The following is a 72,089-nucleotide window of genomic DNA, read 5'->3' as shown; positions in this document are numbered from 1 at the left end:
TACATTGTGGAACCCAATATCTAAGTTACATTTTTAAACCAGTGTGGGTGGCACTGGGAGCGGGTGGGTAATGTGTCTTGCCCAAGGACACAACGGCAGTGACTAGGACGGCAGAAGTGGGGATCGAACCTGGAACCCTCAAGTTGCTGGCACGGCCACTCTACCAATCGAGCTATACCGCAGCTATATTTGTGTTTAATGGATGTTTGCGGTGGTCTCTAAATATAGGGGGTTTACTATATATTTTTAGTAATAACACGTTAATAACATAGGAACTATAATAGACAAATAATGTTGGCAGTACGATCCAGCACAAATGTAGCACAAACGTTTTGGACATTTATGGGAAGAGTTTGACAAGGTGTGGGGGGGAAGGGTAGTTATGAATATTTAAAAGATTCCAGTTGACAGTGCACCATTGTCTAAACAGTCGGTACTTCCTCTATTGTCCCCGCCTTCCAAATTGTGCTTACTCCGCCCCTCCCATCCAGTATTCAGTGTAAAAAGAGCAAAGCGCACATTTCTTCCATACTTGCTGTGACCTGTGCCTTTGAACTGCTTGAGCTTTTCAAATAAATCTAAGAAGGAACATTTTGTTTGACTACTTGATTAGAAAAAATACAACATAAAAACTATAATAAACAAACAAACAAAAAACTTCACTGTAACTACAATAGTTGGACAAAAACATTTTTGCAGCACAAACTTTTGGGACACGTTCGGGACGATTTTGACAAGGTGGAGTGGGGCTCTTATGAATAATAACACGTTAATAACATAGAAACTATAATAGACAAATAATGTTGGCAGTACGATCCAGCACAAATGTAGCACAAACCTTTTGGACATTTTTGGGAAGAGTTTGACAAGGTGTTGGGGGGAAGGGTAGTTATGAATAATTAAAAGATTCCAGTTGACAGTGCACCATTGTCTAAACAGTCGGTACTTCCTCTATTGTCCCCGCCTTCCAAATTGTGCTTACTCCGCCCCTCCCATCCAGTATTCAGTGTAAAAAGAGCAAAGCGCACATTTCTTCCATACTTGCTGTGACCTGTGCCTTTGAACTGCTTGAGCTTTTCAAATAAATCTAAGAAGGAACATTTTGTTTGACTACTTGATTAGAAAAAATACAACATAAAAACTATAATAAACAAACAAACAAAAAACTTCACTGTAACTACAATAGTTGGACAAAAACATTTTTGCAGCACAAACTTTTGGGACACGTTCGGGACGATTTTGACAAGGTGGAGTGGGGCTCTTATGAATAATAACACGTTAATAACATGGAAACTATAATACGTGAAGTGAATTATATTTATATAGCGCTTTTCTCTAGTGACTCAAAGCGCTTTACATTGTGGAACCCAATATCTAAGTTACATTTTTAAACCAGTGTGGGTGGCACTGGGAGCGGGTGGTAATGTGTCTTGCCCAAGGACACAACGGCAGAAGTGGGGATCGAACCTGGAACCCTCAAGTTGCTGGCACGGCCACTCTACCAATCGAGCTATACCGCAGCTATATTTGTGTTTAATGGATGTTCGCGGTGGTCTCTAAATATAGGGGGTTTACTATATATTTTTAGTAATAACACGTTAATAACATAGGAACTATAATAGACAAATAATGTTGGCAGTACGATCCAGCACAAATGTAGCACAAACGTTTTGGACATTTATGGGAAGAGTTTGACAAGGTGTGGGGGGGAAGGGTAGTTATGAATAACTAAAAGATTCCAGTTGACAGTGCACCATTGTCTAAACAGTCGGTACTTCCTCTATTGTCCCCGCCTTCCAAATTGTGCTTACTCCGCCCCTCCCATCCAGTATTCAGTGTAAAAAGAGCAAAGCGCACATTTCTTCCATACTTGCTGTGACCTGTGCCTTTGAACTGCTTGAGCTTTTCAAATAAATCTAAGAAGGAACATTTTGTTTGACTACTTGATTAGAAAAAAATACAACATAAAAACTATAATAAACAAACCAAAAAAAACTTCACTGTAACTACAATAGTTGGACAAAAACATTTTTGCAGCACAAACTTTTGGGACACGTTCGGGACGATTTTGACAAGGTGGAGTGGGGCTCTTATGAATAATAACACGTTAATAACATGGAAACTATAATACGTGAAGTGAATTATATTTATATAGCGCTTTTCTCTAGTGACTCAAAGCGCTTTACATTGTGGAACCCAATATCTAAGTTACATTTTTAAACCAGTGTGGGTGGCACTGGGAGCGGGTGGGTAATGTGTCTTGCCCAAGGACACAACGGCAGTGACTAGGACGGCAGAAGTGGGGATCGAACCTGGAACCCTCAAGTTGCTGGCACGGCCACTCTACCAATCGAGCTATACCGCAGCTATATTTGTGTTTAATGGATGTTCGCGGTGGTCTCTAAATATAGGGGGTTTACTATATATTTTTAGTAATAACACGTTAATAACATAGGAACTATAATAGACAAATAATGTTGGCAGTACGATCCAGCACAAATGTAGCACAAACGTTTTGGACATTTATGGGAAGAGTTTGACAAGGTGTGGGGGGGAAGGGTAGTTATGAATATTTAAAAGATTCCAGTTGACAGTGCACCATTGTCTAAACAGTCGGTACTTCCTCTATTGTCCCCGCCTTCCAAATTGTGCTTACTCCGCCCCTCCCATCCAGTATTCAGTGTAAAAAGAGCAAAGCGCACATTTCTTCCATACTTGCTGTGACCTGTGCCTTTGAACTGCTTGAGCTTTTCAAATAAATCTAAGAAGGAACATTTTGTTTGACTACTTGATTAGAAAAAATACAACATAAAAACTATAATAAACAAACAAAAAAAAAAACTTCACTGTAACTACAATAGTTGGACAAAAACATTTTTGCAGCACAAACTTTTGGGACACGTTCGGGACGATTTTGACAAGGTGGAGTGGGGCTCTTATGAATAATAACACGTTAATAACATGGAAACTATAATACGTGAAGTGAATTATATTTATATAGCGCTTTTCTCTAGTGACTCAAAGCGCTTTACATTGTGGAACCCAATATCTAAGTTACATTTTTAAACCAGTGTGGGTGGCACTGGGAGCGGGTGGGTAATGTGTCTTGCCCAAGGACACAACGGCAGTGACTAGGACGGCAGAAGTGGGGATCGAACCTGGAACCCTCAAGTTGCTGGCACGGCCACTCTACCAATCGAGCTATACCGCAGCTATATTTGTGTTTAATGGATGTTCGCGGTGGTCTCTAAATATAGGGGGTTTACTATATATTTTTAGTAATAACACGTTAATAACATAGGAACTATAATAGACAAATAATGTTGGCAGTACGATCCAGCACAAATGTAGCACAAACGTTTTGGACATTTATGGGAAGAGTTTGACAAGGTGTGGGGGGGAAGGGTAGTTATGAATATTTAAAAGATTCCAGTTGACAGTGCACCATTGTCTAAACAGTCGGTACTTCCTCTATTGTCCCCGCCTTCCAAATTGTGCTTACTCCGCCCCTCCCATCCAGTATTCAGTGTAAAAAGAGCAAAGCGCACATTTCTTCCATACTTGCTGTGACCGGTGCCTTTGAACTGCTTGAGCTTTTCAAATAAATCTAAGAAGGAACATTTTGTTTGACTACTTGATTAGAAAAAATACAACATAAAAACTATAATAAACAAACAAACAAAAAACTTCACTGTAACTACAATAGTTGGACAAAAACATTTTTGCAGCACAAACTTTTGGGACACGTTCGGGACGATTTTGACAAGGTGGAGTGGGGCTCTTATGAATAATAACACGTTAATAACATGGAAACTATAATACGTGAAGTGAATTATATTTATATAGCGCTTTTCTCTAGTGACTCAAAGCGCTTTACATTGTGGAACCCAATATCTAAGTTACACTTTTAAACCAGTGTGGGTGGCACTGGGAGCGGGTGGGTAATGTGTCTTGCCCAAGGACACAACGGCAGAAGTGGGGATCGAACCTGGAACCCTCAAGTTGCTGGCACGGCCACTCTACCAATCGAGCTATACCGCAGCTATATTTGTGTTTAATGGATGTTCGCGGTGGTCTCTAAATATAGGGGGTTTACTATATATTTTTAGTAATAACACGTTAATAACATAGGAACTATAATAGACAAATAATGTTGGCAGTACGATCCAGCACAAATGTAGCACAAACGTTTTGGACATTTATGGGAAGAGTTTGACAAGGTGTGGGGGGGAAGGGTAGTTATGAATATTTAAAAGATTCCAGTTGACAGTGCACCATTGTCTAAACGGTCGGGGCCAACTTCACTGTAGTCAGACAAAAAAACGTAGCACAAATTTTCAGGTGGGGTGGCTGGATTTAGAATAATTTAAAAACCGGAACGGCACAAACAAAAATGTTTACGCCGTAAACCAGCGCAAACGAATGGCAGTGTTATTTGACCATTTCCAGCGGAAAAGGGAAGGGCAACTTCACTCAGGTTCCACGGAAGAAGCACAGACAAGAGCCTTCCCAACACAAGCAGGCAATTTTTTTCAGCAGCCGTGGAATGTTTCCAGTACTTTAATGGTGGAAAAAAATAAAATCACAGTAAATCATCATCCACATGACAGAAACGGAAAGAAGAGCCCACATTGAAATACAACTTTATTCAGATCTGACACTTTATATATATATATATATGTTTATATATATATTTGTATGTATATATATTTTATAGTTGCTATCCTTTGCTGAGGTGTTGCAGTCTGTAAGGCCTCAACATGTCTGCTTAGTCACTCCTTCGTCGGAGTCTCAGCAGGCGCAGTCTAAGAAGGCGGAGTCTCTTCAACATAGCCGAGCGAGGCGGGGCTACCGTCCTGATGCGAGAAATGCCGATTTCTACGGAGGTCAGATGGTGAGGCAGGAAGGTGGAGTTTTTGAGCAGCCTCGGGGCGGGGGGGGGCCTTTGCGGCTCTTGTTTCAGCGAGAGTCCCTAACCTCACAACCCGGGGGTCTCATCCGCGGTGCTTTTATGACAAGATACAGATAAGGAGGCGGGGAAACGACGAGTTCTGGCGGAGATTAGCTGGACTGCTCACGAGAGGGTGGGCGGGACTGCGGCGAGGGAACAGGGTTGACAGGCGGGGTAAGGGAGCCACGGCGAGGTCACACTCAGATGTGGAAGAAGAACATGCAGACGTCTGGTGGCGGGCGATGTACGCGTGAAGCACTTTAATGCTCCCGGGGGCTTTGGCTTCTTCCTGACTATTTCGAGCGCGGACCCTTGGCAGGACGCCACATCAACAAACACCTCTCTTTACATCTCTGTTAACATTCATTGTCAACGTTCTTCAGGTTAAAAAAAAAAAAAAAAAAGAAGTAATTACAGTTTTTACTGCTCGTTTATCTCACATTGTGAAGGTGTTTTTTTTGGGAGCAAGCACTGCAAAGGACAACTTAGCAAAAAAAAAATGCAGTCAGCAGATATACACCCAGAATTTATTGGGTCCTTCCTCTCTCAATGCCTTATACTTTTTTTTTTTTTTTGCTGACACTTGGAGCACAAAGACCGCCTCCGAACGACTCTGACGTAAGCAAATGTTAGTTGTGTGATTCGGTAACAGTGGGTCTGGATCGGTTTTTGAAGTTAAAGGCCTACTGAAACCCACTACTACCGACCACGCAGTCTGATAGTTTATACAGCAATGATGAAATCTTAACATTGCAACACATGCCAATGCGGCCGGGTTAGCTTACTAAAGTGCAATTTTAAATTTTGTGCTGAAAACGTCTCGGTATGATGACGTCTGCGCGTGACGTCACGGACTGTAGAGGACATTTTGGGACAGCATGGTGGCCAGCTATTAAGTCGTCTGTTTTCATCGCAAAATTCCACAGTATTCTGGACATCTGTGTTGGTGAATCTTTTGCAATTTGTTCAATGAACAATGGAGACAGCAAAGAAGAAAACTGTAGGTGAGAAGCGGTGTATTGCGGCAGGTGTTGTGCCGGATAACGCACCCCCGCCGTAGAATGCACCACCTGACTGCTGTGCCGGATAACACAGCCGGTGTTTCATTGTTTACATTCCCGAAAGATGACAGTCAAGCTTTACCATTGGCCTGTGGAGAACTGGGACAACAGAGACTCTTACCAGGAGGACTTTGAGTTGGATACGCAGACACGGTACCGTGAGTACGCATGTAGCTGCGGCTTCCAAACATTTGATCGCTTGCCCGTACGTGCGTGCCGCTATGTGCATGTCACGTATGTAACTTTGGGGACTTTGGGGAAATATACAGGTAAAAGCCAGTAAATTAGAATATTTTGAAAAACTTGATTTATTTCAGTAATTGCATTCAAAAGGTGTAACTTGTACATTATATTTATTCATTGCACACAGACTGATGCATTCAAATGTTTATTTCATTTAATTTTGATGATTTGAAGTGGCAACAAATGAAAATCCAAAATTCCGTGTGTCACAAAATTAGAATATTACTTAAGGCTAATACAAAAAAGGGATTTTTAGAAATGTTGGCCAACTGAAAAGTATGAAAATGAAAAATATGAGCATGTACAATACTCAATACTTGGTTGGAGCTCCTTTTGCCTCAATTACTGCGTTAATGCGGTGTGGCATGGAGTCGATGAGTTTCTGGCACTGCTCAGGTGTTATGAGAGCCCAGGTTGCTCTGATAGTGGCCTTCAACTCTTCTGCGTTTTTGGGTCTGGCATTCTGCATCTTCCTTTTCACAATACCCCACAGATTTTCTATGGGGCTAAGGTCAGGGGAGTTGGCGGGCCAATTTAGAACAGAAATACCATGGTCCGTAAACCAGGCACGGGTAGATTTTGCGCTGTGTGCAGGCGCCAAGTCCTGTTGGAACTTGAAATCTCCATCTCCATAGAGCAGGTCAGCAGCAGGAAGCATGAAGTGCTCTAAAACTTGCTGGTAGACGGCTGCGTTGACCCTGGATCTCAGGAAACAGAGTGGACCGACACCAGCAGATGACATGGCACCCCAAACCATCACTGATGGTGGAAACTTTACACTAGACTTCAGGCAACGTGGATCCTGTGCCTCTCCTGTCTTCCTCCAGACTCTGGGACCTCGATTTCCAAAGGAAATGCAAAATTTGCATGGTTGGGTGATGGTTTGGGGTGCCATGTCATCTGCTGGTGTCGGTCCACTCTGTTTCCTGAGATCCAGGGTCAACGCAGCCGTCTACCAGCAAGTTTTAGAGCACTTCATGCTTCCTGCTGCTGACCTGCTCTATGGAGATGGAGATTTCAAGTTCCAACAGGACTTGGCGCCTGCACACAGCGCAAAATCTACCCGTGCCTGGTTTACGGACCATGGTATTTCTGTTCTAAATTGGCCCGCCAACTCCCCTGACCTTAGCCCCATAGAAAATCTGTGGGGTATTGTGAAAAGGAAGATGCAGAATGCCAGACCCAAAAACGCAGAAGAGTTGAAGGCCACTATCAGAGCAACCTGGGCTCTCATAACACCTGAGCAGTGCCAGAAACTCATCGACTCCATGCCACGCCGCATTAACGCAGTAATTGAGGCAAAAGGAGCTCCAACCAAGTATTGAGTATTGTACATGCTCATATTTTTCATTTTCATACTTTTCAGTTGGCCAACATTTCTAAAAATCCCTTTTTTGTATTAGCCTTAAGTAATATTCTAATTTTGTGACACACGGAATTTTGGATTTTCATTTGTTGCCACTTCAAATCATCAAAATTAAATGAAATAAACATTTGAATGCATCAGTCTGTGTGCAATGAATAAATATAATGTACAAGTTACACCTTTTGAATGCAATTACTGAAATAAATCAAGTTTTTCAAAATATTCTAATTTACTGGCTTTTACCTGTATGTGCTGTATGAACTTTGGGGAGGTGAACGGTACTTTGGGCTGTGGGATTGAGTGTGTTGTGCAGGTGTTTGAGTTGTATTGGCGGGTTATATGGACGGGAGGGGGAAGGTGTTTGTTATGCGGGATTAATTTGTGGCATATTAAATATAAGCCTGGTTGTGTTGTGGCTAATAGAGTATATATATGTCTTGTGTTTATTTACTGTTTTAGTCATTCCCAGCTGAATATCAGGTCCCACCCGCCTCTCACAGCATCTTCCCTATCTGAATCGCTCCCACTGCCCTCTAGTCCTTCACTCTCACTTTCCTCATCCACGAATCTTTCATCCTCGCTCAAATTAATGGGGAAATCGTCGCTTTCTCGGTCGGAATCGCTCTCGCTGCTGATGGCCATGATTGTAAACAATGTGCGGATGTGAGGAGCTCCACAACCTGTGACGTCACGCGCATATCGTCTGCTACTTCCGGTACAGGCAAGGCTTTTTTATCAGCGACCAAAAGTTGTGAACTTTATTGCCGATGTTCTCTACTAAATCCTTTCAGCAAAAATATGGCAATATCGCGAAATGATCAAGTATGACACATAGAATGGAACTGCTATCCCCGTTTAAATAAGAAAATCGCATTTCAGTAGGCCTTTAAAGTACCACTGATAGTCACACACACACTAGGTGTGGTGAAATTACCCTCTACATTTGACCCATGCCCTTATTCCACCCCCTGGGAGGTGAGGGGAGCAGTGAGCAGCACCGATGGCCACGCCCAGGAATCATTTTGGTGATTTTAACCCCCAATTCCAACCCTTGATGCTGAGTGCCAAGCAGGGAGGTAACGGGTCCCATTTTTATAGTCTTTGGTATGACTAGGCCGGGGTTTGAACTCACATCCTACCGATCTCAGGGCGGAAACTCGAACCACAAGGCCACTGAGCTGGTTCAAGGCAGGTTTTTGCCTCATCCCTCACTTAAAGTGTGAGTGAAGAATGCCGTCGCCTCGCTGTGAAGACCTGATAAGTCCGAAATGATACAGCATTTTCTACTCACAGATGCTACCTGGTGGTTGTTTGAGCTAGTCCTGGATACGTTAACCAATCCCCACTTCTTTATGGATTCAGTCACATGCAGGGTTCTCACAGGTATGAGCAAAACGTTCATCCAGACCCACTGGTTAAGAAACCAAAAAGGGGATAACATCCTGTCAGGATGTTAGGTTTTTTTTAGGCATTAAAGCTCTGCTAATCAATACCGGCGTTGATGTGGACCGAATGAGGGAAATACGAGGCACACATCACAGAACCCGCAGGAAAATGCGCCCTAAATGAGCAATTTTCTGGGTATGGTTAGTTGTCCCGGCATAACTTTTACGCTTTCAACACCACACGTGTATTGGAGTCTAGAGTATTGCCAGATACAGATATTGATCTGTATCTGTAGTTTAGAACGTTAGAATAGGTTTGATCAAGAAAAATAAAACAGAACTCTAGTAAGATGGGATGGGATAGACTGATGCTGTCTTTAAGTTGAAGTGGATTGGTAATTGTTTTTTTGTTGACACCTGTAGTCGTCACAATAATTAAGTGAGTTAAGCTCCTGATGCAGTAAGTTATATGATGCGGACACATTTGTTACTGGGTACTTTCTAATAGGCTTCTACCCTTGAATACTTTGTGTAAGTAATATGCAACTATAATTATTTGATGCTTGTTTATATTGATAAATGTGCTGTTTTACACTGCAATATTGTATCATCATTATTACGTACGTCTAGCTTGTGTGCTACCCCGCCCCCCACCCCAAAGGAGCTTATTTTGGAATTTGTTATTTTTCCTGGTCTCAAACTGAAACCCGCCCCACCCAAAGGAGCTTATTTTGGAATTTGCTTTTTTTCCTGGTCTCAAACTGATACCACCCCTGCCCCCCACCCCAAAGGAGCTTATTTTGGAATTATTTTTTTTTCCTGGTCTCAAACTGATACCACCCCCGCCCCCCACCTCAAAGGAGCTTATTTGGGGAATTTGGGTTTTTTCCTGGTCTCAAACTGATACCCGCCCCACCCAAAGGAGCTTATTTTGGAAAAAATTTTTTTTCCTGGTCTCAAACTGATACCACCCCCGCCCCCCACCCCAAAGGAGCTTATTTGGGGAATTTGTTTTTTTTCCTGGTCTCAAACTGATACCCCACCCCAAAGGAGCTTATTTTGGAATTTGTTATTTTTCCTGGTCTCAAACTGAAACCCGCCCCACCCAAAGGAGCTTATTTTGGAATTTGCTTTTTTTCCTGGTCTCAAACTGATACCCGCCCCACCCAAAGGAGCTTATTTTGGAATTTTTTTTTTTCCTGGTCTCAAACTGATACCCGCCCCACCCAAAGGAGCTTATTTTGGAATTTTTTTTTTTTCCTGGTCTCAAACTGATACCACCCCCGCCCCCCACCCCAAAGGAGCTTATTTGGGGAATTTGTTTTTTTTCCTGGTCTCAAACTGATACCCCACCCCAAAGGAGCTTATTTTGGAATTTTTTTTTTCCTGGTCTCAAACTGATACCCCACCCCAAAGCAGCTTATTTTGGAATTTTTTTTTTCCTGGTCTCAAACTGATACCCGCCCCACCCAAAGGAGCTTATTTTGGAATTTTTTTTTTTTCCTGGTCTCAAACTGATACCACCCCCGCCCCCCACCCCAAAGAAGCTTATTTGGGGAATTTGTTTTTTTTCCTGGTCTCAAACTGATACCCCACCCCAAAGGAGCTTATTTTGGAATATGCTTTTTTTTCTGGTCTCAAACTGATACCACCCCCGCCCCCCACCCCAAAGGAGCTTATTTGGGGAATTTGTTTTTTTTCCTGGTCTCAAACTGATACCCCACCCCAAAGGAGCTTATTTTGGAATATGCTTTTTTTCCTGGTCTCAAACTGAAACCCGCCCCACCCAAAGGAGCTTATTTTGGAATTTGCTTTTTTTCCTGGTCTCAAACTGATACCACTCCTGCCCCCCACCCCAAAGGAGCTTATTTTGGAATTATTTTTTTTCCTGGTCTCAAACTGATACCACCCCCGCCCCCCACCTCAAAGGAGCTTATTTGGGGAATTTGGGTTTTTTCCTGGTCTCAAACTGATACCCGCCCCACCCAAAGGAGCTTATTTTGGAATTTTTTTTTTTTCCTGGTCTCAAACTGATACCACCCCCGCCCCCCACCCCAAAGGAGCTTATTTGGGGAATTTGTTTTTTTTCCTGGTCTCAAACTGATACCCCACCCCAAAGGAGCTTATTTTGGAATATGCTTTTTTTTTCTGGTCTCAAACTGATACCACCCCCGCCCCCCACCCCAAAGGAGCTTATTTTGGAATTTGTTATTTTTCCTGGTCTCAAACTGAAACCCGCCCCACCCAAAGGAGCTTATTTTGGAATTTGCTTTTTTTCCTGGTCTCAAACTGATACCACTCCTGCCCCCCACCCCAAAGGAGCTTATTTTGGAATTTTTTTTTTCCTGGTCTCAAACTGATACCACCCCCGCCCCCCACCTCAAAGGAGCTTATTTGGGGAATTTGGGTTTTTTCCTGGTCTCAAACTGATACCCGCCCCACCCAAAGGAGCTTATTTTGGAATTCTTTTTTTTCCCTGGTCTCAAACTGATACCACCCCCGCCCCCCACCCCAAAGGAGCTTATTTGGGGAATTTGTTTTTTTTCCTGGTCTCAAACTGATACCCCACCCCAAAGGAGCTTATTTTGGAATATGCTTTTTTTTCTGGTCTCAAACTGATACCACCCCCGCCCCCCACCCCAAAGGAGCTTATTTTGGAATTTGTTATTTTTCCTGGTCTCAAACTGATACCACCCCTGCCCCCCACCCCAAAGGAGCTTATTTTGGAATTTTTTTTTTTCCTGGTCTCAAACTGATACCACCCCTGCCCCCCACCCCAAAGGAGCTTATTTTGGAAATTTTTTTTTTCCTGGTCTCAAACTGATACCACCCCCGCCCCCCACCTCAAAGGAGCTTATTTGGGGAATTTGGGTTTTTTCCTGGTCTCAAACTGATACCCGCCCCACCCAAAGGAGCTTATTTTGGAATTTGCTTTTTTTCCTGGTCTCAAACTGATACCACCCCCGCCCCAAAGGAGCTTATTTTGGAATTTGCTTTTTTTTTCCTGGTCTCAAACTGATACCCGTCCCACCCAAAGGAGCTTATTTTGGAATTTGCCTTTTTTCCTGGTCTCAAGCTGATACCACCCCCACCCCCACCCCAAAGTAGCTTATTTTGGAATTTGCTGTTTTTCCTGGTCTCAAACTGATACCCGCCCCACCCCAAAAAAGCTTATTTTGGAATTTGCTTTTTTTCCTGGTCTCAAACTGATACCCGCCCCACCCAAAGGAGCTTATTTTGGAATGTTCTTTTTTTCCTGGTCTCAAACTGATACCACCCCCGCCCCCCACCCCAAAGGAGCTTATTTTGGAATTTGCTTTTTTTTTCCTGGTCTCAAACTGATACCCGCCCAACCCCAAAAAAGCTTATTTTGGAATTTGCTTTTTTTCCTGGTCTCAAACTGATACCCCCCCAAAACAAAATAACTTATTTTGGAATGAGCTTTTTCTCCTTCTTCTCCTACCCCCCGTGTTTCCCTTTCTTTTTACCTTTTTTCTTCCCATTGTGTGTACCAAGTATACTGTATGTCTATTCTTGTACGGGTTGTACTGAAAACAAATTCCGTTGTACTTTTTAAGTGCAATGACAACACAGTTCCACTCCCTTCATTGTAGCGGACATTTTACATGCAAGCTCATGTAATCCCTTGTTTTTTGGCTGATATCAGATCGACATCGGATCAGGATACCCCTTGTTAGTTGAGTATCTTTTTTTTCTCTCTTATAATAATTACCAAATTTTTAACATTGTGAGTTGGGAACGCACAAGTTTTTAAATATAGGAATTCAAACCCACTGTACGTAGGCAGATGGCCGCTCATCCATTGCGACAAAGGTCAACCTAACTCATTGCTCTATTGTGCCTCTATTGTTTACAAGCGCGACATAAACCGAGACAGCCGACGGCCATTTATCTTAATGACAGCGTTTAACTCTTGGCTGAACTGGAACCACGCTAAAACGTCCCCGCGTCCGCTGTCTTTATGTCGAGGAATACCGTGCGTGCGGGCCCCCTCGCTGAAAGCTTAATTAGTTCTGGGGGAAATTAAATGATATGCAATTTCTCTGATAATATTTTCATTCCTCGGCGATAACGGGCCAACCGCGCCGAGCGCCGTATTTGTCAGGAGCGAGCAATCTCCTTCGTAACAGTCAGAGTTATCAAGGCGTGAAATCAGGAATCTGATGGCAACAAAATGTAATTTTCATACAGCCGGGACAAAAGACAGCACCGGATTCTTCGCTATGTCAGAACTTTAATTAAAAGAGCTTGTTCGCTTTTTTCCCTTGCTCGTCAGTTCTCTAAATATACTGGGTTTTTTTCTGTTTAATTTTTGAGCAAATAAGCCTAATGAAGGTGTTTTGATGCAAACTTTACCATGGAATTTAACTGCTTGGTGGAAACCTGCTAAATGTCGCGTGCCCGACCCTGCAAACTTGCTGCTTTCCACTCTAACAGAGGGGTCTCGACCTCAATTTACCTGGGGGCCGCTGAGGGTAGAGTCTAAGTGAGGCTGGGCCCCACGAAGTATTCACTTCCGAATTTTCAACCACATGACTAAATAGGCCTTAAATCATTACGAACGTAAAATTGTATGCAAAAGTTGCATATTTTGACACGGTTGAGTTCCCCAGGAAATGGGAGATGTTTTCTGTCAGTGTTTGCACAGTTATTGTAGTTTGCGTTCTTTATAGTGGGTTTCAAAATCATTATAATATAATACACTATTACCGGCCCAGGTATGGAGAGAAATGTGTTTTTTTATGCAACCAAACAAAAAATATACTTTCTGAAACAAAAAGTTTTGTTTTGCAGATCTTATTTTGTGGTCGCGAACCCTTTTTCTAGTTACTTCAATCATGTGGAGCCTCTTTTGAACAATATGTTAGAAGCCTTTTTATCATACTTGCCAACCTTGAGACCTCCGATTTCGGGAGGTGGGGGTGGGCGTGGTCGGGGTGGGGCGGGGGCGTGGTTGGGTGAGTGGCTAAAAGGGGAGGAGTATATTTACAGCTAGAATTCACCAAGTCAAGTATTTCATATATATATATATATATATATATATATATATATATAAGAAATACTTGACGTTCAGTGAATTCTAGCTATATATGTATATATATATATATTTTTTTTTTTTTTTTTTTTTTTTTAAATTATTATTTATATATATATATATATATATTTTTTTTTTATTATATATATATATATATATATGTATATAAAATAAATACTTGAATTTCAGTGTTCATTTATTTACACATATACACACACATAACACTCATCTACTCATTGTTGAGTTAAGGGTTGAATTGTCCATCCTTGTTCTATTCTCTGTCACTATTTTTCTAACCATGCTGAACACCCTCTCTGATGATGCATTGATGTGTGGCACGCACAACAGTGCTTTCATCAAATGCACTAGATGGCAGTATTGTCCTGTTTAAGAGTGTCACAACATTGCTGTTTACGGCAGACGAACTGCTTTACGGTATACAAAAAAGTGACTGCTGTTGTTGTGTGTTGTTGCCACGCTGGGAGGACGTTAATGAAACTGCCTAACAATAAACCCACATAAGAAACCAAGAACTCGCCCTCCATCATTCTATAGTTATAACATGATTGGGCAGGTACGCTTTTTTATATTGTGGAGGACCTGAGTCCGCCTGAATTTCGGGAGATTTTCGGGACAAAATTTGTCCCGGGAGGTTTTCGGGAGAGGCGCTGAATTTCGGGAGTCTCCCGGAAAATCCGGGAGGGTTGGCAAGTATGCTTTTTATTGTTGTTTTCGGTATTTTCCCTTCAAATGTGTTGAGGGCGGAAGTAGTCAGCCGCCACGCCCAAATATGGTCACGCCATCATCTCAGACGGACCAATAAAAAAAGGCTTCTGATATATTATTCAGAGGAGGCCCCGCCTGCAAGGTTGAAGTTCAGTCGTAACCGAAGAAACTATTAATGACCAAGAAAACAATTTGCAACCAAAATACGATTTGTAACCCCAAAAAACTTTTTTTTTCAGATTGATTTTTTTGTTTGTAACTTTTATTTTATTTTTTTGCAAATCCCTTTTTTTGTTTAAAATACACAATTTTCCCTCCAGACCCAGGCCACAATTACACTGAACTACGAAGTTAACTCGAGGGCCACAAAACAGAGCAAAGGCCTGCGGACCACAAGTTTGAGACCCGAACTGGATCATGTGTGGAATTGTAAAATATTAGTTGGGGTTTCAGTGCCTTGCTCAAGGGTATGTTAACAGTTCCTGGGCCACCGGTCCCCGTTTTAGTACAACTTTATTCTAAAGTCCTGACAGACAGAGCTTAGGTTCAAATTAGTCAAGGTTTAAGTTGGGCCAATGAGTATTAAGTATTCAATACGGTGCCAGTGTGAAATGAAATGGCGGTTCCGTCCGTTTTTAAGGGTAGGTATCTCGTATTTTAGTTTGTGGTCTTTCAAGATACATGTGGCCATGCATCAACCTCAGGACTGATCCTCTCAACAAAACCTTGAGTGCTACTGAAACGTTGCTGTACATTCATCTGTTTGCCGAGAAGTCAATACTAAAACAGTAAGCAACCACTCCTTGTTTTTTGTATTTCTGACAGGGACATCTTGCAACTCAGCCTGAAGCTCCCGACTCCGAAATATTTCCTAACTTGCTGGAACTTTCTTGAAAACTCACTGAGGGGACGGAGGACTTTGTGGAGGAGCAGATCCGGGTTGAGGTTAGAACGTTTGCTTTGTTCTCTACCAGTCCACTTCATGAATGCGACGTCGTCTCGTACAAATTACTGTTTTGGTTTTGCATATATATTTTATAATCTCCCTCCAGTCCGGCTACACAGTGGCTTCCAAAACAATTCACGGCCCAACCCCCCTGCACTTCGCTTCCCCTTGCCCCAATTTTCTCCCCTATTCCTCCCCCAACAAGTCCTCTAGCCCGACGGCAAGTAGGGCATCTCGTTGTGGTAGTTGTAGTCCGGGCAGACCTTTTGCACGAGGCGGTAGTCCGTGCTGTAAAAGGAAATGTAGATGCAGATGACTTTAAAAGGCTTTGAGCAAATCCAGGACACGTGGCTCTGAATCTGCTCCTGGAAGCAGGTCTTGGATGGGTCGTAGTTGCAAAGCGAGGTGCGCTTGCTGCGGTCCACTTTCTCGTAGTCCACGCGGCAGTTGAAGATCTTGGAGTCCTTTGGGTAGACCACGCTCTGGCGCTCCAGATCAAACTCCACCGCCTTGACCGGCGGCACCAGGCTGACCGAGATGTTGCCCTGCCCCGTGGAGTTGTGGCGGAAGTAGACGCTAAACGTGCCGTTGCCGTGGTCTACGATCTTGCCGGTGATGAGCAGGTTCAGCCGCACCGTCTTGATGTTTGAGTAGAAATCTCCCCAGCCGAACATTTTCTTGAACTTGCCGGTTTTGACGATGGGCCGCCGCTTGACCCTGGAGCCCGAGGCGTCGGCTTTTAGCAGGTCGCTGCCCAGCATTTCCCAGAACTCCTGTTTGGAAAACTCCTGCTTGGAGAAAGCCACCGGCGAACGGTAGGGCAGCTCCATAGAGGTGGCGTTGGCAGCCCGGCTTCTACCGTGAAGCATCCAGCGGCTGAGAGGCGACAGGGGAGCCTGGCCGCTCAGGAGACCCACTGTCTTTGAGGAGTCTCTTGAGGAGCTCTTTGGGCTGGAGGAGTCGTCCTCCTGGCTCAGGGCCACCTGGGAAAAAGCAGGAAAACAGAACGGCGTTATTAGAAAGGGTGTAAGAAACGTGGCATGAAAATGAATGAAAGGTTTAATCAATATTTAATTTATAGTCTGGCGGTGACCATGACATTTGATCAATGTTGTACAGTGTATCGCATAGACATGTTACAAACTTCTCAGGTATTACTCTGATTACATTCTTTGGCCGGGCTGCGGGAGAATTAGAAATAAAAGTCTGCGGTGTGAGGGTTATTCCCCGAGCACTTCTCTGGTAATGGAAAGCTGGAGATGCCAGAGGGATCGATTTGAAAGAAAAAAAAAATCCTAAAGTGGTGAAGTCAAGGTCTGCTCGTTTCACGGTCTTGGATGGGTCGGCAAATAACGCTACGATGCTGGTAAACAATAAAACAAAGGTGATTGTCGTCTTTGTGCGAAACACAAGTTAAAAGTTGAAATTGATCTTTTTCAAAGTTCGGCACATAACATTCAGTATAATGACCGATAATGGGCAATTCGAACTGATATCATTTGGTGCAGATTAAAGTGACTGAGTTTTATTTGAGTTTTATTTGACTTTTTCCTCCATAACCAAAACCACCACCGGCACTTTACCCATCCATCCATCCATTTTCTACCGCTTATTCCCTTTGGGGTCGCGGGGGGCGCTGGAGCCTATCTCAGCTGCACTCGGGCGGAAGGCGGTGTACACCCTGGACAAGTCGCCACCTCATCGCAGGGCCAACACAGATAGACAGACAACATTCACACACGAGGGCCAATTTAGTGTTGCCAATCAACCTATCCCCAGGTGCATGTCTTTGGAGGTGGGAGGAAGCCGGAGTACCCGGAGGGAACCCACGCAGTCACAAGGAGAACATGCAAACTCCACACAGAAAGATCCCGAGCCAGGGATTGAACCCAAGACTACTCAGGACCTTCGTATTGTGAGGCAGATGCACTAACCCCTCTTCCACCGTGCTGCCCCGGCACTTTACCATTAGTGGTGATTAAAATCCAATGCTATCCTAACAACACACAATGCTTACAACCAGCTGATGGTCATAGCCATGGTCTCAGCAAACAGAAGCCCTGTTTTTGTATTTTCACACCTATATGTGAAGTCCCAGTGTCCATGCACAATGTGTGGAATACAGACTTATTGTGAATCCGTTTGCAGCGCACAAATGCAGCGTGAAGAGGTTTGTGTGCACTTTATTATTCGCCTTTAATTTACCTGCTTCGTTATCTTTCATGTCATTCGTATTTTGTTCGGGATTCCGAATAAAGTCTACATTCTACATGTCCTTAGCTTCCCCATTAAATAAATGTTTGTTTAATTTTTTCTCCCATTGATGGACTTCAAAATGTTATGTTTTTTTCATTTGTGAAGCAAACTCCTTCATTAGTGTTGCTGTTTTTATTAAATGGTATCTGTTTCAGGGTTATATCCCGCACGTTGAGTTAAAGTTAAAGCACCACTGATAGTCACACACACACTAGGTGTGGTGCAATTACTCTCCGCATTTGACCCATTCCCTTGTTCCACCCCCTGGGAGGTGAGGGGAGCAGTGAGCAGCAGCGGTGGCCGCGCTCGGGAATCATTTTGGTGATTTCAATTCCAACCCTTGATGCTGAGTGCCAAGCAGGTAGGTAATGAGTCCCATTTGTATAGTCTTTGGTATGACTTTGGACTCACAATCAATCAATCAATCAATCAATCTTTATTTATATAGCCCTAAATCACAAGTGTCTCAAAGGGCTGCACAAGCCACAACGACATCCTCGGTACAAAGCCCACATACGGGCAAGGAAAAACTCACCCCAGTGGGACGTCGATGTGAATGACTATGAGAAACCTTGGAGAGGACCGCATATGTGGGTAACCCCCCCCCCTCTAGGGGAGACCGAAAGCAATGGATGTCGAGTGGGTCTGACATAATATTGTGAGAGTCCAGTCCATAGTGGATCCAACATAATAGTAAGAGTCCAGTCCATAGTGGGGCCAGCAGGACACCATCCCGAGCGGAGACGGGTCAGCAGCGTAGAGATGTTCCCAGCCGATGCACAGGCGAGCGGTCCACCCCGGGTCCCGAGTCTGGACAGCCAGCACTTCATCCATGGCCACCGGACCTGTGCCCCCCCCCCCTCAAGGAAAAGGGGAGCAGAGGAGAAAAGAAAAGAAACGGCAGATCAACTGGTCTAACAGGGGGGCTATTTAAAGGCTAGAGTATACAAATGAGTTTTAAGATGGGACATAAATGCTTCTACCGATCTCAGGGCGGACACTCGCGATAACTCCCAAAACTGGCAAGAGAGTCCAGAACAAGCAATATATTTAACCGCACTAAAAAGAAGAAAAAAAACCACCCCACAGTGTACAGGAAGCACAAGGATAAAAGTGAGGTTGGTAAACCTCTTAGCTCGGTAGCTAGCACACTCGTCTCTCATGCCGGCCAACCCAGGTTCAAGTCCTGGGCAAAACAGGAAAAACAGCAGGGACTGAATCAGGCTGGTTACACTGAGTATAAAATATGTGCTTATCCATCCATCCATTTACTACCGCTTGTCCCTTGGTCGCGGGGGGGTCGCTGGAGCCTATCTCAGCTGCATTCGGGCGGAAGGCGGCGTACACCCTGGACAAGTCGCCACCTCGTCACAGGGCCAACACAGATAGACAGACAACATTCACATTCACATTCACACACTAGGGCAGTGGTTCTTAACCTGGGTTCGATCGAACCCATGGGGTTCGGTGAGTCGGCCTCAGGGGTTCGGCGCAGGGCGAGACACATCCGACTCATCGTGTAAATAAAAACTTCTCCCTATCGGCGTGTTATGGATACGGCAACAGCATAAGTCACACTGATTTGCAGGTGTGTAATTTGTTGTGTGTTGGTTTTATTCTTTGAACAAGGTGATGTTTGCGCATGGTTCATTTTGTGCACCGGTAAAAAAAACCCATATAACTTTGTCTTGAATTAGAAAAAATATATATATATATTTTTCACGAAAGATGGGTTCGGTGAATGCGCATATGAAACTGGTGGGGTTCGGTACCTCCAACAAGGTTAAGAAACACTGCACTAGGTCCAATTTAGTGTTGCCAATCAACCTATCCCCAGGTGCATGTCTTTGGAGGTGGGAGGAAGCCGGAGTACCCGGAGGGAACCCACGCAGTCACGGGGAGAACATGCAAACTCCACACAGAAAGACCCCGAGCCCGGGATTGAACTCAGGACCTTCGTATTGTGGGGCACATGCACTCGGTGGGTTGTGAGTTTAAACCCCGGCCAAGTCATACCAAAGACTATAAAAATGGGACCCATTACCTCCCTGCTTGGCACTCAGCATCAAGGGTTGGAATTGGGGGTTAAATCACCAAAAATTATTCCCGGGGCGCGGCCACCACTGCTGCTCACTGCTCCCCTCACCTCCCAGGGGGTGTCTCAAAGTGTTAACATGTGCTCAATGTTTCTTTACCATTATTGATATGTTGTCTATTACCATTGTTGGTATATTCATTCTTCCTACATTGTTGATACAAATTATTGTTACAGTATTGTTACCTGTGGTAATGCCACTATGATACAACATTTGTATTATAATCCTTAAACAAAGTAACAGTAAAACTTATTTGAACAATCACTGAATGGAGAACTGGGGGTGGGATTAAATAAATTATCTTCTTCCCACTCCCTTTCAGGCAAAATTGGACAATCATGCATTACATACTATACATTACCTTTTGCACTATATTAATTAGGGACCACAATGTCCCTTTGGGACAGAAGACCCTATTTTTTATTTGTAAGGTTTTATTATTATTATTCCGCCGCCTCTTTGAGCTGTAATTTGACCCCCTTAACATGCTTCAAAACTCACCATATTTTACACACACATCAGGGCCGGACGAAAATTGCCATCTAATTAAAAAACCAAACCCCAAAACTTAAAATTTCGCTCTAGCGCCCCCCTAGGAAAAAACACAGACAAAACTGCTTGTAACTTCCGGTAGGAATGTCGTAGAGACATGAAATAAAAACCTCTATGTAGGTCTGCCTTAGACCTAGATTTCATACATTGACATCCTTCCGCAAAAATCAACAAGAAGTTGGTAATTCCCCCTTCAAAACAAAAAGTTAGTAAAAACAGTCACTTTTGCCTCTTTGAGCTGTAATTTGACCCCCTTAACATGCTTCAAAACTTACCAAAAATCGCCAATTGCGATCTTATAAAAAACCCAACCCCAAAACTAAAAATTGCGCTCTAGCACCCCCTAGGAAGAAAACACAGACACAACTGCTCCTAGGAAGAAAACTCAGACAAAACTGCCTGTAACTTCCAGTAGGAAAACCTCTATGTAGGTCTCACTTAGACCTACATTTCATATATTGACGACCCCCAGCAAAAACCAACAGGAAGTTTGCAATTCCCCCTTCAAAACAAAAGTGTTGTAAAAACCGGTCACCTCTTTTCAAACATTATCTCCTCTGAGCGCGTTTGTCGTGTCGGCTTCAAACTAGCACAGGAGAGAGATTGAACCCTTCTGATTAAAAGTTGACCAAAGAGTTTTAATCATTGCTCCGGTTTGGATTTTATGTGCCGTCAAAGTCGGTCCCGTTGTCAACTTTGTACTTTTTTTTTAATTCTTTTTTTTTAAGTCTTTGCCTGAAATAAATAAATAAATGAAAATGAATGAAATGAAAAGGGTGATGGGTCGAATGCAGAGAATAATTTCGCCACACCTAGTGTGTGTGTGACAATCATTGGTACTTTAACTTAACTTTTTAACCCCTGTTCCACCGTGCTGCCAAAATATGTGTTTAATTGCGAAATACTGCTATGACTCCTACCCAACGAATGCAACTTTTTAAAAGTACATAAAAATAAATAAAAAATCCGCCGTTGTGCAGCTTTCGGGTTTCGTGCAATTAGCCGCGACAGAGTCGTGGCGCCAGACGATGTTTGCTGGCACTCGCCATGTTTGTTTTTCGCCGCGGCGGCCACAAAAGGGGCCACTTGAAGGTCGCGTGAGGACACGAGTTTTTAGTTCTCGCTAATCTTAAAAGAACAAACTTCAGGCTTCTTCGGCTTCTTAAGCGGCTCCCCACCCGGCGCAGGGGAAGCCGTTTGTTGCCTCAAAATATTTGGTTGGAGCATCAAAGAGATGTTAGAAGACGGGGTGAGTTATGGGGCGGGTAGGTGGGGGGGTGCGGGTTGTCTTGCACAAAAGAATGAAATCTAATGTCCAATTAGGACACGCGGTGTTGTAATTAAAGAGAATGCCGCCTCGCACAGAACTGTCAGATGTGTGCTCGGCAGGGTGAACGTGAGCGCTCAGTAATGGTCGATTATTCAGCTGTAATCATCTATTCACAGGTAGTTTGTGTCTAACGTGCCGTCGGCCGTCATCATCATGACACACACACACACACACACACACACACACACACACACACACACACACACACACACACACACACACACACACATTTTCCATAAGCCATGCAAATGCAAGCAGTGTGCATGTGTGTTTGTATAGTGTGTGTGTGTGTGTGTGTGTGTGTGTGTGTGTGTGTGTGTGTGTGTAAACCCGCAGAGACGTGTCGCCATGATGCATTATGCATGCGTGTCTCCACGCTCTGTTCGTCCAGCGTCCTGACTGCCGGGGCTTCCTCACGCCGGCTCAGGATTATTAACTCCCAACTCATTTTCATTCTGCCAAGACGGATTTGTTCCCCAACTCCGCGGTCCGAGGGCAATATCGATTATTTTTTTTCCATCCTAAACCTAAGAAAACGGATTTTCAGCGAGACCTGTGTGGTCGACTGACTTGGTCACGGACATACTTGCCAACCCTCCCGGATTTTCCGGGAGACTCCCGAAATTCAGCGCCTCTCCCGAAAACCTCCCGGGACAAATTTTCTCCCGAAAATCTCCCGAAATTCAGGCGGACCTGAGTGACGTGTCGACAGCCTGTTTTCACGTCCGCTTTCCCACAATATAAACAGCGTGCCTGCCCAATCACGTTATAACTGTAGAATGATCGAGGGCGAGTTCTTGGTTTCTTATGTGGGTTTATTGTTAGGCAGTTTCATTAACGTCCTCCCAGCGCGGCAACAACACACAACAACAGCAGTCACGTTTTCGTCTACCGTAAAGCAGTTTGTCTGCCGTAAACAGCAATGTTGTGACACTCTTAAACAGGACAATACTGCAATCTACTGTACATGCATATGTGACAATAACATCTAGGGCTTTTAGAGAGTGCAGTGCACAACTGCGCACACAACAAGGAGACGAAGCAGAATGCATCATCAGAGAGGGTGTTCAGCATGGTTAGAAAAATAGTGACAGAGAATAGAACAAGGATGGACAATTCAACCCTTAACTCAACAATGAGTAGATGAGTGTTATATGTGGAATTAAATGAACACTGAAATTCAAGTATTCCTCTTATATATATATATATATATATATATATATATATATATATATATATATATATATATATATATATATATATATATATATATGTATGTGTGGGGAAAAAAATCACAAGACTATTTCATCTCTACAGGCCTGTTTCATGAGGGGGGTACCCTCAATCGTCAGGAGATTTTAATGGGAGCATTCGCATACCATGGTTTATATAGGGCACAGAGTGGGTGGGTACAGGCTGGCCTAGGGGCGTGGTGATTGGTTCATGTGTTACCTAGGAGGTGTTTCCGTCTATGGCGGCATGTTGTTACAATTTCGCTGCGCATGTTGAGGGATGACAGGTCTGGACGGTAGATAATAAACAGTTTCTCTTTCAAGCATAGGTTGCATCTTTTATTACCACTATTGTAAGGTGTGCTGGATGCAAGAATTTGCCATGTTATTGAATATTCAACATTATCGTCTTTGAGGTCCCAAATGTGTTTGCTGAGTTCTGTGGTATTTCGCAGGTTTTTGTTCCTGAAAGAAGCCTTGTGATTGTTCCATCTGGTTTTGAATTCTCCCTCGGTTAATCCTACATATGTGTCGGATGTGTTAATGTCCTTGCGTATTACCTTAGATTGGTAGACAACTGATGTTTGTAAGCACCCCCCGTTGAGAGGGCAATCAGGTTTCTTTCGACAATTACATCCTTTGTTGGTTTTGGAGTCGCTCTGTCTGAGGGCCGACGGCTCATTTGCAATTGTTTTGTTGTGGTTTGAGATGATTTGTCGTATATTGTTCATGCAGCTGTAGCTCAATTTAATGTTGTTCTTGTTGAATACTTTTCTTAGGATGTTAACCTTATTAAGACATATATATATATATATATATATATATATAGCTAGAATTCACTGAAAGTCAAGTATTTCTTATATATATATATATATATATATATATATGAAATACTTGACTTGGTAAATTCTAGCTGTAAATATACTCCTCCCCTCTTAATGTGAGTGAATTGAACTGTGTGAAAATGTAAGTATATGTGAGAAAAATTGTAACCGATACGGTACCAACTCCCATTACCTGGGCATTGACACCGGTACTCAACAGTAATATCGGGTACTTGTGTGTGTGGTAATACATTTTAATTAGTTTCATAATAATTTAATAACCGTTTTTTTTTATTTAGTTTTCTTACACTTCTGAGTGTCATTTGCAAGTATGCATTCATTTCAGTTTGTCCTTGGTGTGTCGCCGTAATCCGGAAGTAGTCTTTGCCATTCAGTGAATGTGCCAGTCTTGTCTTTTGTTGAGTCCTACAAAGTGTTTCAACTGTAAGTGTTGTGCTTATTACACGCCGGCTGTTTGATTGTAGCGTGCGTCTTTGTTGTAGTTTTGAACAGTTTTGAAATCGCCATGTAAACTCGCTAATGTTAATTAGGGCTTCAAATAATAGATTAAATTAATTCATTTGTGTGTTTCATTTGTTTCCTGCATTAATAGTTTAATGAGTGTTGCTAATAAAAATGTATCAAATCCGACCCGCAGTGAGTGCCAGGACCTTGAAATGCGTGAACATAGTTTTCACACGGGCGCTGCAAAAAAAGGTAGGTGCTGTGTGGCGGCAAAAAGTGGATTTGTTTTGTTTTTATTTTTATTTTTTTAAATAAACACACATGAGCTGTGTATTTATTTGGAAAAAAGACTGAAGGTTACAACAAGCAGAAAATGTTTTTGTTTTTTTCTAAACTAATTTCTATAAAATTTACATTGAGGCATTGAAGTGTTTTATCTGATTACTTGATTACTTAAAATAATCAAAATTTGCAGCCCTACTGCTAACCAGTATTATGTATTTGGCCTATTCAATGTAAATTAGCATCAAGCTCGCGCATTTTGAAAAGTGGAGCCTCACTTTTGAGTGCTTTTTTCAAGCACGCTTGCTTTGTTGGCATGCAAAATTGTAACATTTCTTACAGGCAGTCCGCTACGAATACTGTTTGCCCGCCAAGTGTTTGAGTCAATGCCGAGTCTTGAAGTATCAAAAGTATCGAAGTTTGGTATCGTTTAGGGCGGGGGTCAGCAACTTGCAGCTCTCGGGCCACATGTGGCTCTTTAGTGCCGCCCTAGTGGCTCCCTGGAGTATTTACAAAACATATATTAAAAATGGAAAAAGATGGGGGGGGGGAATCTTTTTTTTGTTTTAGTATTTTTTTTGTTTGAGGACAAACATGACACAAACCTTCCCAATTGTTAAAAAGCCCACTGTTTAATATGTTTGTGTGTATGCTTCACTGATGATAGTATTTGGTAAACATTGTTTTGTCCTACTAATTTCGGCGGTTCTTGAACTCACCATAGTGTGGACTGTGACACAGTTTGTTTACATGTAAAATCTTCCATTCCTTCTTTGTCTCATTTTGTCCACCAAATGTTTTATACTGTGCGTGAATGCACAAAGGTGCGTTTTGTTGATGTTATTGACTTGTTGGAGTGCTACTCAGACATATTTGGTCAGTGCATGACTGCAAGCTAATCAGGCTAGCTGTATGTACATATTGCATCATTATGCCTCATTTGTAGGTATATTTTAGCTCATCTACTATCCTTTAATTTTATCTTCTTTGTATATAATTTAGTTTCGCATGTCTCACGACACATTATCTGTATTAAGTTAAAGTTAAAGTAGCCATGATTGTAACACACACACACACACACACACACACACACACTAGGTGTGGCGAAGTTGTTCTCTGCATTTGACCCATCACCCTTGATCACACCCTGGGAGGTGAGGGGAGCAGTGAGCAGCAGCAGTGGCCACGCCCGGGAATATTTTTTGATGATTTAACCCTCAATTCCAACCCTTGATGCTGAGTGTCAAGCAGGGAGGTAATGGGTCCCATTTTTTATCAATTTAAATGCGTAAAACTGCTATAAGGATGGGTAGAAGTAGTCATGTTACTATCAGTCAGCATATCCTTGTCTCAAGTTGCTCCATGTTAAAACAATACGCAATAATCTACTTTTAAAAATATAACATTTTTACGTACTGTGCATAACACCCATGTTTGCTTAGACCAGGGGTCCCCAAACTTTTTGGCTCGGGGGCCGCATTGGGTTAAAAACATTTGGCCGGGGTCCGGGCTGTATGTACTGTGTATATATATATATATATATATATATATATATATATATATATATATATATATATATATATATATATGTATATATGTATATATATATATATATATATATATATATATATATATATATATATATATATATATATATATGTGCGTGTGTGTGTATTTTTGATTGATTGATTGATTGAAACTTTTATTAGTAGATTGCACAGTGAAGTACATATTCCGTACAATTCACCACTAAATGGTAACACCCGAATACATTTTTCCACTTAAAATGATTCATGATACAGATATATATTATTTTCATGATACAGTCATCACACAAGATAATTATCAGAGTATATACAATTAATGATTTACATTATCTACAATGTGTGTGTGTGTGTGTGTGCGGTGATATCCTTTATACACTGATGTCGGTTTTTGATTCAATACCGCCTGAGGGATCGAAGGTCACGGGCATTTAATGTTGGTTTTCAGCCTTGCTGCTTACGTGCAGTGATTTCTCCAGATTTTCTGAACCTTTTGATGATATTACGAACCATAGATGGTGAAATCCCTAAATTCCGTGCAATAGCTGGTTGAGAAATGTTGTCCCTAAACAATTTGCTCACGCATTTGTTCACAAAGTGGTGACCCTCGCCCCATCCTTGTTTGTGAATGACTGAGCATTTCATGGAAGCTGCTTTTATACCCAATCATGGCACCCACCTGTTCCCAATTAGCCTGTTCACCTGTGGGTTGTTCCATTTAAGTGTTTGATGAGCATTCCTCCACGTTCAGTCTTTTTTGCCACTTGTGCCAGCTTTTTTGAAACATGTCACAGGCATCAAATTCCAAATGAGCTAATATTTGCAAAAAATAACAACGTTTTCCCGTTTGAACGTTAAATATCTCGTCTTTGCAGTCTATTCAATTGAATATAAGTTGAAAAGGATTTGCACGTTATTGTATTTTTTATTTATTTAAGATTTACACAAAGTGCTAACTTCACTGGTTTTGTGGTTTGTATTTTGGCTGATTAACTTCATGCAAAAATAATATAATATTAAACCGTATCTTCCAATTTGCATGCAGCGTGCCTTCTGTTCAGTGTCAAAAACGAGTTGAAGCAATAAATAGACTTCAGTTTACAGTCACAGAGTCACGGTTTCCATCTGGGTGAAGCGATCTGGCCCCACCTCGCATGTTGGAGCCCTCGTTTTAAGTAGCAACCTGTTGCTGTACTCGTTCTCCATGCGTGGTCTGCAACACCCCCACTTGAATTTTGATGAGTCGGCAACGTTGGACTTTCTGAGCGTGACGTGGGGAGCACGTCTCACATGTTCGCGTATGTCGGTTAGCGCGATCTTTGTGGCAAAAGGGAGCACGTCTCTCGCCGCCTCTTCATTAGCTCGCTGCATCCGAGGCTGCAGGAGAGAGGTGCAGCCTGCACCGCGCTACCGCACGCACCATTTAAGCGTCTGGCGCGGCTGGAGGTGTCATAGTCAGCCTGATTGCAGGAGACAAATGTTACAAAGAGCTCCGCGCGGCGCAGCTGTAGGACGACACGGTCGTTTCCTTGAAGTAGAATTGCATTTTAATGTACGAAGCCCGGGCTTTTGTCTTTTCGGCTTTCATTTGCATGCATTTAAGGACTCTGTCCTCACAAAATGCTGAGTCATCTCAAAGGTCACGACACGTCAGCGGCATAATCTTTTCTTTTTTAATAATTGTTGAATATTACAACAAGCCTTACTTTTATGTGCCTTCCGGAAAGACTGCAGAGCATTACAACTTTCTCGCTACTTTGCATTTAAGTGTGTGTGTGTGTGTGTGTGTGTGTGTGTGTATGGTTGGGGTGGTGGGGTAGTATATGAGGTGTGATATTTAACTATCAGCACGCTTTCTAACTTTTACTCGTGCAATGTAAGCACAATTTATTAATAAGATGTATTGCTGGGAAGAACAGTGGCCGTGTCTGCAAACACCGCAGAGCCCAAAAATCTGATATTTTTTTCCACTCCAGTCCTGTAGGTGGCGCTAATTACCACGGAGGTCAGGGGGTGGTGTATGGTATTTTTTTTTTTTTTTTTTTTTTTTTGTCATAAAAAAATACAATCATGTGTGCTTACGGACTGTTTCCCTTGCAGACTGTATTGATATACAGGTAAAAGCCAGTAAATTAGAATATTCTGAAAAACTTGATTTATTTCAGTAATTGCATTCAAAAGGTGTAACTTGTACATTATATTTATTCATTGCACACAGACTGATGCATTCAAATGTTTATTTCATTTAATTTTGATGATTTGAAGTGGCAACAAATGAAAATCCAAAATTCCGTGTGTCACAAAATTAGAATATTACTTAAGGCTAATACAAAAAAGGGATTTTTAGAAATGTTGGCCAACTGAAAAGTATGAAAATGAAAAATATGAGCATGTACAATACTCAATACTTGGTTGGAGCTCCTTTTGCCTCAATTGCTGCGTTAATGCGGCGTGGCATGGAGTCGATGAGTTTCTGGCACTGCTCAGGTGTTATGAGAGCCCAGGTTGCTCTGATAGTGGCCTTCAACTCTTCTGCGTTTTTGGGTCTGGCATTCTGCATCTTCCTTTTCACAATACCCCACAGATTTTCTATGGGGCTAAGGTCAGGGGAGTTGGCGGGCCAATTTAGAACAGAAATACCATGGTCCGTAAACCAGGCACGGGTAGATTTTGCGCTGTGTGCAGGCGCCAAGTCCTGTTGGAACTTGAAATCTCCATCTCCATAGAGCAGGTCAGCAGCAGGAAGCATGAAGTGCTCTAAAACTTGCTGGTAGACGGCTGCGTTGACCCTGGATCTCAGGAAACAGAGTGGACCGACACCAGCAGATGACATGGCACCCCAAACCATCACCCAACCATGCAAATTTTGCATTTCCTTTGGAAATCGAGGTCCCAGAGTCTGGAGGAAGACAGGAGAGGCACAGGATCCACGTTGCCTGAAGTCTAGTGTAAAGTTTCCACCATCAGTGATGGTTTGGGGTGCCATGTCATCTGCTGGTGTCGGTCCACTCTGTTTCCTGAGATCCAGGGTCAACGCAGCCGTCTACCAGCAAGTTTTAGAGCAATTCATGCTTCCTGCTGCTGACCTGCTCTATGGAGATGGAGATTTCAAGTTCCAACAGGACTTGGCGCCTGCACACAGCACAAAATCTACCCGTGCCTGGTTTACGGACCATGGTATTTCTGTTCTAAATTGGCCCGCCAACTCCCCTGACCTTAGCCCCATAGAAAATCTGTGGGGTATTGTGAAAAGGAAGATGCAGAATGCCAGACCCAAAAACGCAGAAGAGTTGAAGGCCACTATCAGAGCAACCTGGGCTCTCATAACACCTGAGCAGTGCCAGAAACTCATCGACTCCATGCCACGCCGCATTAACGCAGTAATTGAGGCAAAAGGAGCTCCAACCAAGTATTGAGTATTGTACATGCTCATATTTTTCATTTTCATACTTTTCAGTTGGCCAACATTTCTAAAAATCCCTTTTTTGTATTAGCCTTAAGTAATATTCTAATTTTGTGACACATGGAATTTTGGATTTTCATTTGTTGCCACTTCAAATCATCAAAATTAAATGAAATAAACATTTGAATGCATCAGTCTGTGTGCAATGAATAAATATAATGTACAAGTTACACCTTTTGAATGCAATTACTGAAATAAATCAAGTTTTTCAAAATATTCTAATTTACTGGCTTTTACCTGTATATTGATATATAATGTAGGAACCAGAATATTAATAACAGAAAGAAACAACCCTTTTGTGCGAATGAGTGTGAATGAGTGTCAATGGGGGAGGGAGGTTTTTTGGGATGGTGCACTAATTGTAAGGGTATCTTGTGTTTTTTATGTTGATTTAATAAAAAAAAATAAAAAAATGTATTCCGGTGGTTGGGGACCACTGATGTAGGTGACAACCATTTTAGCCGCTGCGCCATCTGCTGGATCCAATGTGAGTGGACAATAACTGTGCAAATAAATTCCCAGATTTGCACCAAAATGCATTTTCTTGTTGGGTCTGAAGGGTGGCGTGGTTGTGTGAAGGATCAAGGACGACGCCGGTGATGATCGTTGAACTAAGACTACTTTGTTGAACAAGCCAACATCACAACAGGGCCTTTTTTTTTTTTTTTTTTAATTGAAACTTTTAATTAGAGATGTCCGTAATATCAGAAATTATCGGTATCGATTTCCAAAAGTAAAATGTATGACTTTTTAAAACGCCGCTGTGTACACGGACGTAGGGAGAAGTACAGAGCGCCAATAAACCTTAAAGGCACTGCCTTTGCGTGCCGGCCCAGTCACATAATATCTACGGCTTTTCACACACACAAGTCAATGCATGCATTCTTGGTCAACAGCCATACAGCTCACACTGAGGGTGGCCGTAGAAACAACTTTAACACTGTTGCAAATATGCGCCACACTGTGAACCCACACCAAACAAGAATGACAAACACTTTTCGGGAGAACATCCACACCGTAACACGACATAAACACAACAGAACAAATACCCAGAACCCCTTGCAGCAGTAACTCTTCCGGGACGCTACGATATACACCCGCCGCTAACCTTACAAGACCCCCCCCCCCTCCCTCCATCCCCGCCCACCTCAACCTCCTCATGCTCTCTCAGAGAGAGCATGTCCCAAATTCCAAGCTGCTGTTTTGAGGCATGTTAAAAAAAATAATGCACTTTGTGACTTCAATAATAAATATGGCAGTGCCATTTTTGAATTTTTTTCCATAACTTGAGTTGATTTATTTTGGAAAACCTTGTTACATTGTTTAATGCATCCAGCGGGGCATCACAACAAAATTAGGCATAATAATGTGTTAATTCCACGACTGTATATATCGGTATCGGTTGATATCGGAATCGGTAATTAAGAGTTGGACAGTATCGGATATCGGCAAAAAAGTCATTATCGGACATCTCTACTTTTAATAGTAGATTGCACAGTACAGTACATATTCCGTACAATTGACCACTAAATGGTAACACCCGAATAAGTTTTTCAACTTGTTTAAGTCGGGGTCCACGTTAATCAATTCATGGGTTTGCAGTAATGTATATTTGTGCGGAGAATCCAGTCAAATGATATCTCATCTCACGGGTTTGCATTAAACACCCAGTGCTGCCCTTTTCCTAGTTGTGTCCTCATTTGTCGTATAATTTTTGCCTCCGTGTCTGGAGGCAAAATAAAGTTGGGGTCAAGACACAAGCTATCCTCGGTGCTTCTGTTATCGGTGCCAGAAGATGAGGTATGGCCGAAATGTTTATTTTCATCAGATACCTCTGAGATTCTGAATTCCTCCATGTGACTCCGGGCCCCTCGGGGCCTCTCTTCTCACATTTTAAAGAAAAATGGCGCCATCTGATCTGGATGTCACCATGATGTCCACTTATTTAATTAGCGTCTCCACTAAGCAGCTATTGGGCAAAAAAATGGACGTTTGCTGACACACAAAGCTTTAAGAACATGTGCTATCACATGTCAACAGATACTACAGTCTGTGTGTAGTGTGATGTGTAATGTAGATTTTCAATGTGTAATGTACTTTTTTCCTAATAATGTAATTTCCAGACTATAGAGCGCATCGGTGTATAAGCAGCACCCACTACTTTCGAAGGAAGACATATTTTTTTCATATATTATGAGCCGCAGATATACAGGTAAAAGCCAGTAAACTAGAATATTTTGAAAAACTTGATTTATTTCAGTAATTGCATTCAAAAGGTGTAACTTGTACATTATATTTATTCATTGCACACAGACTGATGCATTCAAATGTTTATTTCATTTAATTTTGATGATTTGAAGTGGCAACAAATGAAAATCCAAAATTCCGTGTGTCACAAAATTAGAATATTACTTAAGGCTAATACAAAAAAGGGATTTTTAGAAATGTTGGCCAACTGAAAAGTATGAAAATGAAAAATATGAGCATGTACAATACTCAATACTTGGTTGGAGCTCCTTTTGCCTCAATTACTGCGTTAATGCGGCGTGGCATGGAGTCGATGAGTTTCTGGAACTGCTCAGGTGTTATGAGAGCCCAGGTTGCTCTGATAGTGGCCTTCAACTCTTCTGCGTTTTTGGGTCTGGCATTCTGCATCTTCCTTTTCACAATACCCCACAGATTTTCTATGGGGCTAAGGTCAGGGGAGTTGGCGGGCCAATTTAGAACAGAAATACCATGGTCCGTAAACCAGGCACGGGTAGATTTTGCGCTGTGTGCAGGCGCCAAGTCCTGTTGGAACTTGAAATCTCCATCTCCATAGAGCAGGTCAGCAGCAGGAAGCATGAAGTGCTCTAAAACTTGCTGGTAGACGGCTGCGTTGACCCTGGATCTCAGGAAACAGAGTGGACCGACACCAGCAGATGACATGGCACCCCAAACCATCACCCAACCATGCAAATTTTGCATTTCCTTTGGAAATCGAGGTCCCAGAGTCTGGAGGAAGACAGGAGAGGCACAGGATCCACGTTGCCTGAAGTCTAGTGTAAAGTTTCCACCATCAGTGATGGTTTGGGGTGCCATGTCATCTGCTGGTGTCGGTCCTCTCTGTTTCCTGAGATCCAGGGTCAACGCAGCCGTCTACCAGCAAGTTTTAGAGCACTTCATGCTTCCTGCTGCTGACCTGCTCTATGGAGATGGAGATTTCAAGTTCCAACAGGACTTGGCGCCTGCACACAGCGCAAAATCTACTCGTGCCTGGTTTACGGACCATGGTATTTCTGTTCTAAATTGGCCCGCCAACTCCCCTGACCTTAGCCCCATAGAAAATATGTGGGGTATTGTGAAAAGGAAGATGCAGAATGCCAGACCCAAAAACGCAGAAGAGTTGAAGACCACTATCAGAGCAACCTCGGCTCTCATAACACCTGAGCAGTGCCAGAAACTCATCGACTCCATGCCACGCCGCATTAACGCAGTAATTGAGGCAAAAGGAGCTCCAACCAAGTATTGAGTATTGTACATGCTCATATTTTTCATTTTCATACTTTTCAGTTGGCCAACATTTCTAAAAATCCCTTTTTTGTATTAGCCTTAAGTAATATTCTAATTTTGTGACACACGGAATTTTGGATTTTCATTTGTTGCCACTTCAAATCATCAAAATTAAATGAAATAAACATTTGAATGCATCAGTCTGTGTGCAATGAATAAATATAATGTACAAGTTACACCTTTTGAATGCAATTACTGAAATAAATCAAGTTTTTCAAAATATTCTAATTTACTGGCTTTTACTTGTATACCTTGACATGATTTATTTGCACAGACAAAAATTGTAAATGTTTCTTTGCATGCCTTAATTGTTTCCAAACTGTGTCTGTAACACGGCAGTAAAACAGCTGATCAAACAAAACAGAAGTCATCGTCATGAACCCACTAGCTGCGGAAGCTAGCTCTCCAATCAGCTGAACAGACTCAAAACCCTTATGGTGACGTTTTGGTGAATTTACCAAATTGAAACAATACAAAAAGAATGTGATTGTAATTTAATAATACTAACACAGTAAACGTCTCAGCATAGTCGCCAATGCTAACGACGCTAGCTTCATTACGTTACGATAGCACGTGCAAATATGCATGAAAACACTCCTACAGACATCACACATGGGACGGTTTAGTCAATAAGAATTGTTTTAGTTATATTGTAAAACTTACAGATGTTGCTTGTAGTAATGAATGAATAATCTATACGAGTAGAAACGCTATGTATTGTTAAAAGACGGAACGGCACTTATACTTCCGTTTGAAAGGTCAGTCTAAACAAAAGGGCACTGCAGCACCTGCAGTGAGCAAACTCGACCAAAACATAGCACAATAGCACAAACAATAATACACCTTTTCAGTGTCTTTGCTTGTTTTTTGGTTTTTAAACTATTTGCATTATGGTCGTCAGCGAAGAAAAATCCATAAATTAGCCATACCATTTTATAAGCCGCAGGTTTCAAAGTGTAGGAAATATATACGTTGTGACATGATTTATTTGCACAGAACTTTTTTGTAAATGTTTATTTACATACCTTAATTGTTTCCAAACTGTGTCTGTAAAACGGATGATCAAACAAAACAGAGGTCATCGTCATGTACCCACTAGCTGCGGAAGCTAGCTCTCCAATCAGCTAAACACACTCAAAACCTCCAAGGTGACGTTTTGGTGAATTTATGAAACTGAAACAATGCAACAAGAATGGGATTGTAAGCTAAAAGCATATCCGCCAATGCTAACGACGCTAGCTTCATTACATTACGATAGCACGTACAAATATGCATGAAAACACTCCTACAGACATCACACATGGGACGGTTTAGTAAATAAGAATTGTTTTATTTCTATTGTAAAACTTACAGACGTTGCTTGTAGTAATGAATGAATAATCTATACGAGTAGAAACCCGATGTATAGCTAGAAGACGGAACAGCACTTCTACTTCCAGTTGAAAGGTCAGTCTAAACAGAGGGGCACTGCTGCAGTGAGCAAACTCGACCAACAGATGGTGCCATAGCAAAAACAATGCACCTTTTCAGTGTCTTTGCTTGTTTTGTAGTTTTTAAACTGTTTGCATTATGGCCGTCAGCGAGGAAAAGTCCATAAATTAGCCGTACCATTTTATAAGCCGCAGGTTTCAAAGCATAGGAAATATATACGCTGTGACATGATTTATTTGCACAGAAACATTTTGTAAATGTTTATTTACATACCTTAATTGTTTCCAAACAGTGTCTGTACACGGCAGTAAAACGGCTGATCAAACAAAACAGAGGTCATCGTCATGGACCCACTAGCTGCGGAAGCTAGCTCTCCAATCAGCTAAACACACTCAAAACCTCCACGGTGACGTTTTGGTGAATTTATGAAACTGAAACAATGCAACAAGAATGGGATTGTAAGCTAATAGCATATCCGCCAATGCTAACGACGCTAGCTTCATTACATTACGATAGCACGTACAAATATGCATGAAACCACTCCTACAGACATCACACATGGGACGGTTTAGTAAATAAGAATTGTTTTAGGTATATTGTAAAACTTACAGACGTTGCTTGTAGTAATGAATGAATAATCTATACGAGTAGAAACCCTATGTATAGCTAGAAGACGGAACAGCACTTCTACTTCCAGTTGAAAGGTCAGTCTAAACAGAGGGGCACTGCTGCAGTGAGCAAACTCGACCAACAGATGGTGCCATAGCAAAAACAATGCACCTTTTCAGTGTCTTTGCTTGTTTTGTAGTTTTTAAACTGTTTGCATTATGGCCGTCAGCGAGGAAAAGTCCATAAATTAGCCGTGCCATTTTATAAGCCGCAGGTTTCAAAGCATAGGAAATATATACGCTGTGACATGATTTATTTGCACAGAAACATTTTGTAAATGTTTATTTACATACCTTAATTGTTTCCAAACAGTGTCTGTACACGGCAGTAAAACGGCTGATCAAACAAAACAGAGGTCATCGTCATGGACCCACTAGCTGCGGAAGCTAGCTCTCCAATCAGCTAAACACACTCAAAACCTCCACGGTGACGTTTTGGTGAATTTATGAAACTGAAACAATGCAACAAGAATGGGATTGTAAGCTAATAGCATATCCGCCAATGCTAACGACGCTAGCTTCATTACATTACGATAGCACGTACAAATATGCATGAAACCACTCCTACAGACATCACACATGGGACGGTTTAGTAAATAAGAATTGTTTTAGGTATATTGTAAAACTTACAGACGTTGCTTGTAGTAATGAATGAATAATCTATACGAGTAGAAACCCTATGTATAGCTAGAAGACGGAACAGCACTTCTACTTCCAGTTGAAAGGTCAGTCTAAACAGAGGGGCACTGCTGCAGTGAGCAAACTCGACCAACAGATGGTGCCATAGCAAAAACAATGCACCTTTTCAGTGTCTTTGCTTGTTTTGTAGTTTTTAAACTGTTTGCATTATGGCCGTCAGCGAGGAAAAGTCCATAAATTAGCCGTGCCATTTTATAAGCCGCAGGTTTCAAAGCATAGGAAATATATACGCTGTGACATGATTTATTTGCACAGAAACATTTTGTAAATGTTTATTTACATACCTTAATTGTTTCCAAACAGTGTCTGTACACGGCAGTAAAACGGCTGATCAAACAAAACAGAGGTCATCGTCATGGACCCACTAGCTGCGGAAGCTAGCTCTCCAATCAGCTAAACACACTCAAAACCTCCACGGTGACGTTTTGGTGAATTTATGAAACTGAAACAATGCAACAAGAATGGGATTGTAAGCTAATAGCATATCCGCCAATGCTAACGACGCTAGCTTCATTACATTACGATAGCACGTACAAATATGCATGAAACCACTCCTACAGACATCACACATGGGACGGTTTAGTAAATAAGAATTGTTTTAGGTATATTGTAAAACTTACAGACGTTGCTTGTAGTAATGAATGAATAATCTATACGAGTAGAAACCCTATGTATAGCTAGAAGACGGAACAGCACTTCTACTTCCGGTTGAAAGGTCAGTCTAAACAGAGGGGCACTGCTGCAGTGAGCAAACTCGACCAAAAGATGGTGCCATAGCACAAACAATGCACCTTTTCAGTGTCTTTGCTTGTGTTGTTGTTTTTAAACTGTTTGCATTATGGCCGTCAGCGAAGAAAAGTCCATAAATTAGCCGTACCATTTTATAAGCCGCAGGTTTCAAAGCGTAGGAAAAAAAAAGTAGCGGCTTATAGTCCGGAATTTACGCTAAATAAACATGTATTCATTTCCACAGGCTAAAGTTGAGCTCCGTATGCAAACTCTGGCCAGTGGGTCAGTGGGTGTTTGAGCTCAGTGAGTTGAATTGTGAGTCATTCAGCCTCAGTGAGCTGCAGCAACCCCACCCTCCCCCCCCACCCGGGCCGCCCACTCCGCGGGGAACACAATCTTGCCTCTCAGCCCTCCAGCAGCGATTACCAGCCTGTTACTGTGACAGACGTGCCGCGTTAACTCCGTTTCCTGTGGCGACAGAGCGACCGGGAGGGGCTGGTAGACGCTTAACTGGAATTTGCGCCATCATTTCGGCGAAAGCAGGGGAAGCTGACAGGCTGGTGTGTCAACCGCACTTTGCATGATGCTCACAATGCTGCCTACTATCCAACTCACTCGGAGAGGATGGTGATAAACATGAAAACGTACATCATATTTCCATCAAAAATTGTGCGATAAAATTGCAACTTTCCGTTACAATTTTTTCCTTCACACTATCGTAGATTTTTTTTAAAGCATATTCTACTTATTTGTGTCTTAAATTAAGCTTCTTTTTTTTTTAGCATAAGCATGGCTAAATGAAGCAAAAATGTCAATATAACATGGCAACTAGATGACCCCAATCCAATCAGGATCAATTTTTTGCCCATATGTGACCTGTTATTGGGTTTATTGTGCAAATCCAAATTTTACAAATCAGACACAGGCTTCTTTCGTGTGTGGATGTACAGGTAAAAGCCAGTAAATTAGAATATTTTGAAAAACTTGATTTATTTCAGTAATTGCATTCAAAAGGTGTAACTTGTACATTATATTTATTCATTGCACACAGACTGATGCATTCAAATGTTTATTTCATTTAATTTTGATGATTTGAAGTGGCAACAAATGAAAATCCAAAATTCCGTGTGTCACAAAATTAGAATATTACTTAAGGCTAATACAAAAAAGGGATTTTTAGAAATGTTGGCCAACTGAAAAGTATGAAAATGAAAAATATGAGCATGTACAATACTCAATACTTGGTTGGAGCTCCTTTTGCCTCAATTACTGCGTTAATGCGGCGTGGCATGGAGTCGATGAGTTTCTGGCACTGCTCAGGTGTTATGAGAGCCCAGGTTGCTCTGATAGTGGCCTTCAACTCTTCTGCATTTTTGGGTCTGGCATTCTGCATCTTCCTTTTCACAATACCCCACAGATTTTCTATGGGGCTAAGGTCAGGGGAGTTGGCGGGCCAATTTAGAACAGAAATACCATGGTCCGTAAACCAGGCACGGGTAGATTTTGCGCTGTGTGCAGGCGCCAAGTCCTGTTGGAACTTGAAATCTCCATCTCCATAGAGCAGGTCAGCAGCAGGAAGCATGAAGTGCTCTAAAACTTGCTGGTAGACGGCTGCGTTGACCCTGGATCTCAGGAAACAGAGTGGACCGACACCAGCAGATGACATGGCACCCTAAACCATCACCCAACCATGCAAATTTTGCATTTCCTTTGGAAATCGAGGTCCCAGAGTCTGGAGGAAGACAGGAGAGGCACAGGATCCACGTTGCCTGAAGTCTAGTGTAAAGTTTCCACCATCAGTGATGGTTTGGGGTGCCATGTCATCTGCTGGTGTCGGTCCACTCTGTTTCCTGAGATCCAGGGTCAACGCAGCCGTCTACCAGCAAGTTTTAGAGCACTTAATGCTTCCTGCTGCTGACCTGCTCTATGGAGATGGAGATTTCAAGTTCCAACAGGACTTGGCGCCTGCACACAGCGCAAAATCTACCCGTGCCTGGTTTACGGACCATGGTATTTCTGTTCTAAATTGGCCCGCCAACTCCCCTGACCTTAGCCCCATAGAAAATCTGTGGGGTATTGTGAAAAGGAAGATGCAGAATGCCAGACCCAAAAACGCAGAAGAGTTGAAGGCCACTATCAGAGCAACCTGGGCTCTCATAACACCTGAGCAGTGCCAGAAACTCATCGACTCCATGCCACGCCGCATTAACGCAGTAATTGAGGCAAAAGGAGCTCCAACCAAGTATTGAGTATTGTACATGCTCATATTTTTCATTTTCATACTTTTCAGTTGGCCAACATTTCTAAAAATCCCTTTTTTGTATTAGCCTTAAGTAATATTCTAATTTTGTGACACACGGAATTTTGGATTTTCATTTGTTGCCACTTCAAATCATCAAAATTAAATGAAATAAACATTTGAATGCATCAGTCTGTGTGCAATGAATAAATATAATGTACAAGTTACACCTTTTGAATGCAATTACAGAAATAAATCAAGTTTTTCAAAATATTCTAAATTGGCCCTAGTGTGTGGATGTGAGTGTGAATGTTGTCTGTCTATCTGTGTTGGCCCTGCGATGAGGTGGCGACTTGTCCAGGGTGTACCCCGCCTTCCGCCCGATTGTAGCTGAGATAGGCTCCAGCGCCCCCCGCGACCCCAAAGGGAATAAGCGGTAGAAAATGGATGGATGGATTCTAATTTACTGGCTTTTACCTGTAAATCAGATATGTATTGAATGCAACTGCAGTGTGAACGCTCTGGTCGCTTTGGTCCGACCAATACGTCGCCAAATGGCGATAAGTGCCATAATTATTTGCCAAAATAGAAGGTTGGCAAAAAAAATAGTTGACAAATGAGCTGAAAACAGGTGAAAATAATGTTTTAGGAAATCACGTCCTTCACTCCTGTCCTGACATCACATTGACAAAGATAAGACCTTCTGGAGAAAAGTTCTGTGGTCAGATGAAACAAAACTGTAGCTGTTTGGCCCCATTAATGCTGAAAGGTACATACAGGTTTTGGAGCAACATATGTTGCCATCCAAGCAATGTTACCATGGACGCCCCTGCTTATTTCAGCAAGACAATGCCAAGCCACGTGTTACATCAATTTATAGTAAAAGAGTGCGGGTACTAGACTGGCCTGCCTGTAGTCCAGACCTGTCTCCCTTTGAAAATGTGTGGCGCATTATGAAGCCTAAAATACCACAACGGAGACCCCCGGACTGTTGAACAACTTAAGCTGTACATCAAGCAAGAATGGGAAAGAATTCCACCTGAGAAGCTTAAAAAATGTGTCCTCTCAGTTCCCAAACGTTTACTGAGTGTTGTTAAAAGGAAAGGCCATGTAACACAGTGGTGAACATGACCTTTCCCAACTACTTTGGCACGTGTTACAGTCATGAAATTCTAAGTTAATTATTTGCAAAAAAAAAGTTTATGAGTTTGAACATCACATATCTTGTCTTTGTAGTGCATTCAATTGAGTATGGCTTGAAAAGGATTTGCAAATCATTGTATTCCGTTTATATTTACATCTAACACAATTTCCCAACTCATATGGAAACAGGGTTTGTAATTGATCTTTTTTGTAACACGGTTAACGAATGTAGCGCACATTTGTAGTTGTTTCCCCATATTTCTGCACAATAACTCAGATATGGTAACACTAGTGAGCAGTAGAGAATATGAAGTGATTTTTGGCCCAGGATGTATTTTGCTTTATTCATTATTGATATGTTTTTTGCCACCTTATGTTGTATATTTTGTATATGAGAATTCCAGTTCATTTTATCATCTATTAATACTCCCAAAAAATCTGGTTTCTTTTACCCTTTCAATGTCTACTCCATCTATTTTTATTCGTGTATGATGCTCTTTTCTACTGTTACCAAATAGCATTATTTTAGTTTTACTGAGATTCAAAGATAGTTTATTTTTGTCAAAACATTTTTTTTAATTTGTTCATTTCTTCTGTTATTATTTGTATTATATTCTGTGTGTTCTCTCCTGAACAGAACAGGGTTGGTGAATGATTTTGTCTTTTGGGGTTTTATTTACTATAATACTTAATTATAAGGAACAGACAGCACGCAGACGCATGATTATTTCAGAAATTGATACTGCTATTATGCTAATATGATTTGTATTTAATTTTTTTTGGTTAAAGAGTAAAACTTAGGTACTCTAGCTTTAATACAAATCATGAAAGGAGTAGCTAACGGACATAGTCGCTACTTTGTCATCGGGAAGTGATTTCAGCTTATTGAAGTCAGAGATGAACATTTTGACCAAAGAATCACCATTACGGAAGGAAGCGTTTTAAATGTACAAAAAAAAATCATAATATGACCCCTTTTAGATTTAAAATGTGTTTAAAGATTTCAAAGAAAAACATTATGTCAGAAAAAGTATATGTAAATTATCAAAAAACTTTCCGTTCGCTGAGTTCCCAGTGAACAGACAAAAGCTGTCTTTGTTGCACCAAGCCAAAGGCTTGGAAAATTCCGCTGTGTACGATGGGAGGAGATGGGAGGGGTTATATATTGTGATCCAAGACCTGCCCAAGCTCGATCCAGGACCAGGCCAAGCCCGAGGCATCTTTTTATTTTGTGTTAATGTGACCAAAAACAATGGCTCTTTACATACCCCCCATTCCTTTAGAAACAGCTGTTATGTAAACAGGGAATATCCAAATAAAAAGAGGTGGGGTACAATCTTTCGTCAGAGCGTGCTGGAAGACTGTACAGAGAGTACAGTCGATGCATCTCTCCTCAGATTGAGAACATTGAATCCTGTCTCTGTTTATTTCCTTGCATCTTGTCTGTTTTGATAGATGTCATCGATGTTTAAACCTGACACATTATATTCTTAAATTATGATTACATTTGGAATAAAAAAAAATTGCAATTCGGATGTGAATTTAAAAAAAAAAAATTCCAGCACCCATTTTATTAACATTTACGTAGTTTGTTTGCACTTGACAAATATTGTGTTCACACTTGCTCATCGCACACTTTGGGGCAAGTAACGTGTTATCAAATATCATACTCATATGTTCTTACGAAGGGGGCTTTTGTGTCATACTTGTTTCCAGTCGTTAATCTTGACAATTATGCAGGTAGAGCGCAGAACTCCGCCAAAGTTGAAGCGTGCATGAGAGGTTTGCACGTCCTGCAAATAGACGACGGGACGGTTGTATTTTTCGCCACCCAACCCAGGTACCACTACTTTTTTTTTTTTTTTTTTTTCTTTAACTGAGATTTGCTCCCACAGCTCCAATTGGCTCTGTGATTATTGTCGGGATAAAGTGACTCGACACGGACGTTTAAAGGAAGGCGTGCGGCTAATGAGTTTGAACGCGTGCGTGTCTTCCTAATACGGCTGTCAAATGAAGGGATGAAGCGAAATGGACGCCTGGAGGCTCACAGTCGGCCTGCTGAGAGCGCGGCGCGGCGGAGAGAGCGGCCGAGTTCAATAAGCGCTCGCTTGTCTCCGCTATCGCGCTCCAATCTTCATCTCTAATACGACATCAATTTTTAATTAAAGAGTGGAGCGGCTCAGATGTCTTAAGTGTTCGCTGCTGTTTTATTCGCTTTCTTCCCCCTCCGTCTGCACGCCTAATAAGCATCGCTGCGGGAGGCTCCTGTGTTACACCATTCAAGCTCAGCCCTTCCAGATAATTATTCCTCTGCATTGTGTTGCCCAGGTGGAGGCGAAAAGGTAATTCCATGAAAACCCCCCACAGTTCATGACTCCTAATGAATATATATATATATATATTTTTCGGGGCGGGAGGGCCGCCACCACCTCACACACCCACCTACCATCTTTTCATTTCCTCCGCCTCCCAGTATCACATCCTCCATGTGCTTGATTGTGCGGTAACTGAAGACTCATTATTTATGCTCAGGTGGATCACATTCCTAGTTTCTTCCAAATAGCCACCCTTTGCTCTGACTACTGCTTTGCACACGCTTGGCATTCTCTCGATGAGCTTCAAGCACACCTGTGAAGTGAAAACCATCGCAGGTGACTACCTCTTGAAGCTCATCGAGAGAATGCCAAGAGTGTGCAAAGCAGTAATCATAGCAAAGGGTGGGTATTTTGAAGGAACTAGAATATAAAACATGTTTTCAGTTATTTCACCTTTTTTTTGTAAAGTACATAAATAAATGCTTTAAAATGTAGTATCGGACATTATCAGTATCGGTTTCAATAAGTAACATTTATGACTTTTTAAAAAGCCGCTGTGTACACGGACGTAGGAAAAAGTACAGAGCGGCAATAAACCTTAAAGGCACTGCCTTTGCGTGCCGGCCCAGTCACATAATATATACGGCTTTTGACACATTCATAAGTGAATGCAACGCACACTTGATCAAAAGCCATACAGGTCACACTGAGGGTGGGCGCATAAACAACTTTAACACTGTTACAAATATGCGCCACACTGTGAACCTACACCAAATAAGAATGACAAACACATTTCAGGAGAACATCCGCACCGTAACACAACATAAACACAACAGAACAAATACCCAGAACCCCTTGCAGCACTAACTCTTCCGGGACGCTACAATATACACCCCCCGCCACCCCTTACCCCCCCCCCCCCCCCCCCACCTCAACCTCCTAATGCTCTCTCAGGGAGAGCATGTCCCAAATTCCAAGCTGCTGTTTTGAGGCATGTTAAAAAAAAATAATGCACTTCGTGACTTCAATAATAAACATGGCAGTGCCATGTTGGCATTTTTTTCCATAACTTGAGTTGATTTATTTTGGTAAACCTTGTTACATTGTTTAATGCATCCAGCGGGGCATCACAACAAAATGAGGCATAATAATGTGTTAATTCCACAACTGTACATATCGGTATCGGTTGATATCGGTATCGGTAATTAAGAGTTGGACAATATCGGATATCGGCAAAAAAGTCATTATCGGACATCTCTAAAAATAAAGAAAACCCATTGAATGAGGCGTCTCCAAACTTTTGGCCTGCACTGTAAATGTGTATGTATATACTTTACTATTTATGTCCATATGTATTTATTTATACATACTGTATGTGTGTGTGATAAGTACCATACTTACAGTATTAACACTTTATAGGACTCAAAGGACAAGACTGGCACATTATGCTTAATGGCAAAGACTACTTCCTGACTTTGACAACAGACCATAACCTATATATACACTGATGCCATCTAATTCAAAGTCTACGATATATCACTTGCAAATTATACTCATGAGTGTAAGAACTGGACAGCACATTTAATTATCAGCTCACCGTTAAATGTTACTGTGGAGGGAGATGTGGCCAGCGCTGCCTGCAGGAGCAAAGGTCACCGCCTCTGTCCATGGTGCTGAGGACAGACCACCATCAGACAGGGGCATGGCAGTGCTGACGGCGAGACACAGCTGGCAGGTGATTAGATTCCACAGGTGGTACGTGTTAATCTAATCATCTGTTGTCTTTAACAGTAAGCGGCCGGGAGCAGGAGGGGAGAGAGGATACGGACGTGACTGAAAAGTCACGTTCTGCTGGAGAAAGAGTTGGACTCAAATCTATACACATTAAACACTTGTTAAAAACGGCACGCTTGGCTCTAAAGCCATGTCTACAGTGGAGCTGCTAGGAGGCAACTTCCACAGTTACATTAAAACAAATGTAAACAATTAACATGTATTACCACATGAACACACACAAGATGACTGGAAATTGGTACTGGTACCAGTATTGATATCCAGGTAGCGGTATTCATTGCCGTTGAAATGTGAAAGGTAGTCGTGTACAGCTTGTGTCGTGCAGACTTTAAGATAAACACACAATCAATCAACACACAGCCATCATTCGTCTTAAAAGCCGCCAACACAAGTGAGTAGCAAGATCATTGCGTCTGCAGTCAAAACATGCTGGTGCATGAGTGCTGCCAGCACTGGGGAGCTGCGGTTCATTGAGGGTGAAACTTGAATTTGGACATTGTGAAGCAGAAACTGGGCCGCATGACAGTTTTCCAACATGTTAGGGAGACCAAACACGCCTCCAAGATGATGAAGTGTCTTTCTGAGACAGCTTGTGGAACATACAACATGGGGATGGGATTCATAGGGGCACGTTTTGTGCAGATGTGGCCCCAAATCCTATGTTATCTATTTGTGCACAAGAAAGTCAGTTGGTTCATGAACTGCCAAACAGACTTGAAGGTTCCAAAGTACCTCAAAACAGACTTAGGGAGACCAAACACACCTCCATGATGATGAAGTGTCTTTCTGAGACAGGTTGTGGAACATACAACATGGGTTTGGGATTTTTAGGGGCACGTTTTCTACAGATGTGGCCCCAAATCCTGTGTTATCTATTTGCGCACAATAAAGTCAGTTGATTCAGGAACTGCCAAACAGACTTGAAGGTTCCAAAGTACCCCAAAACAGACTTAGAGAGACCAAACACACCTCCAAGATGATGAAGTGTCTTTCTGAGACAGCTTGTGGAACATACAACATGGGAATGGGATTCTTAGGGGCACGTTTTGTGCAGATGTGGCCCCAAATCCTATGTTATCTATTTGTGCATAAGAAAGTCAGTTGGTTCATGAACTGCCAAACAGACTTGAAGGTTCCAAAGTACCCCAAAGCAGACTTAGGGAGATCAAACACACCTCCGAGATGATGAAGTGTCTTTCTGAGACAGCTTGTGGAACATACAACATGGGAATGGGATTCTTAGGGGTACATTTTGTGCAGATGTGGCCCCAAATCCTGTGTTATCTATTTGTGCACAAGAAAGTCAGTTGATTCAGGAACTGCCAAACAGACTTGAAGGTTCCAAAGTACCCCAAAACAGACTAACCTCTAAAGGTCCTGGTGCTCCAAAAGGTCCAGAATGTACCCAAAGAGTCACATTTTGGACCTTTTGGGCAACCCCGTGCACAGAAGACGATGACTCAAAGATTTGTCGTTCATGTGGCTTGACGACGATATATCCTCGTTTCCTCGCGGAAATCCCAAAGCTGGTCTGAAAGTTATCCATTGACTGAGCTCAGCCACACGGTTTGATCCCTGTGGCTCCGGCTCGCTTTAATTGGAAAGGCTCATTCTGAGGGGGGCCTGATCGCTCCGGTCACACCAGGAGGAGGAAGAGCGATGAAGCGTCTTTCAGTGTTAGAACGCCCTGACAGCTGAGTACTTCCTGTCTGCTGAGCACTTCCTGTCTGCTCAGCTTGTTCGGTGCGCCGTCATAGGTTGTACTTGCACAACTTGTCGTCGGTTGTTGAAGAAATGAAAGATTGTATTAATTCTCTTATGAAATAGTCATTTTAATTAGAATCTGCTGGAGGGTTTTATGTACACCCACTCACTTTCCCCAAGGCTGTGAGGCGATGCACTGAGATTCACCTTTCCACTACACAACCACAACATCCTGCTTCACCGCCAGTCCAACATTCATGACATCACTACACGTATTGTTACTCTTTAACACGGTCAAATCAGTGTTCCCAACAGGAATTCTTGGGTTCTTAACCTTTTTGACCTTGGAGCCCAACGTTTCCTCTACAGAGGGGATTGGGGCCCAATAAAATGTTAACACTAAATTAATAATCTAACTCTTGATTTCAATCTTACTCAAAAATGATATCTAACTTACTTGCAGTTAAACAAGAAAAACCTTGTCAAATAATATGAAAGCATGTGTTAATCACAAAGATTATTATCAAGGCTTAGGTCAGGCTGATTATAAAAATTAATACTAATCATATATACTGTAAAATTATTAAAACATATTTTTTTACGCAGTGTTAAAATATTCTATGTAAATTAATAATAAATTATACACATAAAAATATATACATAAATATATAAATATATACATACACATATGTATATGTAAAAATGTATATATGTATGTATATATTTATTTATGTATATATAAAGATGTATGTATGTATATGTCTATATGTACATATATGTATGTATGTAAATATATACAGGTATAATATATATATATATATATATATATATATATATATATATATATATATATATATACAGGTAAAAGCCAGTAAATTAGAATATTTTGAAAAACTTGATTTATTTCAGTAATTGCATTCAAAAGGTGTAACTTGTACATTATATTTATTCATTGCACACAGACTGATGCATTCAAATGTTTATTTCATTTAATTTTGATGATTTGAAGTGGCAACAAATGAAAATCCAAAATTCCGTGTGTCACAAAATTAGAATATTACTTAAGGCTAATACAAAAAAGGGATTTTTAGAAATGTTGGCCAACTGAAAAGTATGAAAATGAAAAATATGAGCATGTACAATACTCAATACTTGGTTGGAGCTCCTTTTGCCTCAATTACTGCGTTAATGCGGCGTGGCATGGAGTCGATGAGTTTCTGGCACTGCTCAGGTGTTATGAGAGCCCAGGTTGCTCTGATAGTGGCCTTCAACTCTTCTGCGTTTTTGAGTCTGGCATTCTGCATCTTCCTTTTCACAATACCCCACAGATTTTCTATGGGGCTAAGGTCAGGGGAGTTGGCGGGCCAATTTAGAACAGAAATACCATGGTCCGTAAACCAGGCACGGGTAGATTTTGCGCTGTGTGCAGGCGCCAAGTCCTGTTGGAACTTGAAATCTCCATCTCCATAGAGCAGGTCAGCAGCAGGAAGCATGAAGTGCTCTAAAACTTGCTGGTAGACGGCTGCGTTGACCCTGGATCTCAGGAAACAGAGTGGACCGACACCAGCAGATGACATGGCACCCCAAACCATCACTGATGGTGGAAACTTTACACTAGACTTCAGGCAACGTGGATCCTGTGCCTCTCCTGTCTTCCTCCAGACTCTGGGACCTCGATTTCCAAAGGAAATGCAAAATTTGCATTGTTGGGTGATGGTTTGGGGTGCCATGTCATCTGCTGGTGTCGGTCCACTCTGTTTCCTGAGATCCAGGGTCAACGCAGCCGTCTACCAGCAAGTTTTAGAGCACTTCATGCTTCCTGCTGCTGACCTGCTCTATGGAGATGGAGATTTCAAGTTCCAACAGGACTTGGCGCCTGCACACAGCGCAAAATCTACCCGTGCCTGGTTTACGGACCATGGTATTTCTGTTCTAAATTGGCCCGCCAACTCCCCTGACCTTAGCCCCATAGAAAATCTGTGGGGTATTGTGAAAAGGAAGATGCAGAATGCCAGACCCAAAAACGCAGAAGAGTTGAAGGCCACTATCAGAGCAACCTGGGCTCTCATAACACCTGAGCAGTGGCAGAAACTCATCGACTCCATGCCACGCCGCATTAACGCAGTAATTGAGGCAAAAGGAGCTCCAACCAAGTATTGAGTATTGTACATGCTCATATTTTTCATTTTCATACTTTTCAGTTGGCCAACATTTCTAAAAATCCCTTTTTTGTATTAGCCTTAAGTAATATTCTAATTTTGTGACACACGGAATTTTGGATTTTCATTTGTTGCCACTTCAAATCATCAAAATTAAATGAAATAAACATTTGAATGCATCAGTCTGTGTGCAATGAATAAATATAATGTACAAGTTACACCTTTTGAATGCAATTACTGAAATAAATCAAGTTTTTCAAAATATTCTAATTTACGGGCTTTTACCTGTATATATACAAACCCCGTTTCCATATGAGTTGGGAAATTGTGTTAGATGTAAATATAAACGGAATACAATGATTTGCAAATAATTTTCACCCCATATTCAGTTGAATATACTACAAAGACAACATATTTGATGTTCAAACTGATAAACATTTTTTTTGTTGCAAATAATCATTAACTTTAGAATTTGATGCCAGCAACACGTGACAAATAAGTTGGGAAAGGTGGCAATAAATACTGATAAAGTTGAGGAATGCTTATCAAACACTTATTTGGAACATCCCACAGGTGTGCAGGCTAATTGGGAACAGGTGGGTGCCATGATTGGGTATAAAAACAGCTTCCCAAAAAATGCTCAGTCGTTCACAAGAAAGGATGGGGCGAGGTACACCCCTTTGTCCACAACTGCGTGAGCTAATAGTCAAACAGTTTAAGAACAACGTTTCTCAAAGTGCAATTGCAAGAAATTTAGGGATTTCAACATCTACGGTCCATAATATCATCAAAAGGTTCAGAGAATCTGGAGAAATCACACCACGTAAGCGGCATGGCCGGAAACCAACATTGAATGATCTTGATCTTCGATCCCTCAGATGGCATTGTATCAAAAACCGACATCAACCTCTAAAGGATATCACCACATGGGCTCAGGAACACTTCAGAAAACCACTGTCACTAAATACAGTTGGTCGCTACATCTGTAAGTGCAAGTTGAAGCTCTACTATGCAAAGCGAAAGCCATTTATCAACAACATTCAGAAACGCCGCCGGCTTCTCTGGGCCCGAGATCATCTAAGATGGACTCATGCAAAGTGGAAAAGTGTTCTGTGGTCTGACGAGTTCACATTTCAAATTGTTTTTGGAAATATTTGACATCGTGTCATCCAGACCAAAGGGGAAGCGAACCATCCAGACTGTTATCGACGCAAAGTTCAAAAGCCAGCATCTGTGATGGTATGGGGGTGCATTAGTGCCCAAAGCATGGGTAACTTACACATCTGTGAAGGCACCATTAATGCTGAAAGGTACATACAGGTTTTGGAACAACATATGCTGCCATGTAAGCGCCGTCTTTTTCATGGACGCCCCTGCTTATTTCAGCAAGACAATGCCAAGCCACATTCAGCAAGAGTGCGAGTACTTTCCTGGGTCCGCCTGCAGTCCAGACCTGTCTCCCAATCGAAAATGTGTGGCACATTATGAAGCGTAAAATACAACAGCGGAGACCCCCGGACTGTTGAACGACTGAAGCTCTACATAAAACAAGAATGGTAAAGAATTCCACTTTCAAAGCTTCAACAATTAGTTTCCTCAGTTCCCAATCATTTATTGAGTGTTGTTAAAAGAAAAGGTGATGTAACACAGTGGTGAACATGCCCTTTCTCAACTATTTTGGCACGTGTTGCAGCCATGAAATTCTAAGTTAATTATTATTTGCAAAAAAAAAATAAAAAGTTTATGAGTTTGAACATCAAGTATCTTGTCTTTGTAGTGCATTCAATTGAGTATGGGTTGAAAAGGATTTGCAAATCATTGTATTCCGTTTATATTTACATCTAACACAATTTCCTAACTCATATGGAAACGGGGGTTTGTATATATATATATATATATATATATATATATATATGTACATAAATATGTATGTACACAAATATGTATTTATATATATATATATAGATATATATATGCATGCATATATGTGTGCGTGTGTGTATATGTATGTATATATGTATACGTATTTGTATACATATGCATATGTATATATGTGTGTATGTATATATATATATATATATATATATATATATATATATATATATGTATGTGTGGGGAAAAAAATCACAAGACTATTTCATCTCTACAGGCCTGTTTCATGAGGGGGGTATCCTCAATCATCAGGAGATTTTAATGGGAGCATTCGCATACCATGGTTCATATAGGGCACAGAGTGGGTGGGTACAGGCTGGCCTAGGGGCGTGGTGATTGGTTCATGTGTTACCTAGGAGGTGTTTCCGTCTATGGCGGCATGTTGTTACAATTTCGCTGCGCTTGTTGAGGGATGACAGGTCTGGACGGTAGATAATAAACAGTTTCTCTTTCAAGCATAGGTTGCATCTTTTATTACCACTATTGTAAGGTGTGCTGGATGCAAGAATTTGCCATGTTATTGAATATTCAACATTATTGTCTTTGAGGTCCCAAATGTGTTTGCTGAGTTCTGTGGTATTTCGCAGGTTTTTGTTCCTGAAAGAAGCCTTGTGGTTGTTCCATCTGGTTTTGAATTCACCCTCGGTTAATCCTACATATGTGTCGGATGTGTTAATGTCCTTGCGTATTACCTTAGATTGGTAGACAACTGATGTTTGTAAGCATCCCCCGTTGAGGGGGCAATCAGGTTTCTTTCGACAGTTACATGCTTTGTTGGTTTTGGAGTCGTTCTGACTGGGGGTCGACGGCTCATTTGCAATTGTTTTGTTGTGGTTTGAGATGATTTGTCGTATATTGTTCATGCAGCTGTAGCTCAATTTGATGTCGTTCTTGTTGAATACTTTTCTTAGGTTGTTGTCTTTGGGAAAGTGTTTGTCAATCAGGTTGAGGAATTTGTGTCCAATGTTCGTTGAGACGTTTTTGCTGTATGGGGGGTTGTACCAGATGATGCCGTTTCGTTTTCTGTTCTTTTTTGGCTGGTTTCCTGGCGTGGGTTCATAGGTGAGGGTGAAATTGTATCCGCTTTCATCAAGGGCTTTTTGGTACGGGGGGGTTGCTTGGTCAAATTCAGCTTTGCTAGATGACAGCATCTATATATATATATATATATATATATATATATATACATGTGTATATATGCATATATGTGTACATATATGCATGCATTATTGTCCTTTATATAGCATTTCTTACACTGTGTGGCCACACTATGATGTCATACTATTCACGGCGCTAAGACCCATCACGGTTGACTCTGCACTTGCCCGGTTGTTGACGTGGGTTAAAAAAGGCCCGTGCTTGGGAACCGTAGCAGGTGGATTCTCCACTCAGCAGGTTGTCTTGAAGCAGGACTGGGAGGTACATGTAGATGTGTGAAGGGGGGGTCAGCACTGCTGTGGTTTGGCATGACTCAGACAGTTTTAGCCTGCAGGCAGGAAGTCTCCATTAGAACCCTCTCATGCTGATTCTTCCCTTGGCTGGGACTGGATTTGAATTGTAAGTCTTTGAGAAGAGGCGAAGATAAGTGTCACTACAGTGTGCTGGGGGGGGCTTCTGGAGGAGTCTGGTCTCCACAGAATTAAGCAGGATTTGCAAAAAAAAAAAAGGGCCTTTCCACCCAATCAGTGCCTTTTGCTTCACCGGGAAAACTGTTGCATCTGATTTATTTCTTGACTCGATTCATCTGCCGATTATTGTTGTGATTAAAGGATCAATCTGTCAATGTCAACTGTTTTTCGAGTAGTGGTACAACATATTTTACACTAGTGAGCCACGGATGAGGAGATGCTGCTCCGTTATTGATTGAAGTAAAGTCTGAATGTCATTAAAACAGTTAGCTCCATCTTTTGACACTTCTTCCACTCCCGTCCTTGCACGCTACACCGCTACAACAAAGATGACGGGGAGAAGACACTGGCGAAGGTGAGCCACGTAAATAAGACCGCCCACAAAACGGCACATCCGGAAGCGACTGTCAGAAAGCGGCTTGAAGATGATCTGTAAAACATAATCTATGCAACATTTTGACCAACGAACCACCATTACATGTTATGTAGACCACAAGGAAGTGTTTTACATTCAGAAAAAAAAAATCATAATATTATGACTCCTTTAATGCGCCCTATAATCCGGTGCGCCCCATGGTCCGGAAAATACGGTATATATAATTATTTTTAAGTTTTGATTCCTTCCAAGGTGGTGCAAACTGCCATCTCATGTGTCTTAGGCCCCACTAAACCGGCTAAGATTATCCAGGGTAAATCCCACCTAACTAGGGATGTCCGATAATGGCTTTTTGCCGATATCCGATATTCCGATATCATCCAACTCTTTAATTACCGATACCGATATCAACCGATATATGCAGTCGTGGAATTAACACATTATTATACCTAATTTGGACAACCGGGTATGGTGAAGATAAGGTACTTTTTAAAAAAAAATTATAAAATAAGATAAATAAATTAAAAACATTTTCTTTAATAAAAAAGAAAGTAAAACAATATAAAAACAGTTACAGTTGGGGCGGTATAGCTAGGTTGGTAGAGCGGCCGTGCCAGCAACTTGAGTGTTGCAGGTTCGATCCCCGCTTCCGCCATCCTAGTCACTGCCGTTGTGTCCTTGGGCAAGACACTTTACCCACCTGCTCTCAGTGCCACCCACACTGGTTTAAATTATAACTTAGATATTGGGTTTCACAATGTAAAGCGCTTTGAGTCACTTGAGAAAAAGTGCTACCGTATTTTCCGCACTATTAGCCGCACCTAAAAACCACAAATTTACTCAAAAGCTGACAGTGCGGCTTTTAACCCGGTGCGCTTTATACATGGATAAATATTAAGATTCATTTTCATAAAGTTTCGGTCTCGCAACTTCGGTAAACAGCCGCCATTTTTTTTCCCGGTAGAACAGGAAGCGCTTCTTCTTCTACGCAAGCAACCGCCAAGGTAAGCACCCGCCCCCATAGAACAGGAAGCGCTTCTTCTTGTACTGTAAGCAACCACCCGCCCGCGTAGAAGAAGAAAAAGCGCGCGGATATCACCGTACGTTTCATTTCCTTTGTGTGTTTACATCTGTAAAGACCACAAAATGGCTCCTACTAAACGACAGGGATCCGGTTCATGAAAAGACGCAATCTCTCCATCCGCACACGGATTACTATTTCACAGCAACTGATATTCCTGTGAACCGCACTGTGGAACGGGAGCACGTACGGTGAATATTCGCACCACAGGGAATGAGAAGTCATCCTTCACTGTGGTTCTAGCTTGCCATGCTAATGGCCAGAAACTTCCACCCATGGTGATATTCAAAAGGAAGACCTTGCCAAAAGAGACCTTTCCAGCCGGCGTCATCATAAAAGCTAACTCGAAGGGATGGATGAAGAAAAGATGAGCGAGTGGTTAAGGTAAGTTTAAGTTTACGCGAAGAGGCCGGGTGGCTTTTTTCACGCAGCTCTGTCCATGTTGATATACGTATGTTTGTGATTGCACATTTGCGTACATTTTGGGAGTGAACAGAGTTGTTAGAACGCTGGTTTTTAATATATTATTAAAGTTTGACTGACCTATCTGACTGTTTTTTTGACATTCCTTTAGCGCAGTTAGATGCGGCTTACAACACCGGGCGGCTTATAGGTGGACAAAGTTTTGAAATATGCCGTTCATTGAAGGCGCGGCTTTTAACCCAGGGCGCCTTATGGTGCGGAAAATACGGTATATAAAATGTAATTCACTTCACTTCACTTCACTTACATAGAAACTAGTAATTAATGAAAATGAGTAAAATTAACTGTTAAAGGTTAGTACTATTAGTGGAGCAGCAGCACGCACAATCATGTGTGCTTACGGACTGTATCCCTTGCAGACTGTATTGATATATATTGATATATAATGTAGGAACCAGAATATTAATAACAGAAAGAAACAACCCTTTTGTGTGAATGAGTGTAAATGGGGGAGGAAGGTTTTTTGGGTTGGTGCACTAATTGTAAGTGTATCTTGTGTTTTTTATGTTGATTTAATAAAAAATAAATAAATACAAAAAAAAAACGATACCGATAATAAAAAAACAGATACAGATAATTTCCGATATTACATTTTAACGCATTTATCGGCCGATAATATCGGCAGACCGATATTATCGGACATCTCTACACCTAACCTTATCCTTGTCCACACACATGCAATGGTCATTTAATACCCCTCCCCCCCTCAATCCGCCGGCGGAACGCGACCTAGTACGCATGCGCGGAAAATGTGCACGTCATAGTCACCTCCAGTGTTGCTTTGTGTGCAAGTTCTTAAATTAAATGTAACTTATCTGCACAATATATAGTGCTGTGGTATTTCAATGAACTAGAATCCAGTGATGGCTTCATCTGGCCAGGATCTTCAGCTCTCACTGGATCGGTTCGCAGCCGAGTGTGAAGCGACTAGGGATGAGAATCAGCACCTCCAAGTCCGAGTCCATGGTTCTCGCCCGGAAAAGGGTGGAGTGCCATCTCCGGGTTGGGGAGGAGATCTTGCCCCAAGTGGAGGAGTTCAAGTACCTCGGAGTCTTGTTCACGAGTGAGGGAAGAGTGGATCGTGAGATCGACAGGCGGATCGGTGCGGCGTCTTCAGTAATGCGGACGCTGTATCGATCCGTTGTGGTGAAGAAGGAGCTGAGCCGGAAGGCAAAGCTCTCAATTTACCGGTCGATCTACGTTCCCATCCTCACCTATGGTCATGAGCTTTGGGTTATGACCGAAAGGACAAGATCACGGGTACAAGCGGCCGAAATGAGTTTCCTCCGCCGGGTGGCGGGGCTCTCCCTTAGAGATAGGGTGAGAAGCTCTGTCATCCGGGGGGAGCTCAAAGTAAAGCCGCTGCTCCTCCGCATCGAGAGGAGCCAGATGAGGTGGTTCGGGCATCTGGTCAGGATGCCACCCGAGCGCCTCCCTAAGGAGGTGTTTAGGGCATGTCCGACCCGTAGGAGGCCACGAGGAAGACCCAGGACACGTTGGGAAGACTATGTCTCCCGGCTGGCCTGGGAACGCCTCGGGATCCCCCGGGAGGAGCTGGACGAAGTGGCTGGGGAGAGGGAAGTCTGGGCTTCCCTGCTTAGGCTGCTGCCCCCGCGACCCGACCTCGGATAAGCGGAAGAAGATGGATGGATGGATGGATAGAATCCAGTGTGCTGTGGGGTTCTATTGTAGTGAATCACACCTGAGACATCATAAATTAAGCAAATGTTTAATGGACAGGTGAAAGTAAACAATGTGATAAAGAACATTTTATATCAGTCAATCTAGGGATCTAGATATCTGGTCAGGACACTCCTCACTCTTTTGCCTTCACCTTCATTGTCCATTTGTTTTTGGTGACTTTATATACTCTGGACCTAGACGTTGAGTCTGTGATATACGTGGCGGACTGATACAGTCCAGTCTGCTTTGCCAGTCCAAATGCATTCGCCGTTTTCCGTAGTCTTCTCTAGTCGGCCAGGTAATACAAAGCAGACACTACCTTTTTTATCACATCCACTGGAGCCCGCATTCTCGTTGTCTCTCCTTCGACAAACGGACAACGTTTTTCGGTAAGTAGAATCACAGCTGACCTTGACATTCGAAAGTTCTCTTGCCGTCTGAGAAGTGTTGTATCCCAAATAGCTGCAATCGCGCGTTTCTGGATGACTCGCCTCCATATTTCCAGTGGTTAGCGGCGAGTTACGAAACCACTTGTTATGAAGCTGGTTGTGGCGTTCTCTTTCTGACGTCACTTCCTGTGTGGGTGCGGTTATTCTGGTGTCACTTCCTCTCCGAACTCAGTTTGTAAACGATCGATGAGTCCATACAGAGCTAAGAGCCGGAGATTCAAGAAATACACGGCGCACTTACCCGTGTAAAAAATTATCCAAGGAGGGGAACCTTAAACGAGGGTTTAGTGTGGCTGACACGGGCTTAGGCTAAATAATTTATCGTTCAACGAGTTATCCGACTTAATGTAGGCATAGCCTTAGGTGTGCTGCTCTGACAATAAAGTTCCTTGGATCCTTAAAAGGGTGTGGTCTATTCTAAGACCACAAAATATCACCTTTTGATCCAAGCCACAAAATAATGTTTAGAATTTAGGCTTAATTTGAATAACATAAGTTGGTAGACATTTGTATTTATATTTAAATGAGCAAAGAAGTAATTTGCAGCTGTCGCAGAGAGTGGGAGTAGCAGAACAGTTTCTACCAAAAACAAACAAAAAAAGGTTTTAATTGAATTTGCCTGACTTGTTGGAGTTTATCTCAAATTGCAGCCAGTTTGGTCAACAGATCTTTTTTTTCTTCAATTAAAGCACATTAAAAATGTGCTTTGCTGGCTGTAAGGAACGTGCGATAAGGTGTCTCGCTCTAAAAAGCACATTAGGCGCATAAACATTGATTTAACTTAGTTGAACATTCAGTTTGCTTTCTTAATTGCTGCAAATTGAATTTTTTAAATGAGGTCTTTTCCTTTCTCCAGAGGGAGAAAAAGTGTATAAATTGTGCTTGACATGTAGAAATAAACTTTTCATTGAAGGTATTTTCATGTACAGTGTTCCCCCCGCTTCTCCCCAGTCCAATTAGTACATCGCTGAATTTAAAGTATTTTGAGTGTATAATGTGGAGAATGCATATATTTTCAAGAGTTCTTTCTTCACCAATAGTTATGTTTTAATCAGCTAGTATTTTTCCATGTACTAGTAAACTGTGTTTCACTTTGAAGGCGCTGGAATGTTGGGAGTATGATGTACTCCCTTTTTACCATATCTGTTTTATAACAATGAGGCTGTATTCCTTTCTGGGCAGGGTGGGTGCTGTTTTCGTACTAAATAAGCAGACTCTTTCCATTAGATTTTTAGACCGCTTCTAGATGCATCTATTAACGCACTGTAAGACTGGTTTCCTAAAGCTTTAGTAAAACTTGATAATATTCCCATTCTGTCTTGATGGTCCTTCTTACTCAGCATATATGTCATCCAAAATAATTTGGGAGTGACTTTTATTCCCTGAGTACCCTTTGAAGTTTCAGGTTAAAAATATGTAAATATGTATAGTTTAGGTGTCAAACTCAGTGTGAATTAAATGCGTTCTTTCCATTTTGACAGAAAAATACATGTTTTACATGCAAATTCAAAACTTTGATATTATTCTAATAATTAGACTTAGACAAACTTAGACTTAGACAAACGTTAATGATCCACAAGGGACATTGTTCCACACAGTAGCTCAGTTACAAAGGATGGAAAGGATAATGCAGGTATAAAGTAGACTAAAAAATGTACCGTAGTAGCAATATAAAATATAACATATATGTAATATTTATTTGATATATACAGTATATCATATATACTGATATATTATTATACAAAATTATATTTCTATATAATATATACAATATATAACAAATCCCAATTACCATGTAATAATAATAATAATAATGCAAAAAATGTAATACTATCATACATTTCAAACTTTTTGTTAGTTAAAATCTAAATACCGGTAGTAAATATCTGATTGACTTCGAATTTCACAGCAAATTATTCCATCAAATTGTAAAAATGACAAAAGGTTTGCCAGAAGTTTACCATAAAAAAAAACAACTATACTATCGTTTTTCTATTTGCTGTAAAAAAAATAAATAAAAACACAGTAAATTGTTGTGGTAAAATTGTGGCGACTAACCTGAGGTTTTTTTTACTGCAATATCTAAAGATTATTTTACAGTGTATGTAAAAAATTATAGTAATCAAATGCATACTGAATACTTATAAATTATTCACGGTTTCAAACGGCCCTCTGAGGGCAGCCATAACTGCGACGAGGCCCTCAGTGAAAACGAGTTCGACACCCCTAAGTTAGGGTGTGTGGAGTGTTTTAAGTGTTTTAAGTGTGTGGAGGCCTTCTAAAGACTTTAAATACAAACGATATTCATAAAAATCGTGAAAAACAGAAGGTAGGGGAAGTCTGGAACGTCACTCTGGCGATAGCAGAGGGAACACTGTCTTAGCATCGAGTGTACACACACTATGGACGTGAGCCTCCTACTGGCCAACTGCTGAGGCTGCACATATTGTCTATGTCGGGGGTCAGCAACTCACGGCTCTCTGGAGCTTTTTCAAAAATGTATGAAAAATGGAAAAAAATATTTTCTGTTTTAATATGGTTTCTGTAGGAGAACAAACCTGACACAAACCTCACTAATTGTTAGAAATCACAGTGTTTATATTAAAGGCCTACTGAAATGCGATTTTCTTATTTAAACGGGGATAGCAGGTCCATTCTATGTGTCATACTTGATCATTTCGCGATATTGCCATATTTTTGCTGAACGGATTTAGTAGAGAACATCGACGATAAAGTTTGCAACTTTTGGTTGCTTATGAAAAAGCCTTGCCTGTACCGGAAGTAGCAGACGATATGCGCGTGACGTCACAGGTTGTGGAGCTCCTCACATCTGCACATTGTTTACAATCATGGCCACCAGCAGCGAGAGCGATTCGGACCAAGAAAGCGACGATTTCCCCATTAATTTGAGCGAGGATGAAAGATTCGTGGATGAGGAAAGTGAGAGTGAAGGACTAGAGGGCAGTGGGAGCGACTCAGATAGGGAAGATGCTGTGAGAGGCGGGTGGGACCTGATATTCAGCTGGGAATGACTAAAACAGTAAATAAACACAATTAGCCACAACACAACCAGGCTTGTATTTAATATGCCACAAATTAATCCCGCATAACAAACACCTCCCCCCTCCCGTCCATATAACCCGCCAATACAACTCCAACACCTGCACAACACACTCAATCCCACAGCCCAAAGTACCGTTCACCTTCCCAAAGTTCATACAGCACATATATTTCCCCAAAGTCCCCAAAGTTACGTACGTGACATGCAGATAGCGGCACGCACGTGCGGGCAAGCGATCAAATGTTTGGAAGCGTACTCACGGTACCGTGTCTGCGCATCCAACTCAAAGTCCTCCTGGTAAGAGTCGCTGTTGTCCCAGTTCTCCACAGGCCAATGGTAAAGCTTGACTGTCATCTTCCGGGAATGTAAACAATGAAACACCGGCTGTGTTTGTGTTGCTGCAGCCGGCCGCAATACACCGCTTCCCAGATACAGCTTTCTTCTTTGCTGTCTCCATTGTTTATTGAACAAATTGCAAAAGATTCACCAACACAGATGTCCAGAATACTGTGGAATTTTGCGATGAAAACAGACGACTTAATAGCTGGCCACCATGCTGTCCCAAAATGTCCTCCACAATCCGTGACGTCACGCGCTGACGTCATCATACCGAGACGTTTTCAGCAGGATATTTCGCGCAAAATTTTAAATTGCACTTTAGTAAGCTAACCCTGCCGTATTGGCATGTGTTGCAATGTTAAGATTTCATCATTGATATATAAACTATCAGACTGCGTGGTCGGTAGTAGTGGGTTTCAGTAGGCCTTTAAATATGCTTCAGTGGTTAGAGATTATTTGGGGAGCGCCGTTTTATCCTACTAATTTTGGCGGTCGTTGAACTCACCGTAATTTGTTTACACGTACAACTTTCTCCGACTTTCTAAGACGTGTTTTATACCATTCCTTTTTTGTCTCATTTTGTCCACCAAACGTTTTATGCTGTGCGTTAAAGCACAAAGGTGAACTTTGGTCACTGCATGACTGCAAGCTAATTGATGCTAACATGCTATTTAGGCTAGTTGTATGTACATATTGCATCTTAATGCCTCGTGTGTAGGTATATTTGAGCTTATTTAATTTTCTTTAAGTCCTCTTAATTCAATTTGTATTTGCATGTCTCATGACACATTATCTGTATGTCATATTGGTTGCATTTCTGATAGTTGCTTGTGTGCCTTGTTGTTCCAGACCACAGCAAACATTACCCAGTTTGCAAAGATTGTAATAAATCCATTAGAAGAAGACAGCCTGCCACTTCCTTTAACTTGGACACACACATCTATACCTTTGGCATTTCCATGCCAGTAATTTCCAGGACTTATCTCACCCTCTAAGAAGCCTCCATTTTACTAATGTTTTCGAGTGTTGTAAAAATGTGTTGAATAAATAATAGATTTCAACATTTCTGTTGAGAGGAACAAAATTTGGGTACCTGGTCAGAATGCCCCCCCGGACGCCTCCCTGACGAGGTGTTTTGGGCATGCCCAACTGGTAGGAGGCCACTGGCCACATTTTCTAGCTGGCCTGGGAACGCCCGGGAAGAGCTGGGAGAGAGGGAAGTCTGGGCCCCTCTGCTTGGGCTGCAGCCCCCGCGACCTGACTTCGGATAAGCGGAAGAAGATGGATGGATGTTTGGATTGGAAAAATATATCATTCTGTAGCACGGCAAAAAGAAAAATACAAGCAGAGGAAAGATAATCCTATCCTTGAACTCAGAAATCACAGGTTAAAAATGAAAATTTAAAATATAATTTTATACACGATACATAAAATCTGTTATATGAACTCTCAGCTCTGTTTGAGTGACCTTGGCCTGGAAAATGTTGAAGACCCTTGATTTAGTGATTAGTGATAACTAGCTCAGATGGCGGTTATTGTAACGGGAAATCCCTAACTGTGTGTCCCTGAATTTGTGTTGGACATCTTGGACGTGGACGGGAGTTTTTTTACTTGTTGGGGTTTGAACGCGCCAGTGAACATTAACATGTTTTGTTACCTGACATGAACTTGTTGAAGTGTGGCCGTGGAGATTTTCAAGGTGAGGACGTCTCAATCATCAGACAATTTGCGGGGGCGGGAGAATAGACAACAGTCAATGACGTTTTACAGGAGAGATGTGTTCAAGGTTTAGAAAGGCCTGGGAAAATGTAGCTTTTGTAGATGTTATCGAAAAAAGCTTCAGCTCAGAAAAGTTGTTTTATCTTAAAATATATGTGCAGTGTTCCCTCGTTTAACGCTGGGGTTACGTTCCAAAAAATACCCGCTTTAAGTGAAATCCATGTAGAAGAGGTTGATTTTTTTTTTTTTTCGTTTTTCATTAATATATTTTTAGTTTACATTGTTTCTTTATTTACAGGATGTTTTTTTTTTCCATTTACTGTGCATGTTTTTTTATTTGCAGGTTGTTTTTTTATTATAATTTGTTTCCGGTTTTTTTATATGTTTTCGTTCAATATATTTTATTTTTGTTTACATTTGTTTTTTTCATTTACAGGATGTTATTTTTTCATTTACTGTGCATGTTTTTTCATTTATTTTTTTTATTTTTTTTATATGTTTTCGTTCAATACATATTTTTTTGTTTACATTATGTGTTTTCATTTACAGGATGTTTTTTTTTTTTGATTTACTGTGCATGTTTTTTCGTATTCGGTTGTTTTTTTTATTTTCATTTTTTCAGTTTTTTATATTTTTTTGTTCAATAAATTTTATTTTTGTTTACATTGTTTTTTCATTTACAGGTTGTTGTGTTTTTCTTTTACTGTGCATGTTTTTTCGTTTGCAAGTTTTTTTTATTTTTTATTTTATTTTTTATATGTTTTCGTTTAAAATATATTTTTTTGTTTATATTATGTGTTTTAATTTACAGGATGTTTTTTTTTTTCATTTACTGTGCATGTTTTTTTGTTTTCGGTTGTTTTTTTTATTTATACGTTTTTTTCATTTACAGTACTGTACAGTATATACTCGCGTCAAACAACTTAGTAAATTAGGCAAGCTGTACAGGACACATGGCATGGAGAAGATTGATTGACAATGGTCTGCAGTCCCTCAGCGAATAAGGACGCAAAACACAATTCATACGCTGTAAAAAAAAAAAGAAAAAAAAGCATGCAACACTGTAAAAAAAATTACACTCACACACAAAAAATCTACCGCGTAAAGTGAACCGTGTTGTAACGAGGGAACATTGTATATACTTAATTTTTCCTAAATTTACCAAAACGTAACCGTGGAGTTATTGAGTCTGGGTTTTTTTTAGCTGATTGGAGAGCTGGCTTCTGCAGCTAGTGGGTCCATGACGATGACTTCTGTTTTGTTTGATCAGCCGTTTTACTGCTGTGGTACAGGCACCGTTTGGAAACGATCAAGGTATGTAAAAAAATATTTACAAAATCTTTCTGTGCAACTAAATCATGTCACAACGTATATATCTGCGGCTCAGCGTCCTAATATATGGAAAAACATGTTTTCTTTCGAAAATAGTGGGTGCGGCTCATACACCGATGCACTCTACAGTCTGGAAAATACAATAATAGGGTAATTATGTTGTGCTCAAATAAATAAACTAAATATTAGTAAATGTATTTTTCAACTAAACTGTAAATAAAATCATAGTGCAACTAAAAATATAGCTTTGCTTTCGTCATAATTTGTGCGCTTAAACGTCTGTGACTTTAGCGCCAGACTTCTTTTGTTTGTTTGATATTGTCACTACTGCCACAAGTGGTGGAAAAGTGTATTACAACTGAGTACCACTGCGGCCCATGCAGACCACAGCTGAGAAACAGGTATTTTGTAGTGGCTCAACAATGGAAAGAAAGACTGGACGGAACCTAGTTAGATTTTAGATTTAGATTTAGATTTAGATTTATTGGTACCCGTTGGAGAAATTAATTTTCACTGCCGTACATTTGAACAATAGACATTACACATCACGAAACAAAAATAACAAAAAGACATCATACATGACCAACACACATTTACAGGCTTGTCAGACAGGTCGGCCGGGCCTGCTGTTAAGGGTGGCTATAGCTGCAGGGATAAGGCTTTTCCTGAGGCGGACCCTCCAGAATTTGATGGTTATTAGCGAGCAGCTAGTTTATGTTGGAGTGTTTGCATATACTTTATTTTTTGTAAATTTACCAAAACGTCACCATGGAGTTATTGAGTCTGTTTAGCTGATTGGAGAGCTGCTAGTGGGTCCATGGCGATGACTTATGATTTGTTTGATCAGCCGTTTTACTGCTGTGTTACAGACACCGTTTGGAAACAATTAAGGTATGTAAATAAATATTTAAAAAATATTTCGATGTAAGTAACTCATTTCACAATGTATAGATCTGCAACTTATAGTCTGGTGCGGCTAATATATGGAAAATAAATGTTTTAAAACAAATTAGTGGGCGCTTTATAGTAAGGATAATAAAATAAGCACTTCACTTTTTGGAGAGCTCAATAATAATAGGAAGGAGAGCAAGACAATAAAATAATACTCCAAAACTGACCATTATAATGCGAATGAAGCTGCTGTTGTAGTGAGACATCATTGTGCACGTGTACCTAATGAAGTGCCCTGCTAGTAGTGGATATGCGGCCGTTTGCAGAAGGTCCCCGGGAGACCACTCAAAGCTCCCTGGGATTTGCGCGCCGTTGCGACAAAAAGTCACCCCAAGATTGAATTTTCAAATCGGCCTGTGTGTTAATTACGCCTCTTTTTTTTTTGTTTTGGGTTAAAACTCTCCCGATTCATTAATTGCTGTATAATTGATCAATGTCACCAGGGTTAATGAATTACCCATGATGCCCTGCTGGGGGGGACTGTTCCTTCGCTCCCTTGCATACATGAGGAGAAAAGAAAAGAAGTTAATTTCATTATAAGAGCAAGTGGGCGATGTCGCAAGAAGCCCAGAGTGGTAATCCTATTATCCCGCACGCGTGTCAACACACTCGCACAAACAATCCTCCATCTTTGGATTCAGCCTCCGGTCCAACCCACCAATAAGGGGGGTTGATATCACCATATAAGGGGGGTCTATACCACAGGCGCCGATCCCACCCACGTGGGATTGGTGGCAACTTTCAATCTTTAAAACCATTTTTGAAAAATCAATCTTGTTGTTGGTAATTTTGTGACGAGTTTGGTCCGTTTTACATAATAAAAAAGTCACAATTCATATAGTCTATAATTAACAAACTTTAACCAATGTGCCCGATAATGACGCAATCATCTAGACTTTGTACTCACACACGAGCGAATGAAGCGCATACTTACTCGACAGCCACACATGTCACACTAAGGGCATACTTGCCAACCCTCCCGAATTTTCCGGGAGACTCCCGAAATTCAGCGCCTCTCCCGAAAACCTCCCGGGTCAAATATTCTCCCGAAAATCTCCCTATTTTCAGCCGGAGCTGGAGGCCACGCCCCCTCCAGCTCCATGCGGACCTGAGTGAGGACAGCCTTTTAGCCAAGAACTAAATCATCCAGACTAGAGATAAATTGTATTATTCTGTTTATCTTACCTAAAAATAAATATATTTATTAATTAAAAAAAAAAAAATGTTTACTATATTTTGCTAAAAACAACAAAATTAATTGTATTTTTATTTGTATTTTTTCTGATTCCTTATTACATCCAGCCATAGAATTATACAATAAAATAAACATATTTGAAATAATTAATTTTAAATTATCATAATCATTCATTTAAAATGACCATATTTAATTATTAAAATAATTGCTTGTTTATCAACAACTTTAGCATTTTATTCATTACATTTTGAAGCTCTCAGAAGCCAAGTTATGTTATATTCCTTAATATTTATTTATGCAAGTTTGAAGTATCACTTATCTAAACACAGTTTTGTTTGCATATTTTCAGGATGAAGTGTCAGGACTTGGACTTTGGCTTGGTTTGTTCTCCCGTGGTGCAAATGAACTGGACTGGTCAAGGCTTGAAGGTGGGTACATGATTTATTTTAAACTATCAAAAAAGGAATAAACAAAAAGCGCGCAGAGTGGCGGAGAATAAAACTAGACTTTAAACACAAAACTTGCACATTGGCAGAAACTATGAACAATTAAACAAAACACTAACTGTGGCTTAACGAACAAAAACTTACTTGGCATGGAACCGGCATGAAAAAAAGAGTAGCAAGGGTCATCAGGGTGTGGAGAGTGTGCAGGAGCATAAATGTGGTGATGTCGTCAGAACGAACAACAGAAAATGAATGAACTTAAATACTATGGACATGATTAGTGAAAGCAGGTGCGTGACTCGAAACGTGAAACAGGTGCGTGACGTGACAGGTGAAAACTAATGGTTGCTATGGTGACAAGAGTGCACAATGAGTCCAAACGTGGAACAGGTGCGTGACGTGACAGGTGAAACTAATGGTTGCTATGGTGACAAAACAAAACAAAAGTGCACAAAAAGTCCAAAATTTAAACCGAACATTACTAAAACAAAACATGATCACACAGATATGACATGAAGATATATATATATATATATATATATATATATATATATATATATATATATATATATATATATATATATATATATATATATACATATATATATGTATGAAATACTTGACTTGGTGAATTCTAGCTGTCAATATACTCCTCCCCTCTTAACCACGCCCCCCACCCCCCGAAATCGGAGGTCTCAAGGTTGGCAAGTATGCACTAAGGGTGGCAGTACGAACAACGCCAACACTGTCATAAACATGTGCCATATAGTGAAGCCACACTAAACAACAATGACAAACACATTTTGGGAGAATATTTGCACCGCAACACTACATAAACACTATAGAACAAATTTATAGAATTCCCTGCAGCACCAACTCTGGGAAGCTACAATGTAAACAAACACTATTGGTGGAACTACACCTAGCATCCACTGTAATGATACCACACGTACAAAAGCGTATCTCGTCGATACTACTATGATTACCGTATTTTTCGGACTATAAGTCGCAGCTTTTTTCATAGTTTGGTCGGGCTCCAGTGCGACTTATACATGTTTTTTTCCTTCTTTATTATGCATTTTCGGCAGGTGCGACTTATACTCCAGTGCGGCTTATACTCCGAAAAATACGGTACGTTTATATTTTTTAACATCACAAAATCTTCTTTCGTTTAAAAAAAATGTATATTATGTTTATAAACTCAGGAAATATGTCCCTGGACACATGAGGACTTTGTATAGGACCAATGTATGATCTTGTAACTAATTGGTATCGGATTGATACCCAAATTTGTGGTATCATCAAAAACTAATGTAAAGTATCTAACAAATGAAGAATAAGTGATTATTACATTTTAACAGAAGTGTAGATAGAACATGTTAAAAGAGAAAGTAAGCAGATATTAACAGTAAATGAACAAGTAGATTAATAATTCATTTTCTACCACTTGTCCTTAATAATTTTGACTAAATAATAGAATGACACAATATGTTACTGCATATGTCAGCAGCTAAATTAGGAGCCTTTGTTTGTTTACTTACTAATAAAAGACAAGTTGTCTTGTATGTTCACTATTTTATTTAATAATAATAATAATAATAATAATACATTTTATTTATATGGCGCCTTTCTGGGCACTCAAGGACACCGTACAAAATCACAACAATAAAATCAAATTGGATTAAAAAAAAAACAACAACAAAGAGAAAAGAAAAGATGATTACAATGAATAAGCAGTCAGGAATAGGTGTGTTTTGAGTCTTGATTCGAAGAGGGATATTGAATCTAAGTTGCGAAGGTCTGGTGGTAAAGAGTTCCAAAGATGAAAGCTCGGGCACCCGTGGTGGACAGTTTAAATAAAGGGACAGTGAGATGGATGGATGAAGAGGATCTTAGGGAACGTGACAAGGACAAACTTGCAATAAGAAACATATGTTTAATGTACCCTAGGATTTTTTTGTTAAAATAAAGCCAATAATGACATTTTTTGTGGTCCCCTTTATTTAGAAAAGTACCAAAAAGTACGGAAATACTTTCGGTACCGGGATCGGTACAAAAATAGTGGTTATCGGGACAACACTAATACACACACACCGAGCACCCACTAGCAGAAATGTAGATCGGCGCCTATGGTCTATACCAGTGGTTCTCAAATGGGGGTACTTGAAGGTATACCAAGGGGTACGTGAGATTTTTTTTAAATATTCTAAAAATAGCAACAATTCAAAAATCCTTTATAAATATATTTATTGAATAATACTTTAACAAAATATGAATGTAAGTTCATAAACTCAGTGAAGCACAAGCTCAGGTTTGTCACTAAAATGTCTGTCAAAAAGAAGTGTGAAAAGAAATGCAACAATGCAATATTCAGTGTTGACAGCTAGATTTTTTGTGGACATGTTCCATAAATATTGATGTTAAAGATTTCTTTTTTTTGTGAAGAAATGTTTAGATGTTCATGAATCCAGATGGATCTCTATTACAATCCCCCAAAGAGGGCACTTTAAGTTGATGATTACTTCTATGTGTAGAAATCTTTATTCATAATTGAATCACTTGTTTATTTTTCAACACGTTTTTAGTTATTTTTATATCTTTTTTTCCAAATAGTTCAAGAAAGACCACTACAAATGAGCAATATTTTTGCACTGTTATACAATTTAATAAATCAGAAACTGATCACATAGTGCTGTATTTTACTTCTTTATCTCTTTTTTTCAACCAAAAATGCTTTGCTCTGATTAGGGGGTACTTGAATTAAAAAAAAAAAAATTCACAGGGGGTACATCACTGAAAAAAGGTTGAGAACCACTGGTCTATACCACCATATAAGGGGGGCCAATAACACCAATAAGGGGGGGGTCTATACCACCATGTAAGGGGGCGCTTGTTCCTGAGCCAGGAGGTCAGGAGGCCTCCCCGAAGACATCAAACAAACACTCACTTTCTACCTGAATATGTTTTAATATTTGCATCACCCGTATACCCCTCCCCCTCTCCCCCCTCCTCATCCCCCAACACCGTAATGAGCCAGCTCTGCCCGAGGGCTTCCGAGCAGGAGGAGGATGTTTTCAACTTCCCTCGTGTGAATTAAAAAGCTGATTCCTCATTAAAGGCAGTTTTTGTGTGTGTGTGTGTGTGTGTATGTGTGTGTGTGCGTGTGTGTGTGTGTGTGTGTTTGGCAAGCACACATGAAAGGCGAACAAAAGCATGTGAGAGGTTTTTAAATTTGGGGGGAGTTTTGTGTGACACGTACGTGGACATAAAAAAAAAAAAAAAAAAAAATTATTATGAATATTCCTGATGAATCATCAAAATTGTTTTGATTATCCACGCCGGAAAGCGACCCGCTGGTCCACTCGGTTACTCATTTAGTGCAAGTCTTATTATTCACATTGTTATTATGGGTAACAATTGCCATCTTGTAATTATCAAAGCATTACATCATCATTACCAGCAGCCTGTGGTGTGTTCGAGTGCAGGAAAATGATCAGGAAAATGCCACATTTGTGAGTGCACACGGAGTGGGGTTTTAATGTCAGTTCCAGCTCCTTTAAAGTGCATGTATGAAGGCGGTGACATAGTAAAGTCACTTGTGTTATGAAACAATTGTCACATGATGCAAAAAAATAAATAATAATAATAAAAAGTGGTCTTTTTTCCGCCACTTTTGAAGTCTTTTTAATGAGTTTCCGTGTGATGTGTGTCATGTGACTTTGTCCGACTTGAGACGTGTCCTTACCAAACAAGCGGTTCCGTTGAGGAGCAGCAGGATGAAGCGGCGGTCGGGGCGCATCGTTCCGCCGCGTCAAAAAAGCCACAACTCGCCCACCCTCGCCCCCGACTTCCCTAATTAAGAAACAACAACAACAACAACAACCAAAATACTACAGCAAAAAAAAAAAAAAAAAAAAAGAGCATAAACTCCCGCGTCTTCTTCAGGAACGCCTTCTTCCTCCTCCCACCAGCGAGCCCTCCCGCGCGGCGTGCGGTCCCATGTTCGATTCCGGGGGCCACCTGGGCTTCCTCCCTCCTCTGCCTTCTTGTCCTTGTTTTGGGGGAAAAGTCAAATCACCTGCGTGGGGGTGAATTCCGTGAGTGGCGAGTTATCATCCATGCAGGAGTTCAGGCCAGATGCCATTAGAGGCGCGTGGGTCTTCACACGCGTGCACCCAGGTAGGATGGAGCTGCAGCCTCCTGCTCGGACTCAACACTGCCGAGCTTGAGAGGAGCCAGCTCACGTTTTAACAACTCTCTCTCTCCCCCCCGCCCCCCCGTCTCTCTCTCTCATCTTCTCTGGTCTCATTTCTCTCCACTCCTCTCATCCTCCCTCCCCCTTTTCATCTCTCTCTCTCTCTCTCTCTCTCTCTCTCTCTCTCTCTCTCTCTCTCTCTCTCTCTCTCGTTCACCTACTTTCTCACGTTCATTCCAAATGCAACACAGGGCACAATATCTGCGCTCCCTTTTCAAACATTTGTGACGCCTCTAATCCCGCTGGTCAAATCAAATCAAATCAACTTTATTTATAAAGCACATTTAAAATTTACCACAGGGGTAGCCAAAGTGCTGTACAATGAGCAGGTTAAAAGATAAAACGAGTACCGAGCAAACACAACACAACACAAACAGAACATGATAAAAAATAAAAAATTAAAATAGAATTAATAAAAACATAAAAACATAAAAACAGGATCACAGCAGGTGTATTATGGGGCGCCATTGCAGGATGGATATCACTCAGTGTTAAAAGCCATGGAATAAAAGTATGTTTTTAAGAGAGATTTAAAAACAGGAAGAGAGGAGGCTTGTCTAACACTCAGGGGTAGGTCGTTCCAGAGCTTGGGAGCAGCAACGGCGAAAGCTCTGTCACCTCTAAGCTTCAGCCTTGTGTCAGGGACCGTCAACAGCAGCTGATCGGCTGATCTTAAGGATCGGGTGGGGCAGTAAGGCTGAAGGAGGTCGGAGAGATAGGTTGGCGCGAGGTTGTTTAGACATTTAAAAACAAATAAAAGGAGTTTAAAATGTATTCGGTAACGCACAGGGAGCCAGTGAAGGGACGCTAAAATAGGGGTGATGTGCTCACGTCTGCGGGTCTGTGTTAGCAGACGAGCAGCAGAGTTCTGCACGAGCTGCAGGCGGGCGAGGGAGGCCTGGCTAATGCCAACATACAGGGCATTACAGTAGTCAAGACGAGTCGAGATAAAAGCGTGGATTAATTTCTCAAGATCATGTCTTGATAGAAGCGGTTTCACTTTCGCTATTTGGCGTAATTGATAAAAGCTTTTTTGAACGACGCTGCTGATTTGTTTTTCGAATTTAAAATCTGAGTCAAACTTTACCCCCAGGTTTGTGACAGAGTCGCTGAGATACGGGGTCAGAGTGCCGAGGTCAACGTTGGGGGAGGGAGAGCGACTTGGACCGAACAACATAACTTCTGTTTTATCTTCATTTAGGCTCAGGAAGTTAGCTGAAAGCCAGACTTTGATGTCGTGCAGGCAGTCAATAAGACGTTGAACCGTGTTATTTTGTGCCATGGGAAAATAAATCTGGCAATCATCGGCATAAAAATGAAATGCAATACTGTACTTCCTAAAAATAGAACCAAGGGGGAGAAGGTAAAGCGCAAATAAAATTGGGGCAAGGATTGAGCCCTGGGGGACCCCATGTGGTAAAGGAGCTGTGGACGACATAAAACTGTCTACTTTTACACAAAAACTCCTGGTGGCATCTGTCGCCGTGCGTCCATCACGCAGCTCGTGGTTAAATGTAATGACCCTCATCAGGGGCGTCACTAGCTTTTAAGGACAGGGGGGGGGCTTAGCCCCAGGGGAGCGAACGTAGCGCACAAGGACAAAACGTCACAAACGGCTAACAAAGACTTAGAAATGATTCATTGTTATTATTATTATTTCAGTCGGTTTATTTTCAATCTGTGTTCAGTACAACAACAAACCTGGGTTTGCACAGTGACATTTTGTTTACAGCATCAACAAGAAACAATTACTTGCATGATGATTATTATTATTATCTACTGATGATAGTCAAACGTGAATGAGCTCAGCTCCTGTTCTCCTCCATGTGTAAAGTGAGAAACACAGCTGATGCTCCAGAAGGAAGTAACCCCAAAGATAGCAAATGGTAAAAAAAGAGTGCACATTTAACTTTATAAATAACCAGGACCTTCATTATGCATTTCAGGCTAACTAGCTAACTACCGTATTTTCCGCACCATAAGGCGCCCTGGGTTATAAGCCGCACCTTCAATGAACGGCATATTTCAAAACTTTGTCCACCTATAAGCCGCCCGGTGTTGTAAGCCGCATCTAACTGCGCTAAAGGAATGTCAAAAAAACAGTCAGATAGGTCAGTCAAACTTTAATAATATATTAAAAACCAGCGTTCTAACAACTCTGTTCACTCCCAAAATGTACGCAAATGTGCAATCACAAACATACGTATATCAACATGGACAGAGCTGCGTGAAAAAAGCCACCCGGCCTCTTCGCGTAAACTTAAACTTACCTTAACCACTCGCTCATCTTTTCTTCATCCATCCCTTCGAGTTAGCTTTTATGATGACGCCGGCTGGAAAGGTCTCTTTTGGCAAGGTCTCCCTTTTGAATATCACCATGGGTGGAAGTTTCTGGCCATTAGCATTAGCTAGAACCACAGTGAAGGATGACTTCTCATTCCCTGTGGTGCGAATATTCACCGTACGTGCTCCCGTTGTATCCACAGTGCGGTTCACAGGAATATCAGTTGCTGTGAAATAGTAATCCGTGTGCGGATGGAGAGATTGCGTCTTTTCATGAACCGGATCCTTGTCGCTTAGTAGGAGCCATTTTGTGGTCTTTACAGATGTAAACAGGAAATGAAACGTACGGTAATATCCGCGCGCTTTTTCTTCTTCTACGCGGGCGGGTGGTTGCTTACAGTAGAAGAAGAAGCGCTTCCTGTTCTATGGGGGCGGGTGCTTACCTTGGCGGTTGCTTGCGTAGAAGAAGAAGCGCTTCCTGTTCTACCGGGAAAAAAGATGGCGGCTGTTTACCGAAGTTGCGAGACCGAAACTTTATGAAAATGAATCTTAATATTTATCCATATATAAAGCGCACCGGGTTATAAGGCGCACTGTCAGCTTTTGAGAAAATTTGTGGTTTTTAGGTGCGCCTTATAGTGCGGAAAATACGGTAAGTAGCAGCA

General features: G+C 41.3%; 1 protein-coding gene across 1 annotated transcript; it reads right to left on the bottom strand.

The window, feature by feature from the left end:
- Positions 1–15,933: 15,933 nt before the first annotated feature.
- LOC133620567 (neurexophilin-1) lies at positions 15,934–69,090 on the bottom strand. Its single transcript, XM_061982154.1, has 2 exons — positions 68,632–69,090; positions 15,934–16,717 (listed from the first exon to the last, which is right to left on the bottom strand). The coding sequence occupies exons 1-2, from the start codon at positions 68,683–68,685 to the stop codon at positions 15,944–15,946; spliced, it is 828 nt and encodes a 275-aa protein (XP_061838138.1). The 5' UTR covers positions 68,686–69,090; the 3' UTR covers positions 15,934–15,943.
- Between the last annotated feature and the right edge of the window lie 2,999 nt (positions 69,091–72,089).

The sequence above is a fragment of the Nerophis lumbriciformis genome, linkage group LG24 (genome assembly GCF_033978685.3).
Source record: "Nerophis lumbriciformis linkage group LG24, RoL_Nlum_v2.1, whole genome shotgun sequence".
NCBI lineage: Eukaryota > Metazoa > Chordata > Actinopteri > Syngnathiformes > Syngnathidae > Nerophis > Nerophis lumbriciformis.
Note: the sequence above shows the minus strand (reverse complement) of the source record. Positions and strands in the feature narration are given on the sequence as shown.

What these genes read in the sequence shown, in the direction of transcription:
- LOC133620567 (XM_061982154.1), bottom strand. Translation starts at nt 68,685, where the DNA reads ATGCGCCCCGACCGCCGCTTCATCCTGCTGCTCCTCAACGGAACCGCT. An exon ending in TCAACGGAACCGCTTGTTTG is followed by an intron (nt 16,718 to 68,631) that starts GTAAGGACACGT and finishes GCTTTTTCCCAG; the next exon opens with GTGGCCCTGAGCCAGGAGGA.